This window comes from Neolamprologus brichardi, chromosome 13 (genome assembly GCF_056152115.1).
Source record: "Neolamprologus brichardi isolate AB-2024 chromosome 13, ASM5615211v1, whole genome shotgun sequence".
In the NCBI taxonomy this organism is placed as follows: domain Eukaryota; kingdom Metazoa; phylum Chordata; class Actinopteri; order Cichliformes; family Cichlidae; genus Neolamprologus; species Neolamprologus brichardi.
This window is the reverse complement of record NC_142116.1, coordinates 15,961,780-16,033,112: the sequence shown is the minus strand read 5'-3', so window position 1 is coordinate 16,033,112 and position 71,333 is coordinate 15,961,780. Positions and strand designations below refer to the sequence as shown.

The 71,333-nt window shown below is 39.7% G+C and overlaps 4 protein-coding genes across 6 annotated transcripts; 3 read left to right on the top strand and 1 right to left on the bottom strand.

Annotated features, from left to right (window-relative positions):
- Positions 1–3,326: 3,326 nt before the first annotated feature.
- slc25a28 (solute carrier family 25 member 28) lies at positions 3,327–9,378 on the bottom strand. Its single transcript, XM_006783904.3, has 4 exons — positions 8,852–9,378; positions 6,389–6,617; positions 5,565–5,621; positions 3,327–5,116 (listed from the first exon to the last, which is right to left on the bottom strand). Exons 1-4 carry the CDS (start codon positions 9,194–9,196, stop codon positions 4,566–4,568), a joined length of 1,182 nt encoding a protein of 393 aa, XP_006783967.2. The 5' UTR covers positions 9,197–9,378; the 3' UTR covers positions 3,327–4,565.
- A 4,731-nt stretch (positions 9,379–14,109) lies between these two features.
- On the top strand, positions 14,110–21,294 carry pyroxd2 (pyridine nucleotide-disulphide oxidoreductase domain 2). Its single transcript, XM_006783903.3, has 16 exons — positions 14,110–14,237; positions 14,562–14,581; positions 14,672–14,765; positions 15,188–15,261; positions 15,376–15,531; positions 15,688–15,841; positions 15,961–16,022; positions 16,100–16,197; positions 16,296–16,437; positions 16,528–16,662; positions 16,742–16,814; positions 17,159–17,312; positions 18,061–18,212; positions 19,726–19,832; positions 20,211–20,331; positions 20,532–21,294. The coding sequence occupies exons 1-16, from the start codon at positions 14,114–14,116 to the stop codon at positions 20,600–20,602; spliced, it is 1,737 nt and encodes a 578-aa protein (XP_006783966.1). The 5' UTR covers positions 14,110–14,113; the 3' UTR covers positions 20,603–21,294.
- A 553-nt stretch (positions 21,295–21,847) lies between these two features.
- Positions 21,848–31,498, top strand: zgc:123010 (uncharacterized). Of its 3 annotated transcripts, none has more exons than XM_006783901.2 (16): positions 21,848–22,076; positions 25,440–25,510; positions 25,603–25,683; positions 25,770–25,826; positions 25,918–26,127; positions 26,313–26,426; positions 26,667–26,712; positions 26,850–26,940; positions 27,038–27,179; positions 27,277–27,381; positions 27,926–28,019; positions 28,137–28,173; positions 28,267–28,344; positions 28,465–28,567; positions 28,676–28,797; positions 28,932–31,498. In XM_006783901.2, the coding sequence occupies exons 1-16, from the start codon at positions 22,019–22,021 to the stop codon at positions 29,065–29,067; spliced, it is 1,545 nt and encodes a 514-aa protein (XP_006783964.1). In that variant the 5' UTR covers positions 21,848–22,018; the 3' UTR covers positions 29,068–31,498. The 3 variants fall into 3 exon arrangements, with proteins under 3 accessions (XP_006783964.1, XP_006783963.1, XP_006783965.1); XM_006783900.2 differs by having other exon boundaries at positions 28,134–28,173; XM_006783902.3 differs by having other exon boundaries at positions 22,064–22,182; positions 28,134–28,173.
- Positions 31,499–35,010: 3,512 nt separating this feature from the next.
- loxl4 (lysyl oxidase-like 4) lies at positions 35,011–57,359 on the top strand. Its single transcript, XM_006783899.3, has 15 exons — positions 35,011–35,033; positions 36,092–36,425; positions 38,313–38,629; positions 38,710–38,924; positions 45,416–45,454; positions 45,640–45,853; positions 45,943–46,120; positions 50,576–50,730; positions 50,824–50,991; positions 51,349–51,511; positions 51,590–51,833; positions 52,675–52,790; positions 53,119–53,255; positions 56,648–56,759; positions 56,866–57,359. The coding sequence occupies exons 2-15, from the start codon at positions 36,113–36,115 to the stop codon at positions 56,934–56,936; spliced, it is 2,442 nt and encodes an 813-aa protein (XP_006783962.2). The 5' UTR covers positions 35,011–35,033; positions 36,092–36,112; the 3' UTR covers positions 56,937–57,359.
- Positions 57,360–71,333: the final 13,974 nt, after the last annotated feature.

Below are 71,333 nucleotides of genomic sequence, written 5' to 3'. Positions count from 1 at the left end.
AGCAAAACCCATCTCCCCACCATCCCCTCCTCCTCAATGCTCCATGATGAAAACCACATATGCAGATACCATCAGTTCACCATCCCTTGTGTTTCTTGCTTAAAGAAGTCCTCTTTTTCTTATTGGTCTCTTATTAGACTGCTTGCTTTTTGAACTCTAGGAAGCACTGACAGGGGTTCCAATCTGAGGTGCCAATATAAAACTATAATTAACATCCTTGGTGCCACAGAGGTAACTATTTTTTTAAGTGATTTTGCACTGTTTTGTTTATTTGCTGTTCTTGTCATAACATGGATTAAAACATGTTTGCACTACCTTGCCATAATACAGTTTACGTATTATGTTTATGTTTAGTGCTGAAATGCTATCTCAAATTCTGACTGATTAGAATGAATAAGCTACTTACAAAATACTAACCTGCTTTCATCTAGTTGGACAGAATTTGCAAGTCTCTGCAAAACTCTTAAGTCATACTTCTTCCCTAAAAACAAATTTTTGCACAATGATTCACTTGCAGTGCCGAACGAGGCAGAGGTTAAACTGCGCAGATGTCATTTCTTAAACCCAACAACTCACAATTGTTTACACTTGTTGCTAATGATGTGACGATACAAATATAAGCCAGTTCAGAGAGCTCAGTCTGGAAGGGTGTGTTGAAATTTTAAACCAGCAGTGAATGGAAACAATCCGCGAGGCAGACGAAGAAGACAAGGAAGAGGAAGAAGTTTCAGAATAGTAATATACGATTACATTTGAGCAAGTGCTGTGGGTAATAATTTTTGCTATATGTAACGACAGCCCATATGAAAGCAAACTGAAGAAATGTAGAGAATGAGAAATGTTTTTTTAAATTAAAATGTCCCCTTTCATATATTTCTTCCATAAAATAATGGCTACAAATTATAATATGAGACATATACCCTATATGAGATTCACAGTATAGATAATAGTAAACAATAACTACATGTTACATTCTTGAGTAAAACATGGGCTCATACTGTCAAGAGTGGGAAAACAGTGGTTTCTTCTTAGCTCACTTTTTTGTGCTTTACCTTATTTCACTTACTTGAAGAGAAGAGAAGAGAAGAGAAGAGAAGAGAAGAGAAGAGAAGAGAAGAGAAGACACTGCAGTCTTCCACATATTATTCAGGCATATAATGGATTAATGTCATATAAATAGACATAGTACCATACTCCATTTATCTTCATTGAAGTGCACGTGTGCACACACACAAATATAGTAAGAAGGAGGCAGACAAATGACCAGACTAAATAGTTTACTCCTCTCAGACTGCTGAGATTTGGAGCAGACATGCTTATTCACACAGAGAGAGGGAAGGAGATACAAGTAGACCATTTTAGCAGGATAAGCTATGGCAGACCACACATACTGTGGACTGTACATGCATGCAGACATAGTGGGAGAGCCCAAGCAACAGAAACAGTTCATTAACACTCCCTGTTTGAACAGGTGTCTGCCTGACTAACATGTTTATGTGTGTGTGTGTAGAGACTGAGGTGGGGGAGTTGTCACTCATCACCAAGTGCTAAGCCTCTAAAACGCATGGATCCGAATGCTGTTTCCTAACTAAAGGATTTTGGTGTTTATCTAGCATTTGTTTAATATCGGTACAAAAGAGCAATAATGGGACCAAGTCAAGCAATTTTACATCAAAAGACTGCCGATCATTAAAAGTCTGCAAATGTAAGTAAAACATCCGTTCACAGCTTCTTCCGGGTGCAGACATGCACCCTCGTCACAGATTTGCAGATTTACAGAACACTGGAGTGCAACTTTGTAACCTGATTGATCAACAACAAAGTTGAAGATGTTAGCTGATTTGATATAGTTCTGATTAAATTCAGCTGATTCTATGTTGTGGTGTCAAACTGACACTTTTACAAAAATCTCTTGATAGATATTAAAAGAGCAGTCACAAGTCTGAGTTTCCCATTTGTATTTGTAATGTACATGAATTACCCACAGGAATTATGTACTTATGTAGTATAGAATTTTCATATATGGTTTAATCCAAAGCAAATTAATTAGTGGAACAAATATGAAAAAAAGGTTCATGAAAAAAATAAGAACTGAACTTTATTGTAATTGTTAATATTTTTACTTTCATGACAAAGTTATTAAAACTAGTCCATCAGGATTACAATGCTTGAAAATGACAGAATAAACATTCACTGCTTGAGAATGTTTTTTCTAGCTTGTTGCATGAATTGCAGACTTGACACTGAAGATATGAATGTGAATATGATGAATAACTCATGATGGTACATCATGATGACTGATGTACCTTTGTTGCATTAATACATATACCTGTCTTGAAGCACAGCATGCATGACATACGGTTATTTATTGAGTTTTTTTCCCAACTTTTACGCCGATGACTTCTGTGAACTTGAGGTAATTAAAGTTTACAGTAAAATGTTGCTTTTTGAAAATATCAATCAAAATCTGATGTTTGTGTCTGCATCCATCAGATTTTTAAAAACGGACCATTACTTCGACACAGACTTCCGCATAATCAATATGATCCATCTCCGAAGTCTTCACCACTCACCCTTTTATATTTTTTTCTTCCAAATTCCAAACCTTCACTCTTCCAGCAGTTTGAATTCAGCCAGCGTGTTCACAAGTTCAAGTTGCGCTTTCAGTTTTGAGGGGGTCAAAGTTGAAATGTGCACCTGTGCTCAAGACAAAACAACTGTACCTGCCCTGGATGAAAGGTAAATACCTGCAAACACACACAAACTTACCATGTGTTTCTGACAGCACAGATGTGGCTGCAGGCTTCGCCTCCCTTTTGATCCACCCCGTTCTATGCTTTCTGTTCTAAAGGGAAACAAACGCTTTGGATCTTTTATACAGAGTAAAACGGCAATTGTTACTTTTTTGACTGGTGAATTTGCAAGAGCGTTTTAAGTCTGGGGTGTCAAATATATCGCCCAAAGGCCAGAAATGGCTCCATCAAAGATCTGGCCCAACAGATGGCTCCGCAAAGTATGTAAACTTCAGAGGAGCATGGCACCAAGCATTGTGTTACAAGTTGTTAAGAATACATTTATGAGAGCTTTCCAGTTGGGCTTCCATACCACAATAAAAGAAGGTGAATGGAGCCCTACCACCATGTTCTCTCTCAGTGTTTTTTGTTAATAAATGCCTCATTTATTGGTTTTATGTAAGGACTTCACTGCTCCAACCCACTTAACATAAAAGTGGGCTGTGTGTGGTCCATGCATATGAGCTTCACACCTTTGTATTGAGTTATTCTCTTGTAAAGCATGCACACAGACACGGGAAAAAAAACAAAACATTTAAAGAAAGTTGGGCTCCCCACCTTTTAATAGCAGTGAATAGAGCCCGACTGCTGGGTCTTTATTCCACAAGTGCAATTCAGTGCCAGAAACAATCAGACATCAATCAATAAGAATGACAGCTTGCATTAAAGTGTATTCAGTGTGGGTACAGTTGTATAACTAGCCCCTTGAGACTCTTTTGGATACAGCATAATGTACACAACCTTTTCTGTTGAGCACAAACAATGAAGCTCTGTTGTTTACAAGACTGTTAGTGCCAGCTAATGCACATGAAGGTCTTTTTCTTCTTTTTTTAAAGCTGTCCTCTGCCAAACAGGTAGACCGTGACTAATCACAGAATTGGGGAAAACAATAATATATGTTCTGGAAATAAAATAAGATTTGAGTTATCAAAATGACCAAAAAACTATTTAAATACACAATTCTGACACCTGGGAGCATCTAAACGTTTGTATTTTTTGCCCAATTAAATCATAAGCAACAGTGTTAACACTGATATATGAAAAAACAAAAAAAGTAGATTCACTATTTTTTAATTACTTTGCCTGCAAAAAAAAGGGGGGCTACCTCAATCTGTAGAAACTAAGATGTTCTTTCCTAATCTGTGGAGTCGTCAACATCTCAAGTTAATTTATAGGGGGAAACATACTCTCTCTCAACTTGAGTTGCAGCTTTGGCCAAGTTTGATTTATTGTCTCAAGGTTTCTGGACAGTGACACTTTTCAGGAAATAAATGTAGATGTTCTCGCTTTAAGTTGATTGCTTAAGATGCTGAATTAAGAACTGAACGCTCTGTCTGTTATGAGGGATCTGGATGATGAGTCAGTTATTCGCAAACTCAAACTCTGGATGGGAAAAAGAAAAATCCAGTTCTAGGACAGCAAAGCTACAGAACTACTAGAGGCAACAAAGTAACACTACTGCCCCCTGCTGACTATTCTTCCAGCTTAAAACTCCTTACAGCCTCAGCTTCAAGAATCAGAGGATGCTAGTTTGAAAACTTCTCCAGATCAGCTAGTTCGCTTTTACATCATGGTGTTGTCCTGTGACTTAAACAATATCTATTCTTGAGTGGTAAAGAAATATATCTACTCAAACTGCCTTTGAGGATGTCTTTCTTATCTGCTATGTCTGAATGGGATTGGGACAACTGAAGTGGATTTTAGTGAGATACTATGTGCACATTAATATCTCCTTGTAGAAAGAGCTCAGAGTAGATTACACCACAGAGGCATCTACATCTCAGCTTCCATTTGTTGTGTTCTCCTCTTGTTGTGCTGGTGCTTGGTGAGTCCATACTTGAAGAACTCATAGACTGACCAGCTGATGGCTGTTGAGGGCATCTGGTAGATGACTCTCGCTTGGACTCCCTTGAAGAAGCCCCGCAGGCCGCCCAGCCTGTATACTGTCCGGAAGGCATGGGCCAGGCCTGAGATGTGTCTGTGGGCTCCTTTGCCGGATGACATGGAGCCAAGGGCTAGAGACTCCTGGGTGTTGAGCAGGGTCTTGCAGACATCCAGAGGCGTGGTGGATGCGGCTGCGATCGCTCCGGCCAAAGCCCCGGACAACATGTGCGATGAGGGATTGTACTGTCTGTGAGGGTTTAACAGCTCCTGAAGGTACTCGTAGGTCATGAAGTGGAGCGCCTGGAAGGGCACGTTCATGGTGAGCTGGGTGGTGTAGCTGCGGTAGAATGCAGTAGGGCCCTCTTTCTGCCACACTGCACGTACACAGTCCAACACGCCGTGATAGGGCGAGTTATACATCTGCATTCGCTGCTTCACAACTGAGGGAAACATGGTGTCCAAAGATGGTAGCGCAAAGGTGGAAAGACAAGGAAAAAGAAATGAAAAATTAGGAAACCATCACCTGCAGTAAAGCTATCCTTAAGAGAATAAACATACAACATATACAAAGACATAATATGCAATTCCTCAGACAGCTGCAAGCCATCTAACAGCTGCAAATGAGGGCTCAGACCAGTGTCCTTCTACTGACATGTTTGGGCAGGTGGTCTACAGACAGCTGTGAAAGTGACTATGTAAAGCTACAGGGCTGCGGCCAACATGTGAAGATAGTTGGCCCAGGTGTGGCACCTGTAGGTTTCCTTACTGAAACCCAAAACTGCTGTTTTGAAATAGAATATATATATATATATATATATATATATATATATATATATATATATATATATATATACACACACAGCTTGACTCTCAAAATGCTGCCCTTACCTTCAGCTGGGTTCATGACTGCATCGTGAAGCAGTGTGGCCACACACCCAGCTGTTCCTGAAACAAACACACTTCGGAAGTCACTACACATTCAGATAACTACGGCAAAATAGGAAACTAGAAGAGAATTTTCACTTGCAACAGAACCCATCTGACCTCGGCACAGCTTATGCTTTTTTAAAATTCCAGCTCAAAACAGCAACTCACAGCAGAATTTCTGGAAATTTAATAAACTGCTGGTGTAAAAGAACATTTCTGACCATGGTTTGTAAAGCAAAATGTAAGCAAAGAGAGACACCTAGTGGACAAGCCAGCTTATTTCTCATTTGAGGATTTAAATCAGAAGAATAATCTTAATAAAAGATGACTAACGGGAAAAAAAGAGTAGATGAGATGGGAGAAAGAGGACTTACCCAGCCTCCCATTAAACTGAAACAGAAGAAAGAGAGTGTAGGAAGAACAAGGTAATGGCTGACTTTTTTTTTTTTTTTAGTTGAGATGGCTTAGCTTTACCCTATCCACTATTTAACTTTCCTTGAAGCCACTGAATGGACGACAGCTATCCCTGGCTTTTCTTTACAATGTACAACTGTAGCTATGAAAAGCGTTTATCCAATTTGATGTCCTGCCAGGGGTTTTTTGGACTGGTCAGGCAGCACACAGATTAGGCTGAGTCAGCAGCTTCACAGACGAGTGCATTTGGCAACAATCTTTGAGTCGGGAAAGTCCTAAATATCAACCTGTTACAGTGATCTCATGGCTAAGATTGCTATACACGATCTATTAATTTATAACATAAACTGTGTATGGATGTTTTATGGTACCATTAGCCAAATGACTGTTAGCCCCTGGATGAATCACATCACTTAGAGTCTTTTTGAGTTTTTCATAGCTGGCAAAATACAGGGCATGGGCAGGACCCGCCCCAATAGCTGTTGCATTCAAGCCTCTCAATGGCCGCCAGATTCCCTCTGTGGCTACAATCCGGCGAAGAGCATCCATCACATTCCTGTAGCGGGCCGCAGGGTCGGGCTGAAGACTCTGCATTCGTGTCTGCGAAAGAAATGGCATTCTAATGTCAAATAGAAATGTGAGCAGAGTGTGCCACTATCCTGCCCACTATTAACTTAGAACGAAGCGATACGTTTGCGGTGTTTGACCTGATTCTGATCTAAAAATAGGACAGAATGCATAATTGAACTTGTTCCATATGTCTGCCTAAGAAGACAATGAAGACAGCTCCGAATAGAATGCATTGTGAATGACGGGTTAAATGAGGGAAATGAGGTATTTGACATTGTGTGGGGTGTATCTTGGTGTACATGCATAAATGAATACAAGGAAGTATGCAGTTACAAGCTCCAGGGTCACAAAGGGACATAAGCTGACTTCCTCTAAGCTTCTTTTCCCACTGACCCTGAAACACACCTTTCTCTTTTCCTCCTTGCACATGCTCACACGTACACACACTCACACACAGGTGGATGATCGATTATATAGACACATTAAAAGACAAGAGCACAAAATTAATGTTTAAATCACCTGGTATTTGATATTTATACAAGGCTGCATGAGTGGACTAGATGATTGTGTCTGTCTCCAAGGCACCAACAGCAACATAATCTCCTAAATACCAAACTTCCAGCTGAATGGACAAACTTAAACCCCACTGTGTCCATGCGCAGCTCTGCGGAGCAATGCTATGAGCATACTGCACACAAAGTCAGTGCACACACTTGTAGTATTAGCAGGGTAGTGCAAAGAGGCTGAAATATCCTCAGTCACTCATTGTCGTGACAGATACACGTGTGGAGTCCTCACCAGCTGTAGGTTTGCTTTGTTTACCTATAGCCTGTGGTTATATAACTACAAAGCAATGACCTTTGTAATGCTATGCTGTAACAAGTCCATCCATTCTTTGAGGAAAAAAAACAACAAAGGGTTGTTTTGGGTTTCATTTTTCATTGACTAGAGAGTCAAATACTCTAAAGTGTAGACTCTGACAGACTTGCAAATAAAGCACACTTCTTCAGAGCTGCAGCAAATTACTGGGATTTACGATACAAGAATGACTAAATGCCAGCCTATTCAGAACTTTATTTACAGTACTTAAGAGAAAGGCTTATGTGCGCGAGGGAAAGATTTTTTTGGTATAGCTACTCTGCACAAATATAATTCTAATGCTAACTGCATACTAAACACTACTTTTAAAAAAGTTTGATGTTTTTACGTCTAATATGTAAACAAATTCATGCTGTCCAGGATTTAGTGTGCAGGTACTCCCTGACTGCACTTTGCTGCATTTCAATTAGCCAGATCTCATGTGTGACTTGGTTGAGAAAATGCTGAGCTACACTAGTTCCACAAAAGAAACTATACAAATAAAAAAATTAAAATGGCCTCATCCAGGTTCAGGCCTGTAACTGGCCTAAGTGCGCTACAGGTGAAAGACACGGATGAAGTGAGAGTGGAGATTTTCTGCCTGCCAAACACAGCTCAGTGTCCTGAACCCACTTTGTGGCCGCCCTCCTCTTGGCTGTAACAATGACCTCTTTGGGCCAGTGTGACACAAAATAAAACACTGAAGCTGCATGATTCATGCAGTAAAATATCTTTTTTGGGGGGGGGTGAGTGAGGGAGTTGCTCTGCTGCTCCAGGCAGCTTTTTCACTGGGTTTCTGGGAAAGCAGCTGCTCCACTGTGGGGGGAGAAGGGGCAAATTGTCTTCTATCTTGTAATAGTCAAAGCCGGAAGGGCGTAAGTTGCAAGAGAGAACAACTTGTTTTTGTAAACACCGAGTACACATTTCCTCCATTGTTATTTTTAGAATGGCTGACTCATTCTCTTTAACTTGACACCTCTTTAATTAAGCAAGTGGTTCCCCGTTTGCTCGCACAAACGTGCAGTTACGTAACATTACATCCGCTGAAACTCTTGACAGCAGACTGATTTGATAATTACGTTATTAGTTACACAAAGCTACTCCTTTTTGACTTAAATGGCGGCTAAACAACTTATTACGTTATTTGCACTCAGGTTGACGCTGTAACAGCATGCTAACAAATAAGCTAATACGGCTGTTAAACGCTAACTGAGCCGACTGACCTTGTCCTCATAGCAGCCAGCTCTGCGGCGTGTTTGGGTTAGCGAGCAAGCTAATGGGCTATGCTAATATGCGTGATGGCTACATGAATGGTAACTCCAGACCACACCAGGGACTACGGAGACGAAGCATTCAACAATCACAGAAAGTTGTGGTTTTGCTGGTTAGCCAGTGAGCCGTGCTACCTTAACACAGTCGATGGGGAACATGAGGCAGTGCTCCATTATCCCGGCCACAGCTCCAGCCAACATGTGGGTGCTAGTGGAAGCTCCCTGTGGCAAACCCTCATAGTCCGGTTCAGAGTCCTCTGACTGTGCATCTTGTGCACTGCGGATCAAATCAACAGTCTGTATTTCAGTTTCCCCTCCGATCCGGGGTGTCAGGCTTCCCACGATACTTTCTGAAACTCCCCAGAATCTGCCCCCAAGCCATCGAACTTCTGCCCCGGCAGAGGCTCCTGCAACCCCGGGATCATTCCCTGTGGTCTCCGCTGTCATCCGACGCCTCCTCACAAATCCATCTGTTTCCATGAGAAACGAGGGGATGTGTTAAGTCTTCTGGCTCGCGTGCACGGCTGGTCGTGGACCTTAAACTTTTACATTCCCTTGGGGAGCTTTCACGGTTACTTCCCTGCTACACCATTCCCTCCCCTCCTCTACCCCTGACAGCAGCGGGAGCCAGGAAAGGGAGACCGTGACTGCAAATGCACAGCGAGCCCTACCACAGGCCGCGATGAGGAAACAATCTCTGATTGGTTACGATAGCCAAGTACTCCTCACACCATTGGATGATATCCATGCCCCTCATGATTGGATTTTGGTGAGCGTTTCAAATCCGGTCATGTGGCGTTTGACTTGAGGTGTTGCTACATGGTAGCTCATCTGTGCAAGCCATCAAAAGACCCGAAGATCACTGTAGGTCAGCCTCAAAATGTCTTTTAGTGGCTGTGAGCAAACCGAGACACGCGTGATTACAAGATGAATGGGCCAGGGTCACTATTTCACAGTTTTTGTTGTCACTTTTGTTGCTGTTCTAGTGTGATTTGTGGTGTTGTCTAAAATCCAAACTGCAATCTGTGTTTCTTCTCTTAAAAAAATACTGGAAAACCTTTTGATAGGACACAAGAACATTTAGTACAAGAACATTCGGTATTATTTGCTAAATTGAAGAGACTGTGTATGTAATAACAGTCGACATAAAGAACTAAATAACAAGAATTGTGTTAAAAGTGCTTAAAAAATGTCCATGTGAGGCTCAGCCCACTAACACACACTAATCATTGATAAGGTTCAGAAGTAATTGATCTTCTCATTACAATGCAGTGTTCTGTTGGAAAACTTTGAGTTCTAGTATCAAAGTGACATGTCACTTAGGTCACTTTGACATTTAACCCCTACCCGAATTGGTGGAGACTAGACACATCCCTATGGAAATGATAGTCCTCGGTGGCTGTGGCCATCATGAGAAGCAAGAGCCACAACCCTCCCTGCAAAAACTGCTTGAGGACCACCTCAGAGGGGCTGACCCAGCCTCTAAACACCAGTGTCTGGACTAAATCCTGGACAGCATGAATTTGTTTACATATTAGACGTAAAAACATCAAACTTTTTTAAAAGTAGTGTTTAGTATGCAGTTAGCATTAGAATTATATTTGTGCAGAGTAGCTATACCAAAAAAATCTTTCCCTCGCGCACATAAGCCTTTCTCTTAAGTACTGTAAATAAAGTTCTGAATAGGCTGGCATTTAGTCATTCTTGTATCGTAAATCCCAGTAATTTGCTGCAGCTCTGAAGAAGTGTGCTTTATTTGCAAGTCTGTCAGAGTCTACACTTTAGAGTATTTGACTCTCTAGTCAATGAAAAATGAAACCCAAAACAAACCACATGCTGCAACCTACAGGATCCCATTCAATCCCACAGTTGACCTACACAATAATCACTATAATAATAATAATAATGATAATAATAATAATAATCCCTAATTTTGACAGCACTAATATATATATGCAAATACCCTACAAATTATTCTGTAACACATTTCCATGTGCAAAAAATGATTGTAGTGATATTTATGCTTCTTTTGTAGGCTGGATTATATCAAGCATGGGATGTTTGCCAACTAAGAAACCATTTTTTGCAAATCTATGCTAATTTTGAATCTTTTTTAAGCAATTGTTATAATGTCATATGAAACATAAGGCTGTTAATTATTAAGAACATATTGTTTATTATATGATCATATTATGTAGAGCACATATCACTTGATTATATATTTTTTTGATATCAAAATGTTATGTGTGAAGTTGTCCACCTTGTCTACAGGACTGTATGACTTCAGTGATGCAACAGAAAATAGACACATTACATTACCACAATTAATTATTTAAAATACATATTTATTCCATTCTATAGACATTGCTGCGAGCATAGGGATAAATGATGATACAGATTTGTGGTGTGGAGTTGTGTGCAGCATGTAGGCTGTAGTGTCCATAACAGTAAATGATGTGTAAACATCATAATGGTTTTATGCACATGAATAAGAAGCATTTCAATATGTTTTACTCAATTTTATGTCAGATTTTAAAATAGACAATATTTAAGTACAAATAAATGGATATTCAGTAAACTTTCACTTATATATACTTGCTTTCCATTAAATATTAATGTGGAAATGATCATCTTTTCCATTATTCCAAGATAATATCCAAATTGAGGCTGTGTTACTTAACATTTATTTGTATATCGAAATGAAGACATTTGCCAAAAGTTTACAGTTTACAGGGTTTAACTGCAACATTTAGTAGTTGCAGATTAGTAATCTGTAGTGTCCATAACACTATTGAATGGTTCAAAATTTCTTTATCCCATTTCACAAGATGATAAAGTTGCAAAAACAATTCAAATATTAGCATTTAACAGACTTTTTTTTTTTTTTTTTGATAAATGTCAGCTTTTGAGCGCTTGACTGTGGGCAACCTGAGGGAGAACAGCAATTGTTGCATTTTTGCAAGAAAATTATCAATATTTATTTGATTTCATTCATTTAATGTTGTTTGTTTTGTGTTTTTGACATTGTTTTGTTTCCCTTTAATTCTGGACCATTACGTATGTAATAACAATTGATTGATCGATCGATCAGTTTTTATGTCCAGACTCTAAAATAAGTAAGTTTGATTCTTCTAGCACATTCAAAATTGACTAAAGTGAAAACAGGGCTTTCCTTCTTTGAAAAATTACAAATTGTAAATTATTGACAGGGTAATAAAAAGAATATTTGTTATTGTCATGTGACAAAGTTGATTCTGCTTTTCTTGTTCATTAACACTGAACTTCATCATAAACATTAAAAGCGTCTTTAATTTGATACATCAAGTAAAAGAACGTCATATACTCATTCTCCACCTTCATGGACTGCTTTGAGACAGTAGTTTATGATTAAATTATTGTCAATGCTGAGAGCTCTAACATCTTCACTAGTGAACCACTCTGCCTGGAGGCACATGAATCACTTTTTTTTTTCCATATAATGGGCTAATTGTGTTTTGGTGCGGAGCTGTTATAGCATAATTGAATTTTCTCCTTTATTGCCTGGGAGAGCCTCTAAGGGCATCAGTGTTGAATTTCTGCCGACAAAGGGGAATGAAGTGTTAATTTCTGCTTACAAGAAGAAAATCTCTTGCCATGATCTTCTGATCTAGTTAAGGTTGATTGGATGATTTACCGCAGACGTTCCTTAAAGGAAAACCAAGCAGACAGCATATCTGGATCATTTCTCTTCCATGAAACTAATGCTACTGTAATACACCGGGGAAGAGGCATGTTAGGTCTAGCGGGAAACTCTAGATCACCATAACACATCATTTCATTTCCCCTACCAAGAGAGTGCACAATCTATATAAACCTCAGGAATTATTTTACACTGTCTAAGCAAAACATAGTCAAAAATCAAAATTATATGGACAAGATGAGAAGATAACTTGCTTATATTCTGCTGTGTTTGGTTGTTTTTGTACCATTTAACACCCTCCCTTCCTTAGATCTCCTTCTCCTGCTCCATCTACTCCCTGGATTGTTTCATAGCATGATGCATGGCCTCTTATCCCATTAATGCAAGGTGAATGAACCACTAGGCCAACATGACATCCTCAACAGCAGCACTATGAAACTATTCTGTGTTAAGAGCTCATCTTAAAGCTCTTAATGTGAGCCCGTATAGTGAGATAACTCAAATACAGCCACAAACCAGCCAAGACTGATGACACTTCTGGATTATCATACTTTTCATATTGAATTTTTAAATTTAATTAAATTAATAAATTTAATCCTTTCAGCTTTTTACATGCTAAAAAAAAATCTGATTTTTGCAAATTCCCAAGTTCTGCCTGTCAGTAAGAATAAATCCAAAGACTTTATATTTAATATTTTTTATTAAATTATTTATTTAAACAGGTTGTAGTTGAGATCAAAATCTATTTTTCAAGAGAGACCTGTTTACAAAGAACCATATAGATAATAGATAATACATGATCACAAATTAAGAAAAAAAAATTGCAATAGTAGTTTGAGATAAATGAACATAACCTTTAAAATATCCCAGTGAAATCAGAGAATGTAGCTTCATAGTTTTTGCTTGTTTGTTTGTTTTTAAGCTTATCACATTTATGCCCAGCAAAAACATTCAAAACAAGTGAACCAGTGAATTAGAGGTAATGTTAATGTGTCCTGTGACTTGATATTGAAAGTATGCTACTGTGTTTAAATTGAAGCAGGGAGCAGAGGCAAGATTCTTGTAAAATAAATAAATAAATAAATAAATAAATAAATAAATAAATAAATAAATAAAACAAACATATATACAATGCTGCTCTTTTCAATTCGCTAGTGAGTCTCCCCACTTTTGAACTGTACGTACAGTACATACAGTGCATATTACCGATGTGCTGACGCGAACTGTGAACCTGTTATTAATGGAACAACCCCGCCACCATGTGTTCACTTCCAGAATAACACCAACACGTTTGGTTTTCTTTTTTAAAATTACTTTGGTCATTTTGTGACTTTAAATCGAATAAATATCCACATTAAAATGTATTTTATGTATCCTTGTATTTCTGCTATGGGCGTAGCCAGTATCAGGGCAGAAGAAGGAGGTGTACTAAACTTTAACTGTAACAGCGTAAACTCAAACTACGTGTATAAAAACTGCCTCATGTGACAGAAATACCACATTAGCTATCTGTGCAAAGCTCATGTGTAATTTCACTCCCTCTCTTATCAATACGCCAGAAGTGAACCATTATACATTATATAACTACTACAGTTTACTTCTCTGTATCTATTTCCTTAACTGATGAGGTCCATAAAGGGTCGCCTCCAGTATGAAACCCGGATCTACTTCACTATAAAAGAGGGAGGGATTGAAGTGGAAGAGTCCAAACTCCTGCCATGGCTCCAGCAGCGCTGGCTAACCGAGGGTGGAGGGCTGTGACCCTTGCGGGTACAGTGACGGGCTCCAGGTCAAGTCACACTGCTTTAAAATCAAATTACGACGCATTGGTCATCGGTGGAGGTGAGATTTGTGGACTGTAGGAAAGAAATGCAGAGAGCGACGTATACTGTAATAACGGGCGATAGATTTTGCAAAAACGATAAATCTGAGTTTGCAGGATTGTAGTATAATTTCGTAGTAAAATAAATATTGCATTCCAAGATAACTGAATTTACTCCGTTTACGGCTGTGCATAGTTTAATCTTAATTATTCAACTTTGAACTCATTACTGCAGGGCACACTGTATACACAAAATATTTTAAAAACCTAATTATGGAACAACTTTTTGAAACTTCATGCATCGGAATCGGTTTTTAAATTGCGTATTTTACATCTCTTTGTAGGACACAACGGACTGGTGGCAGTGAGTTTACTTATTTACTTCCTAACACCTGCTTTTGCAGTAGGGTTTCAGTACTGTGGTGAAGGTGATGTGTGCTTTGTATGCCTGTAGGCTGCATATCTTCAGAAGGGAGGTCTGCAGGCAGCAGTGCTGGAACGCAGACATGTGCTGGGAGGTGCAGCTGTTTCAGAGGAAATCTTCCCTGGTAGGAAGCTCAAGGAAGCTTGAAATAGCTTACGTTATTACCAGTGTTGGGCAAGTTACTTTGAAAAAGTAATTAATTATAGTTACTAGTTACTTCTTCAAAAAAAGTAACTGAGTTAGTAACGGAGTTACAATATTGTAAAAGTAATTAATTACTTGAAAAGTAACTATTGCATTACTTTAAAAAAATGTTTAAATAATGACTATCTAATAGCGCAACCTATTTAAAGGTGGGAGGCTATGCCCGACGTGGTCGTTACAATCACCAGCCAATCAGGATTGGTAGAGATACAGAAGATACATGCTTCATGCAGGGAGGTGGATCCCGTAGTGAGATATCGCACTCATGCTACTCTGGGAACCTTAGGTTATGCAAGTAACCTAAAATTTTACTCCTCTAAGAGAAATTACATTGGTTTGCAGGTTTCCGCTTCTCTAGGTGTTCCTACTTGCTCAGTTTGTTAAGACCGCACATATACAGAGACCTGGAGCTCAAGGTACACAAAACCAGAATCACAAAGAAAGATTCTAGATATCATGAGATAATATCAGTCCTCAGCCTTGCTGCAGTTCATCATTTTTTTCCTTTTTTTTTTTTTTTACAAATTCAGAAACATGGGCTGAAGGTGTATATGAGAGACCCCCATGCCTTCACCCCCTTGTTGGAGGAAGGGGTGAGAGGTGCTCCTCCACGTTCTCTCACTCTGGGCTCAGATCTGGCCAGCAACCAGATGGAGATCGGCAAGTTCTCACAGAAAGATGCTAAGGTGATTTAGGTTTGAAAATAAACATAATAAGTAATTGTTCATTTAGGCTGATCCAAAAAACTGTTCTTTGCCTTGTTGGACCTTTATTTCTGTGTGATACAATCCCACACACCTTTGCTTACTTACATCTTCACCTATTCCTCAACATACATACAGGCTTATCCTGAATTTGTTGCACACTTGGAGAGGCTAGCAGATGCTATGAACCCTCTCCTGGATGCTCCACCTGTAGATATTCCAGGTTTCACTTCTGGATCACTGAGACGGAGGGTGGCTGCAGCTAAAACACTGATGCCCATCTTCAGATGTGGTGGGTTGGTTTATTTTTTTAAAACATTTTTTATTCTCCAATACTAGCTTATTTAGCAAGCACTTAATTTGTATACTGCATTAATTTAGTCATGAATATTTCTGGCTCTTAATCTAAAGGTCTAAAACTGGGCAAAAACCTTCCAGACTTCTATGAAATCATAACTGCTCCAATAATGAAGGTTGGTTAGCAATTAAACAAAGTCATTAGTTCCTCTTATTTTTAGATTGCATAGATAACGTGTGTTTTGTGTGAAAGATTCTCACTCAGTGGTTTGATTCTGAGCCACTGAGAGCCACTCTGGCTACTGATGGTGTAATAGGAGCCATGACCAGTCCTAGTAATCCTGGCAGTGGGTGAGACACATTTTACAGCAGCCTATGACAACCAAACTCTCGTAATCTTAGATCTAGCTGGACAGAATTACAAGTGACTTGATGGTTTTGACTTGCAGGTATGTTCTCTTGCACCATGTGATGGGAGAGGTGGAGAAGGAAAAGGGTGCCTGGGGTTATGTAGAAGGAGGCATGGGAGGTGTGTCTCAGGCTATTGCTAGTGCTGCTCGATCTTATGGTGTTGACATCTTTACAGAAAAGGTAATCACATTGATTTGATGTTGTTTATTTCATGGATTTATGGGAAATTATGTTCTAGCTTCCCTAACTTCTTGCATTTATCTTTGGCAGGATGTAAGCCAGATCCTGGTCGGTTCAGATGGTGATGCTAAGGGTGTGGTGCTAAAGGACGGCACAGAAATCCACAGTAAAGTTGTTTTATCAAATGCTACCCCATATATTACCTTCAAAAACCTGACACCACAGGTAACTCAGAAAACTGAACATCATTTCTAAGCAACGCTCTGAACAAAGTCCCTTATTCTGACCTCTTGTATCACTGCAGTCTGCTCTTTCTTCAAAATTTATCAAAGCAGTAGACCAGATCGACTACACTTCACCTGTTACCAAGATCAACGGTGAGTCTTTCATCAATCAGAACTTAAAGTTAAGACTCGCAATATAATATACTGAGGTAAAAACTTACATCTTTTAGTCATGTTTGGAAAAATGGTTTGTTTTGGTGGGTTTTATATCACATGTTTAATCCTATGAAGAAATTGGGTCTCAACAGTTGTTCAGCTTCCAGTGCGATGTCATCAGAAGTCCATGTCTTCTGCACACTCGACCAAAATTTGAAGTTTATTAAGAAAATGAAGCACATACACTAATTCCATGTCATTTTACCTGTTGTGATCTCTTCTTTCTTTCTTTCTTTCTTTCTTTCTTTCTTTCTTTCTTTCTTTCCTTTTCTTTTTAACAGTGGCAGTAGACAAGTTGCCAAATTTCTTAGCATCTCCCACACCAGGTGATAAACCTGGACCACACCATCAGTGCTCAATCCATCTGAACTGCGAAAGTGTGGATGTTTTGGAAACAGCATATAAGGAAGCAAAAAATGAACGACCCTCAGCAAGGTGAACATGTCTTCGCATAAGTGTTCTTTTAAACATGTCAGATTTGTGCATGCCAAATCAAGCTGAAATGTCCCACTGAGGGAAGAATAGAATAGAATAGAATAAGCCTTTAATTGTCCCACAAGGGGAAATTCGGGTGTTACAGCAGCAAGAAAGACACATATACAAACAAACAGTACACAAGACACAGAACAGAAACATACACAATTTTTACATATTTACATCAAGGACAATGGTTACAAAAGATGTTCTGGGGAAGAAAAGAAAATGTTAATGTTCAAGCACAGATTTGTGCAGTGCACATGGACAGTTCTTAGTGTACTGGAAAATACAGGGCAAAGTTTTAGGTGCTTGTTACTGAGATAAGGGATTAACTGTGTAGTTGCAAATGGTAGAATGTATTAAAGTGAGTAGTGTGAATGTTTAGCACTTCTACCTTAAAACCTTTGAGATTGTACAATAAAATATCCTTTCTCATATAGTTTAATACAATTTTTTTAGTTTATGTATTTTCAACATATATTTTTCCAGGTTACTCACATAAATAGTCCACGTGCAGTATCCTTATCTCACAGATAACACTTACTTACCCTTGAACTAGTTAATGTTTACATCCCGCTAAGGATAAAAGAATTCACACTCAGCACTTACTTGAACATTATCACCCAAATATATCTTTAAAAAAATCTTCATCCAACATGTTTGTCAATCCATCATCTCATTGCATCATGTTCCTCTGGTCTTGTAGGCCTATGGTGGAAATGACCATCCCCTCTGTGCTGGATCCTACTCTGGCTCCCCCTGGCTGCCATGTGGTGTCACTTTTTACCCAATTCACCCCCTATTATATAGAAGGCAGGGAGTGGACAGACCAGGACCGGGAGTCATTTGCAGACACTGGTTAGAAACACAAATGCTCCACTCTCTGGACTTCTTAATGTTTTGAGCATGCCAAACATGTTTACTGCTGGTAGATTTAGTTCTAGCTTACTATGGCAGTATGTTTGTTTAGATTCACAGTCATCCAGTTCATAGTAGTCTTAAGATCTTAAAGGTGACTGGACTTCTTGACGTTTTTTGAAGATGTTCCACCTCCCAGCCACTTACAACATTTCCAAGCACCTTTTCACCATCTCAGCTGTGCTTGTGGGTAACATCGCATCATATCAAAAACTCTACTAACTTCAAAACAAAAGCCTTGAACGTACACTAAATCTACATGAAACCATAGTGTCCTTTGATGTGGTCTTGCTTTTTACTTATATACCTGCAACCAAGGCAGTGGCAACTGTGAGAAACTGATTACAGCAAGACAGCTCCTTACACAACAGAACCAGCCTTACCTCGATCAGATTTGTACACTGTTAGACTTCTACCTCAGCAGCATGTATGTTAAATGCAACTATTTTTTGGTGTGGGGGGTTGGGTACTGCCATGGACTTCCCATAGCCAACCTTTCCATGAAGGAAGTGAAAGTAAAGCTCTTTGGCTCTTTCAAATTAATAGCACCTAACCTAGCCACAGTAGATATGTGGATGACACCTGGGTCAAAATCCAAGAAGTAGAAGCCTTCAGTATTCATGTGACCTCAGTGGATAGAAACATAAAGTTTACCAGGGAAGATACAAAGATTAATGGTTTGCTATTTCTGGCTGTGTGCATTGAGGAGGATGGAAGCCTCAAAATCATAGTTTACCGAAAAACACACACACACACACACACCAGTAGCTACTCTTTGACTCCCACCACCTACCGAAATGTGAACTTGGGGTGATCAGGAACCTGCAACACCAGGCAGAAAGTGTTCCCTCTTATCCAGAAAGGGAAACAATGGAACATATAAGTAAAAAAAACTCCCAAAAAATGTGGTTACTCCAACTGGGCCTTCATCAAATCAGCAAAAATGCACAAAAATAAGGTGATAAACCAACAAGGGAGAAACAGAATGACAAATGGAACCACATTGTCATCACTTATGTAGCAGGTTTATCAGAGGAACTATCAAAGCATGATGTTCCAGTTCACCTGAAACCTCTGGTTGTAGTGAGCCACACCTTTTGTCAAACCTTGGCTCATGTATGGGATAAAACCTACTAGCATTTAAATACCTGAAGATACCTGGATGAGACCTTAACCCTCTTTAAAAAACCTAAAGAAGTCCAGTTACCTTCTTTTCAAGCTCTAAAGCCTCACTGTAGCAGGCTTCAATGACACTGAAGGGAACTTTCTTAGACATTTTCTTACTGTTTAAATGGAACAATGAAGTTTACAAAGTTTACAAATTGACTGGTGAATCTTAGGAATATATTTTCTCCAAAATTATTAAAGTATTCAAATGAATTGCACTCTTTAAATGTCATGTATGTTGATTAATGTGTTTGAGTGAAAAGCATGTCTGTTTCTGTCTCCTCAGTGTTTGACTGGGTAGAGCAATACGCCCCTGGGTTTAAAAAGTCCGTGGTGGGCAGGGACATCCTGGCCCCTCCTGACCTGGAGAGGATCTTTGGGCTCACTGGAGGGGTAGATACTATGCACTGTGGATGCTGTAGCACTGAGCAACACTTTGAATGTTGACACGCCACTTATTTGTTTGACACAGTCAGCTGTTCACTGGATGAGGAAGTCATTTGCATTATTTTCAGCGTTCAGTCATTAACTGCCTACTTTGGGACGTGGCTGTTGTATAAGCAGTTAAGGGTGACAGGCAGCTTTACTACAGCACGAGCCAGAATCAAAGTTCACATTAACTGTGTGACACTTAATCGCTTAACTGCATTTGCTTCTGCCTCCTTTGTATGAAGAAAACAGTAATTAACCACAAGGGAGGCTATTTTTCTACTTATAGCCATGGAAGGAAAAACAAAAGGGAAATTTAAACTTTTGGTCTTGTTTTTACAGAATATCTTCCATGGATCAATGTCACTGGACCAGCTCTACTTAACACGACCCTTGCCCTCTCTCACAGACTACCGCTCACCAATTAAAGGGCTCTATCTGTGTGGCAGTGGCTGTCATCCAGGTTTGCTTTTAATGCTCAGCTGAACACAGAATTACAAATAAGGCTGTTTATTATGTTGTACAGTAATAAATACAGTGTTAGCTGGTCTTAGAGAGCGCACTTAATGAACCTTTGATCTTAAGATGTGCCCATGCCTTCACTGCTGATGATAAATGACGGCCAGGATGGCTAATTTTTCCATGTCGATATGTCATTTTCAGGTGGGGGTGTGATGGGTTCCCCTGGCTGGAATGCAGCCCTTACCGTCATCGCTGACTTGAAACGTCGCTGAGGGCATTATTGGATAACATTGTGTGGTCCACTTATCTGTGCACTCCATTTCTTTAGAGTGAATGTGACTAGTTTAAAAAAATCAATGTCATATTACAACAAAAAACAGCCACTTGTTAGATTAACTTATGATTAGATCATTATGATTTAATAGTTAAATGACTGACGTAATAATACAAATGACATGGGATTAAAAACGACAAGTAGAGCGCAATAAAACAGGTCTGGACAGGAAGGCCACGTGAAAGGTTTACCAGTGGAAAAACACTAAATCAACACCAACCTGTGAGCCAGCGGAAAATTACTGATGCCACCAAAGCAAACTGAATGCAAACGTATTATTAGAAAAACTAATTCTTGTTTTAATTAAACTAACAAAAACTGTGAAGTGATGATACTCATGCACAAAGGAACATTTTACTACTCTATTTGAATACTTTTAAATAAACTGAAGCCATGTCTAATTTCCTTTAAACCATGTATGATTGTTTGTTTCTTATGTTGCCTTTATTTCACTTGGGGCTGATTTCACAGCTTAGAGTGTTATGATACTAAAACATAGGTGTTTTCCAAAAGAAATAGCTTGAAGCAATTGTATTTTACCCACATGATAATATACAATTCTGTTTTAATAATTTTCTGTTGTGAGACATGCCCTGTCCTGTCCTGAAATTAATGGTGGATAACTCACAAAATGTGACCTAATCGGTTTTAAATTCAATCTTTTACTATGTATCTTTTGTTGGTTATTAAAATCATTTTAACAGCTTAGAAATATCTTAAAACCTTATTAATGCAAATTAAAGTTGATTTATCTTTTCCACACCCTGAAAGGATATTCTTGGGGGTTTTCTTCTTCTTCTTCTTTTTTAAAAAATACATCCATTTACACTGAGATTATATTACAGCATGAGTGAGCTATTAACTAATACATTTTTAAATAATTAATTTATCACAACTGCCCCAATAAATTAACAATGACATAAAATTAATATTCAACAGGACTGAATTCAACTTATTAGTTTCGCATGTGGCTCTTTGGGAAAGTTGTGTTAGTGGATAGTAAATCAGTGTATCCTATAATATTTGTATCTGTTTATAATCATTATATTAATTAAACATGATATTGCATTAGATATTAAACCTAACGCTGTTAACGTTATTTAAACACGTGGTCCATTGTTAAGCCATTCTCTGATAAGGTCTCAGCCGTTTAGAAATCGATAACCGTGTCCTGTGCCTTTAAGACGCCAGTCAGGGTGGACCCAACGTCGGCGTTAGACGCTCAGGAAGTGGATTAAACCACCAAAGATTCCCGCAGATTCGATACCGATTGTCCCAATGTTAGATACGTGTTCGTGCTAACCTGAACGTTTGGCCGAGCACGTTTATGGGCTATTTAGGACGATAATGCTGGATGGTTGCGCTCATGAAAATCACAAGGGATATATGCAGGCTGTTGGGACTCGGGAGCGGTAAGAATTCTCTCCCACTTTTCGAAACTTTCTAAACTGGTTAGATCGATCACGGACGTAATAACGAAACGCGTGTGACACGGCACATTTGGAGGACAGCTAACTCGTGAGTTACATAAACGACGTGATTGTGATATTGCTTCCCATTTGTGTTATCCTAGTGATCAAACTGAGCTCTTGGTCAAACAATGAAACTTCTCTTGGCAGTTACACCCTCGCCTGTACCACTTCCAAGTTTGGGCAGTAAAAAAAGGAAAAAGTTCTCAGAAAATCCAAAACGCTCTCTTACACTTTCTCGCTCACGAAGCAAATAGTTATAAAGTTTACAAGCTGAAGTACACCATGTATAAAAGACAGAGATAAAGTAATGTGTGCTATAAAAAAGCAAAACAAAGGTAAATGCATTCTTCGGTGCGTGTTAGTATGATAACAATGTCTTAGATAGGGGCACAAGCCCCACAGCACAGAACGAGTTTATACGCAGATTGAAAGTACTGTATGAGCTTAAAACATGTCTTTAAATAACGTGTTATGTTCCCACATGTTGTTGTTCTTCTTCGCTTAACATGTTAACAGGTTTGCTTATGCGTGGCTCCTCTCTACAGCTGATCTACACACCTTCATCGACATTTAAAAACTTTTAGGCATGCCTTGCCAACTTTAGCATTACTTTGGAGTATAGGAGTACACATCTGTGTGAGTAATCCTATTAGCATTTATGGAGAGTGTGGGAATACTAGGTGAGAAATACACACAAACAAAATGGGATGAATAAAGTATGTGTTGTAGCAGGCAGCAGTTACAAATTATGTTTATTTATTAATATATGAATGTGGGAATTCCCCAGTTTATCATCCAAAAGTAGGGGAATATCTATTTGCAAAAGAGACTGGTTTGCATTCCTTCATTCTTAAATCCAGATATTACACCTCTGTGAAGGTGTAATAAAGAGCTTAGATACTACAGAACAGTGAAAGATTTCTAGCATTTTTTTTTAACGGCGTCAGTTAGTAATCTCACTGATGAAGCAGTTCAGTTAAAGTGCTATAGACTTGGTTTCCTGCCACTCCAACCATTACTGGCTTTGCAGTGGTAGTGTGAGAGTCTGTAGGTGGTGCATATGCTTAATTCTCGTAACTGTTCCCAGAGTGAAGGTGTGGATAAAAAGCCATACCTGGAGAGGTGAACAAGGGTCATTGTGGTTATAGACTGCTGCATCAATGTTGCTTTTAGCTGTAATAGTGTTTCTGTATTGTTCAGAGCTCTCTGTTAGCATTTTAGAGGAGGTGGCACTCAGCCGGTCCGCCTTTTACTTTTTATCTTTTTTGCTAACACTTTTTTTGTGTGCTCACATAACTTTTATGCCAGTACACAGTAGGGTTATGTTGAACAAGCTAATGCAAGAAAGCTTTGCTGTGTCAAACTGGCTTCGTAGTGTACCTCCCCTGAGATCTTTAATGATTTTTCTTCTGTTGATTTCTGATGTAATGCAGTTGTTTTCACTCAGTCTCACGCAGAACATTTGTGCCTCGCAGCCATGTACTCTGCAAATAACAAAACAAAACGTGTGATCGTTTCTATTTCCTACATTGTTTACATGTTTCTGTGTTTAACTGGTTTACACAACCACTTAAAACCACTGGCATATGATTAAGCAGTGCCTGTTTGAATAATAAGGTCATGCTTTCGTGAAGAAAAGTGTGGACCTGTGCAGTTTATTTTCTTGTTGGTCCTCCAGCCTGTGATGGTACGTGATTATTTTGCATTCCTGTGGAAAGAGCTCACCTTTCAGCTGTACACTAATTTAGGAAATTTCCTTGAAGTGTAGAAACAGAGCCTCTCTTGTTGCTCGTGTCTACCGATCTTGTATCACTTGTGTTTTTGGAGGACATTCCAGTATGGTAAAATTTTTACCGACGGCCTGGTTCAAATGAGATGGAGTTGTTAACAGTGCTTATTTCTTGACATTTGAGCAGTGAGTCAGGCGCACACAACTGAAATTCCTTGCTGTCACTATGCATCCTTGGAGGCGCATTGTGATGACAGGCTGGCTCTTTAACAAAGCCAGTGAGAGACATTTATATGTGAAGACACATCCCCCCCCGGATGTACTTGAATTCACATGGAATTCCAATTCCATACAATTACAATGACTTTTATTTTCTTATATTTTTTGCATATTGTTTAAAATGTGGACGGCACCACTAAAGGACAGGCATACACAGAATTAAGAAGTTAAGTAGCTACTTGGTGTGTCTAGTTTTGTTGTATGACATTCATAACAGTTGAATGTAAAGTGTAAAACCTGTCAATGCTTCACAAGTCACAACATGAGTAAGAGACCAAGTATGGGATTTGTCACTCTCTGGAAATCTTTGCTGATCAAATAGAAACATGACACCACATGTATTCCGGCGTAGTCCACTACTTTGCTTCCTTTTGTCTTGTCGTGTGTCTGCTGCAGTTTGACCTGAACGACTACAGTTTTGGCTTGATCAAATAAGCTGCCCCCCCTCCCCCAAGCGTATGTACACAAAATCCCACATTTAGAGCAGTGGCTTTGCTTTTCTTTTTCCTCTTCTCAGTACTCCAGCTTCTCAGAAAGCAGTACTCAGGCCAGCTGTATGTGTTGTGTGGTGGGCTTGTGGCAGTGCTAAAGATAATTATTACTAAATGCCTCTCAAAGACCTCAAAGAAACAACCTGATTTGGCGTCTCTGAGCAATTTTCAGTTCTGTTTCCTTTATTTTATTTTACATGCTTTTCCTGGTGGTTCATATAAGAAAGGATTACATAATCCTTCCTGTCTCCACCCAGTGTTGTTTAAAAATTTGGCACATCATCACTGGTCATTGTGGTTAGACCGGAATATAAATGAGACAGGCTAACCTAACACACAGAAAACTCTTTAATATAACACATTAAGGTAACTTGAAAATGTTGGAACAGAGTTTTTGTACCCTCCTTTGCTGCTGGGGATGCCTGCTGCTTGCTTTTAATCTTTTCTTGGTTGATAGAGGCTGAAATGAATAAAGGAAAGAGAAGCGTGCGGTCATATTAAATGATGGTTCTGCCCATCTCGTCTCATATTACACTATGCATTTTCACAGAGAGTTTTTTCCCTTTTCCCCTGACATGGAAGGAAATTTTAAATGGCGTGTCAAGCTATGTTGCTGAGTGGGGTGGGGGGTGGGGGGAAGAAAAGTGTGTCCTTATCTAGCTACATTCTGATGATTAGTATTTTTTTAATACAGTATGGCTCACAGGAACAAGAGTGTAGCTGTTTCTTAAAATTTATTTATTTATTTATTTATTTATTTATTTATTAAAAAGATGATGATTTCAGTTTGTGTATTTCCTGAAGGTCCTGTGGTCCAGGAGGAGCAGATGGACTGTGGTGCTACAAACCCTGACCCAAGTGCCACCATTGCGCAGGTAAACAATTGGTGCCAGGCTGACAGGACCTAGTGAGGACTGTAAGGGTGAGGACATTAATGATCCATTTCTCTGAATATTTGGTTTTCTAGGATGCATTAAATGGAGAGGAGGAGTTGAGTGATGAGGAGAAAGCAAGGCGGAAGGCAGAACGACGCAAAGCCAAGAGGAAGGTGAGAGGAAAAGCCCATCTTGCTGGAAATCTATGTGTCAAAGGATGTCATTCGTTTTCTAAAGTGTACCTGTGCATCCATTTCAGCGCCGTCGAAAACGTAAGAAGCAAGAGCAAAATAAGCAAAATGACAACGCTGAACAGGTAAAGATTTTAATATTCCCCCTTGGAAGTGCACCCTCCTTTAGCGTCTGTGGGGTGGAAATCTAAATATTCAGCTCTTCCTCCACATTAGGATGACGAAGAGGATGGAGGTGCAGAATCTGAACTAGACGAGAGCGATTCCGAAGCAGAAGTTGGGGGTGAAGACGAGAAACAAAGGGCGCAAAAAGGAGTACAGAAAGAAGAGAAGGAGGGAAAATCGGAGGCCTGCTCTAAAGATCTTGCTACTCCTGCTATTGCTCCTTCAGGATATCAGGAGACCCAAGCCAGATCTGCTGAGGAGGTTGGGGCACTACACTAGTTTATTATCCATGTGTGAATAAGCCATTGTTTTTATTTTTAGTCATTAGCTATCATCGCAGGCCTCAAGACAATGAATTAATAGAGGCGTTTCTAGTGAAAGCCTGTGTGCTTGTAGGCCTGGATGGCACATGATTTAACACTAGTGTCTGACTTTGTGTCCCACAGGAGCCAGAGTGGGATGTCAGCAGTGCCTTCTTTGCAAATGCTGCTAGCCATATCAAACCCAAAGGATCAAGTCGAAAGTCCAAAGAAAACAAGGAGAATGAAGCCAGGAGAGAGGTGAATGCTAACAGATGGTCTAAGAGAAGCAGCTATAGCAAAAACGCCCATATATAATAGTTCTTGCTGAGGTGGTGTTCCTGTGTTAGTTCAAAGTCTGATATGTAGGGAAAGTGGACTATGGACCATGAAAGATTTGATGAAAGCTGTGTGTGTGTTTGCAGTGTAAATACACATTTTCATGAATATAATGTGATGAAAATGATATATATACTTTTTTTTCTTCTTTGTTTTGTTCAGACAAATGGAACTGACACCATGACCAAGAAAAGTGCATCACTGACAGGTAAAGAATTGAAACTTTAAAAGTTATATATGGAAATGGAAACAAAGGCTTCGGGGACATTGATTACACATTTATTCTGAAAGCATGCCAGCATACAGCACTGGGAATGTTTAAAAGCAAATCTCTATGTCCTGCAGAAAAAGGGATAAAGCTGGTGCAAGAGGGGCAGTATGCACAAGCAGCCAGTATGTTTACAGAAGCCATCAAATGTGATCCCAAAGATTACAGGTACAGCTTCTGTGGTCACGACTTGGGCATTACAAAAGAAATGCACATTTCACATAATATTAATTCATTTATTTATTTATTTTTTAATGTCGTGTAGATTCTTTGGGAATCGCTCTTATTGCTATTACTGCTTGGAGCAGTATCCTCAGGCCCTGGCAGATGCTGAACGCTCCATTCAGCTGGCCCCTGACTGGCCCAAAGGATACTTCCGCAAGGGCAGTGCCCTCATGGGCATGAAGGTTGGTACAAGCTTGTAATAGCTTGTAGTTGAGTAAATAATCTACCGAAAAAGCGTTAAGCATTAGTGTTAACTCACTCACTCTGTGTGTGTTGTAGCGGTACAGTGAGGCAGAAAAGGCTATGGAGCAGGTGCTGAAGCTGGACAAAGACTGCGAGGAGGCTGTCAATAATCTATTTAACTGCAAAGTGCTGCAGTTAATGGTAACGCCTACACACAAAAGCTCTGTAGATGTGACACGTATTCTTTGTATGCCTTCTCCCAATGACAGCTGTGACCCAAGGCAGTGCTTTTTTTTTTTTTTCTTTTTTCTTTCAAGTTCCTCTTTTCCACTACTAGAGGCATTTCGGCACAAACATTTACTTAATGAGCCGACTGGAATTTTGGTGTCAAGGTCACAGTGAACTAAAATCAGTCTACTTCTTGTTAATCTGTTGTATTAGGATTGCTTTAAAGGGATTTTTTTTTTTTTTGGTAAACATTTGGCACATTTACTCGCACTTGGCAATGAACTGCTTGGATTCTGTACTCAGAGGTTAAGGTCGCTGTGACCACCCCAACACACAATTTATTTTTTTAATTTTTTTTTTAATTTTTGCCATAACTAAGAAATGGATAAGATGCCATAAAGCCATAATGTTCAAGGATCAAGTGTACACAGCCATGGTTGTAAAGTCTCTGTCAAATGGCAGACGGATGGCATACACCCTTGTGGTGGTAATTTGAGTTTCTCTCTTTCTTCCTCAGGAACTGGGCTTTGAAGAAGTGCAGAGTGTCATGCTGTTAGATAGATTTTCAACAGTGCAAGGTGTTCTGGCATATTATTCTGAAGCAGCCAAAGGTAAGGCCAAAAAAGTGACCAACAGTTTTTCTTCTGGATCAAATACGTTTTAAGCAAAAATCATACAACTGATTTCCCGATGTAGTCTCCTGTTGATGCTTTTTCTTTCCTCAGCAGCAGCTGGGAGCACAGATTCATCTGTTGTGCAACCAGGGTAGGTGACTGTGATTGAGCAGTCAAAAATAGAGTTGTTGATGAATTAGATTTATTTTTTAAAGCACTCTTGGTGACATTCTCTCTCTTGCAGAACTCCCTGTCAATCCCTCTGGGTGGGAAATGTGACAACTGAATTAACTGAGAAACACTTAAGGGACCTTTTTAAAATGTAAGATCCTATTCTGGTACAAAATGTTATCATTTAAACACAATATCCCTATACGAAAAATGTTAAGTTAGTTAAAACTGCAGGTGTTGACTGGTCTGCTTGTGTCTCCTTGTATTGAAGGTATGGTGAGATTGAGAGTATCCGTGTGCTGCATGAGAGATTCTGTGCCTTCGTTAACTTCAGGGATGCAAGCATGGCTGCTCGTGCCATGGAGAAACTAAATGTAAGTGTGTTTTTGTTGTTTTGTTGTTTCTCCTTTGTCAGCATTATTATTTTCATAGCACCAGTTATTGCCGTGGGGTTAGATGTGTATATGTGCTTGCTGTCACAGGGTCACTGTATTGAAAACACTCGTTTAGTGGTGCGCTATCCTGACCGCCGCACTCAGAGGTCCCTTCCTATTCCACTCAAGACTTGCCTCCCTGTCACACAGCAGGGAGGCACAGCTGCTGGGTGAGATGCTAACTGGCTGCTCTTTTAAAAACTCTAGTTAAGAAAGATGATGATGATGATGATGATAATAATAATAATCATACAACAGGACTGTAGTTTTATAACTAATGTGCAACCTGTGTGTCTCTACCCAGACCCCGAAGACGCGGCCCGGTTAACGGAGATGAGTGTTACTTCTGGAGAACCACTGGCTGCCATTTTGGGGAGAAATGTCGCTACAAACACATTCCTGATCAGAAGGGCAAGGACAGGAAACCTTGGCAGCCTTGAACACAGTTTACTCTCTGCCTCATTACTGGAAAAAGAAACCGGGATACGCCGACTGTGCCAATGGGACTGGTACTTGCCGCACAAGGTTCTCTGGGCTAAAAATATTTACTGTGGCAAACTGGATAAGAATGGCTAAAGGATCAGAGCCAGCATTCAGGTTCTACTGGAGGGGGGGTAGTCACATGTACCACAAAGGATTTGGACCATGAAGGTTTATATTCTAACGAAAGTCCAGAGTGGATAATTTTTTTTTAGTAATAGAAGATTATCTAGAAGAGGGCAACAAAACCAGCTGGTATAGCTTTTGAATAAAAACCGTCATATTCACAGACTTTTATGGGACATGGGATTTTATTCTTTCTTCTAAGAGGAAGAACCTAACACCTCAAGCAAACAACATAAAGAGGACGTGAAACTGCCTTTGTCTGTCATCCGAAGAAAACTAAAAGCTCTGCCATGTATGGTAGTAATGAAAGGAATACATGTGGATGTATTTGTCTTTGGGACTTTCCTTCTTTGGAAATTTCCGTCGCAAACCAGTGTTCCCCCCCCCCTTTTTTTTTTCTAAGTAAAATTTAATTGACATATTCTAACTATTGAGGCATATCCCATGCCCCAAACAGCTCATAGCTCGCTTAGATCTGCAGTTATTACTGGGCTTCATTCCTACTCGTTCATGTTCCAGTACTGAAACATTGTTCACGATACCAAAGACTTAGAATTAGACATACCTGACATTTAAGTACCTCACCTATGCAGATGAGGATTTTTGTCTTGCCAATAAGCTACAGAAACCCAGAGGCGATGCCCTTTTGCCCTATGTAGCCTTACAAATGATCTTATGTGGGCGAGTGACTATAAATACAATGATTTGACTTGAAGGACTGCAAAGTTCTATGCATCAGTGCATGGATTAGGTTTATATTCAACTTTAGGTTTATTTTCACCAGTTGGCTGTTTTGGCTTTTTTTGTTTTGTTTTGTTTTTTGAAAGATTGAATGGTTTCACTGCAGGAGTTTTCTTGACATGTTAGTTGAGATTCCTTGTCCATAGAAAACGTAAAAGCAACACCTGACGTAATGTAAATGCTGCTTTTATAAAGACTATAGTCTTCAGTTTTATATTTGTTTTTTTTTGTCTGTGTCCAAGATGGATTTTTAACCTCTTGGCAATTTTAAGCCCAAAATGTTTGATGTTCTGAATTGCATGAAGCTTCTGTTGTGAAGTGCTTCCATGCTGCAGACTTGTCTCTGCTTTGTGGACTGCAGGAGATCTGTTTTGTGGACCCAATTCAAATGTCAAACCTTTGGTGTTGTTGTTGTTTTTATTATCATTATTATTATTACTATTATTACTTTTTCTCAGCAGGAGAATGTTCTTCTTGCTTTGTTGGTACATTTGCATCGTAAACATGCAAAGTTCTTTACATCTATGCAAAAAGTCCTGAACTAATTGTCAGTTCTGTGTCAGAAATACACACCACTTCTTGAAAAGAGAAAAAAAATAGTAATGTGTGCACACAGTTTAAACTCATACACTTATTGTTTGAACCTTGAAAACCAGTGTTTTAAAGTTTTGGGCCTCCTATTTCAGTATTTTAGTGAACTGAAGGATCTGATGGGTCAGCATTAACACGGCCTCATTCTTTCAATAGTTTTAACACTAGACCGTGCATTAAAGCCTATTAGCATCTGTTTGTGTCATTTAGTAGAAAACAGATCTTGTTTAAGTCCACACTACGTTCACTTGTAAACTATGCATAGCAGTATTTATTTTTCTATTTATACTTTTTTTCCCCATGTTTCCTGTATTCAACATATCCTGGGAACTGAATTTACCTTTTATTTACTGGCCATATTGTCTTTTCACTTTCTGGCCAGTTAATGAACCTCTTTCAGGTCTCTGCTGCTTAGTTCTGGCTTTAAGAGCAAACTTTAAAAAAAAAAAAAAAAAAAAGGTGCAAATACTGTCACATGCTGCACTTCTGCTTTTCTTGTGTTGCTTTCGGTCTTGTGGCTGGAACTTGTGAAAAAGGAATTGGATGCCAAAAGTTAAGAGTGCATTTGTCTGTTTGGCCCACTTGCTCAGTGCTTTTTGTGATCTCAGCTGTTAACTACGGTTTCATATTCCACTTAATTTTATAGATAAGTTGTGTTTTGTTTTGTTTTTTGTGTTTTTTAAACTAGAATATTTTTAATTGAATAAATATTTCACATGAGAAAGAATTTTATTTTAATGCTTGTTTAGAGTATGCTTAGTCTCTTTACCTTGTTTCAAACTATTTCAGGAAAATGTGTTTCTGATTATACAATACACATTTATAAACAGAGCACTGCAACCTAATCTCTACAATATTTTGTATTATCATTACTGCACAGTTTAAAAAAAGGGGGGGGGGGGGCTTTTATAAAAATTTAATAAAGGATTTTGAACCACCTATCCCACCTTTCTGAGTGTCTACATGAGTAATGAGATCAACTGGTGGGGGTGGAGGGAGGAATACCAGAGGTATGTACTTAGTGCCTTCCACAAGGTGGCAGAGTTGTACTTGTACAATCATCAACATGACCATCCTTTTGCCTCAGTTGGACCTCCAGAAACCAACATGTAAATTTGAGTCATTCCTTTTGCTGGAAACCAAAACCATGACATGGTAAATCTAATCGGGCCAGGCTGGAGTGGGGAAACTATGGTAACCATTTCATCACTAGTAGGAGACATTTACATGGCGAACATTACATTTAGACCAGTGGGAAGCCACAATTGCACTAAGGAATTGTATGTGTTTTGTGGGGGGGACCATTATCATTATGTAACTGATGACATTTTTAATAGAGGAACTGAGCCTGACACCACCGATAACTTAAACTGCAAAATTAAAATGACTCATGTTCAAAGTTTATTAGGATAAGTAGTACTCAGGCTACAGTAACAGTTGTTATAATGCATTTAAGAGTTTTTGAAGCAACTCTGACAAAGTGAGGTTATATCAGCTTTGGCAAAAAGACATTTTCAGGCAAATCTTGTGTCCCAAGCAGAATGGGAATGTATTGTCTACTGTCTTTGGAGCTTTACTCATTTTAGGATCCTAACTGAGTGAGAAGTACTAGCATAGAATCTCTAAATACTTAGAAATGAAGGACTGGTGTTTTCTTTACCACCTCTGCCACAAGACACAATGGATCATAGTGACACACTGTTACAAAAACAAATGATCAACATAACTGAGAAGTGATCATATCGTGTAAACAGCAGCATTTTCCATCTGAAGCCACAATTTGCTAATGCAGAATATGCATTTGATTTCCAATAATTTGTTGAACCCAAAGGTGAACATTACAGTACAGCAATTTATTAAAGTCTGCTTGTTATGAAGTTGTTGGCCCCTGTGAAGGACTTTCTAATGTGGGTTTAAAAAAAAGACCTCATAAGTATTAAACTTGTCAGTGTGTTGTTGTCTTATAACTCTGTTACTCTTTTTGGGCACTGCTGTATTTCCAGTCTTTAGGATTACTAACAATTATTTATTGGGACAGTGTGGTTTCAATGCAATAGACCCATGTCAGCAACATCTGTAATTACATTATTAAGTAGTCTAGAACATGACAAGTTTGACTGGAGTCCTTATGAATTCTCATTTGCATATTTTCTTGACATCATGATTTTCTTTGAGGCCAAGAAAAAGTTGTTAGGAGATGACAAAGAAGTCAATGATATCCTGAAATGTTAAATTGTAGAGTACCCACTTATAACTGTCGTTTTTAGCTGTATGAATGTCTGAAAATGATTTTCTTTCTTACAAGAGAGTTAACCAAAATCTGTCGAGCATCAAATTTTACCTACTTTTAAATCATCGCACTTACCATTTTTCCTTCCACTTTTTCATTCCATGCAAACATGACCTTAGTACTGAAGTCAGCCTATATTTAGCTTTCTGTACTCTCAATCCCACAACCTGTACAGCCCATACTCAGCCCATGTACTACTATACATTATGAGCAGAGGCCTACACGTGCCTGTCGCCAGCTAAAAGTAAAAGCGTTACGAAAGCCTGGAGAGACGGCAATGGGGGTGAGCATGAGGAGGTGCTGTCATTTGAAAAGGCACTTGTTTATTGTTGGAGAGCATGTATTTATTTCATGCCTCCACAGATTGTGGGTAAGGGCAGAGCCGACTCGGTCGCTGTAATTAGAGAGGTGAAGGGAGAGAGAGAGTGCTCTGCCACAGAGACCTGCTTTACTCAAATATTCATAGTCCTATGAGAGCTGTGTAACACTCACTAGCACACACCCCCCAATGAAAGTATTGGCACATAGGGAGGGAAACCTGTCTAGTCTAGTTTAATTAGTCTGATATGCAATCATGCATCATAAATTATAATGAAAGGATGCCGCGCTCAGCAGCGAGTTTTATTTTTTAACCTAAGCAAAACCCCATTTCCTTTTTCCTTTTCTTCTTTTACGTCTCTTTTTCGTCTCTGTCGGCCTTGGAGGTCCCTCTGATTTGGCCCCGCTAATAGGGGGTCTGCTCTTCCTGTTCAGTTTTACCAGTCAGGGAGGGACCTCCATTTCGCCACCCAGTCACACCATCTCTAGCACACACAAACATTTCAATTATAGCGTCAGTGGTTACATTTGAACACATGAATAGGCGCACATTGTAAGGAACGTGTGAATCCTTTTGAGCTTGCTGGAAATCTGCATACGGCGTTTTTTACGGTTGGGCTTGATGTTTTGGTTCCTAACCCTCCTGTTATAACTGAAATTTTTCATGTCTATGAATAAACCTTGCTGCCCTCAAAAAACATGCCCACCAACATTTACTTGAAAACTGAAAAAGGGTTTATCAACAAAACACCTCGAGGCTAAAAATTTCCATACAGCTAAATTTATCCCCAATCTTCCCAAAAATGACTCAAGAAATAAATAAACAGGTTTCAGACCTGCAAACCAATAGTACACATGTGGGAGAAACCTAAACCCAAATCAGGACCGAGCATGAAGTGTTTAAAAGCCATAAACTCAAAATTTTCCCTTTCTTCTGGATCTACACTGATGAGTTAAAGCTTTATGCTTTCTACACCATGATGATAGGTTAGACTATAGTAACATACTCCTGGGCAAGGGTGGTATGGCGCATTCTCATCAGTCACGTTCACCATGGCTATGGTAGGGCTGGGACTATTTTAGACTTGGTGGTTTGTGGCCATCTCAACAAGGAAATATCTACCCTGTGGTATAGGGAGCTTCTTTAAGACACTTGGAACTGGGATGTTTGAAACTATTCTGGATCCAGAGTCCTTCCTGTTGGCTACATTTACATTTCACCCTAAACTTGTGTAACATCGTGAGGGTACAGCTGTGTGAAACACCTTCAGCCTATCAGAGTGTACAAAATATAAAGGGACAAAAAAAAAAGAAAACTAAAATACTAGCTAAAATAATGAAAATAGGATTGTGGATATATACAAAGTCAATTTTGTCTAATGTATTAAACCATGTGTCTTGAAATTGATGACACTGTGGGTGTTGGTGACAAATTTCTGAAATATTTACCCGGAGATTAATTTGTCTATGAAGCACACAATGTTTTATCTCAGAGCTTATTCAGCAGTGCTTCAGAGTATTCATTCACAGTTATACAAAAATGTCAGCCAAGAGAAATCAAGTAGAAAGGGAGCCTAGTTTCACAGGAACAGCTTTATATATATATATATATATATATATATATATATATATATATTGTACAGACACATAGGTCCCATTCAAATGAACCAGCTTTACATTTTGTTAGTTTTGTATCAAAGAATGAAACCCAGACAGAAATGTACAGAGGAGGGAGGCAGGGAGGAATATAGGGAGGAGGGAAGAAAGGAGGATTGAGGAAAGCCTTTAGTAGGCACACTCCTTCACTCAGTCACTCTCCCCTTGTAAGTGACACCCACCACTACATTTGCTGTCTGCAAGGTGAGTGATCCTTCGTCTTACCTTCTCATTATTATTATTATTGTTGTTGTTGTTGTTATTATTTCCATGTTTACAGGCTTCTCACTTGTTAATTTCATTTTAATTCAGGCACATCTGACATCAAGTGTAACAGGTGTTTTAAGAGATAAAACTTTGGCACAGGTTCTTTTACTCTGTTAGAATTTCTTTAACATAAAGTGGATACTTTTTATGTCTTCTAGCTTTGGATTTACAGAAGTTTAAACATTCTTAACTGCATTTTTGTAAGTTTTTAATATCCACTAAACATTTTTTTTTGTCTTTAATGCTTTCCTGTGGCCGTCAGTGATTTAGTGTTTCACTTTTTGCCCCCACTGTGCTCTTGTTTGGCTTTGACACTTGTCAACTTCCAGTTTAAACCTGCCACATGTTTCTGTCTGGTTAGTTAGCCTTGGGGAATGTTTACTTACGTGAACTGTCATACAAAAGTGCATCTCTAATTATACGCCTGTGTCTGACATGAGTGCAAAGTACTCGTTTTATGTACTCTGGCTTCCATTGCACCACTATAAGATTTATGCTACGACTAAAATCAAAATGTGGAACGCCAAAACAAGTCAGGTTCTATCTCTGATTGTCAGCAGATAAGTTACCACTGCAATGTTAACTGTGTCTGAGCCTAATTAATTTCTTGATGTGATATCAGAGAGGAACACACTGATAGCATAAACTACCTGGTAGACACACTGGTAGAGTAAACTACCTGAAAGCTTTTGTCCAGAGGATGTCACCGTTGGTCTGTTTAATATCCAGGCCTCTCGTGCTATCGTCTGCTGTGACTTGTGTTTAAGAAAATTACTCAGTAGCCTAAAGGCAGTAATACCCTAGTATTTTTTGTTGAAGAGGCTTAAATATTGGTATTTTGCTAATTTTAAGATGAACTTCAGACAGTTGATAAGGACTGGCCCTTGACTTTATACTTGCTGGCAAGCCAGTTAAATTGTTTCATGGCATAGTTCGAATGGCAATTTATGAAAAGTTGAACAAATTAAATAACGTTTTTTAATTTTTATCTACAGACCTCATCTTCTGAGTCAGTAATGGCCTGCAGTCTATCGTTCAGCCTCTTCCTCCTTGTGCTCCTGTCCCTTTCCTGTCCCGCTCGCGCCGAACCTCGGAGGACTACAGCGTCTCAGCGCAGAGTGTCTCGCGCACCAGCTCTCAAGGTCCGCTTGGCAGGCACCTTCGCGCGACAAGCGCACGAAGGGCGCGTGGAGGTGTTGCACAACAGCACTTGGGGGACCGTCTGCGACGATGAGGTGGATATCAAGCTCGCCAACGTCGTGTGCCGTGAGCTGGGGTTCGAAGGTAGCTTAACGTGGGCTCACAGCGCACAGTATGGAGAAGGAACGGGTGAGAGCACTGCCTGTATGAAGTTACCGTGGAGTCTTCTTTGGCAGTCAGAATTTTTTTTTTTTACTCTCAGTTTAGTCTTGTCAGGAAAATCCAAATTATATGTTGGGGGGGGGGGCTCTGACTGGGTTTGAAATTTTGACAGTTAGTATTACACAGACAATTTAGCGTCTATGCCAGCAAACTTACTGTCATACTTCATTAATTGTTTCAACAATGTAATATTATTTTCAACTTTTTATTAGGGCAAATACAAAATGAACCAACCACATGGCAAGAACATGGTGCTTTTAGACATGTAGACATAGTCAGGAAGATTGGGGAAGAAATGTGATTTAAGTAGTTTTGAACGTGGCATGATAACTGGTCTGAGTATTTCACTGCTAATCTACTGGAATTTATCCATATTACCATCTTTGGGTTTTACAGATAATGGTCCAAAAATGTAAAATGTTTAATGAACAATAGTTCTCTGGATAAAAATGTCTTGCTGACACCAGAGGTTAGAAGACAATAACCAGATTATTTATAGCTGTACAACTGAGGTATGCAGAAGAGCATCTCTCAATGCTCAACATGCCAAATCATGAAGCAGATGGGCTAATGTAGCAGAAGGCCACACCAGGTGCCTCTCCTGTCAGCTAAGAAAAGGAGACCGAGGCTACATTTTGCACACGCTCACCAAAATTTGAAAACTGAGATTGAAAACGTGTGTACTAGCTTGACAAGTCTCCATTTCTTCTTCAAGTTCACATATTGGTGGTTGTAAAACTGAAATAGAGAACATTAAAGTAAGGCTACGCCCTGTCTTGTATCAACAATTTATGCTGATGGTGGTGCAATGGGCATATTTTCCTGGAGTACTTTGTACCAATTGAATATCACTGAAAAGGCACAGCCTACTTGAATATGGTTGCCAACCAAGTCTATCCCTTTATGACCACAGTGTGTCTATCTCCTGATGCCTCAGCATGATAATCTGCTATATTTCAAAGCTCTTTCTTGAATGGGACAGTGAGTTCAGTGTACTCGAATGCCCTCCACACCTCACCAGATCCCAATCCAACAGAGTACCACTGGTATGTGGTTGAACAAGAGATTCTCACAAAGGATGCACAGCTGACAAATCTGCGGCAGCTGTATGATGCTATCATGTCAATATGGACCAAAATCTTTTGAGAATATTTCCAGCACTTTGTAGAAACTATGCCACTAAGAATTAAGACTGTTTTTAGGGAAAAAGTCAGTCCAACCTGGTGCTAGCAAGGAAGAATAGAATAGAGAGCAAAGGTGTACAAAGTAACTGGTGGGTATAGCTTAACAATTAAGATTTATTGGAGTGGCAGCCAGCCACTAACCTGTCTACTCCAAAACTTCCACAGTACAGTGTGCTTGGCTCACGACTGTATGGCTTCATGAAAAGGCAGCCAATTAAGACATTCAAAATAACTAACATCATAAAGTGACAAAGATAACTCATTGTGGGATTGGAATCTACATCTCGTTAAGGTTGCCTGGCAGGCCGGCAGAGCAAATATATGGGCCGAAAAGGGCATTTGTTTTAGAATAATGACAGCATTTGCTTGCCAGAGTTGTGCAACACTTGCCATGGTTTATGGACATTCTTTACTGCTGCTTTTAAATCCAAATTAAAGAGTTGAGTGGATTCGGGGAGCAGGATCTACAGCAGTCTTCCTTGTAAAATACTATGTATCTACTGCTAAACACGCCACTAAGGTGCAACCCTAAATCAGTGTAGCACTAAAAATCAAGGGTTAGGTATTTAAGAAGTGATTCTGGCTGATGTTTAGATGCATCGGCCAGTCTGTTACTTGATCAATGAAAATCAGAGTGAATCAAGTTTTTCATCGTTTATTCTTTTTCAAGGCCCAATATGGATGGATAATGTACGCTGTGACGGCTCAGAGAAGTCCTTGAAGGACTGCAAACACAACGGTTGGGGAGTGAATGACTGCAAACACTCTGAAGATTTGGGGGTTGTGTGCACCCCTGAACGTAGGGCGGTGAGTCAGCCAGCCAGCAGAGCCCACACCACTGCTCCAAGGCCTAATGGTAATACTGCACCTCAATGGCAGGGGCTTGTGGACACCCGCGGGCAACCAGGGTATGGATATTATGGAAATGGACATCCATATGAGGTTCCCAGGTTCCAAAGACCCCATCATCATCACCACCACTATCAGGTACAACAGTTAATGTTTGGCTAATTACTGCATTATTTGTAGAAAAATATGTGACAGTAGTGACATTTGTATTCCTTAAGAGGCAAAGTAAGGTGCGAATTGAGGAGGTCCGTCTTCGCCCCATCCTCATGTCTACAAAGAAGAAGAGCCTTATGACAGAGGGTGTGGTGGAAGTGAAGCATGCTGGGAGATGGAGACAAGTTTGCGACAAGGGCTGGAGTCTCAATAGCAGCCGGGTTGTGTGTGGGATGCTTGGCTTTCCAGAGGCTACTCAGCACAATGTGAGAACATATAAGTACGTATGAATCTTTCTCACTAGCTGCACTGACAGCAATACAATCCACTTTTATGAGGCCAGGTCATTAGATTGCAAAACACTGGGCTGTTGACTGTAGTTCAGAAGGGCAACATGCTATGCCATTCATCTGACTGTTAAATGACTACAAACACATTGTGAAGAATGGATAAAAAAAACAAAAACAAAGCAGCAGCAGCACTGCAGTTAGAGGTCTTGCTTTGGGCTTATCTTCCTCCCCCAGCCACCGCTTTCCCATGTCCCTCAACCCCCCCCCCCCCCCCCCCCCCCCCCACACACACACACACACACCTCTTCTTTCCTCAGCCTCAGGATGATGATAAAGGGGATCCCTTACTCCTCTCTACTGCCCTTTCTCTACCCCTCTCTCTAGGCAAATCACCTCTGCACACCTCATTGCCTCTCACTCCCTTTCTCCTTCTGATACCATCTTCAGCCTGCAGCTCACAGACAAACAGCTCTACTTTAACTTTTAGATTCCAATGCAGAGGTGCAATATCACTGCTGATTGTGCTCTTAACTGTCCCATCGATACTATGTGTGAGACAGAGGTCGCTTTTGGAGAGCAGGATGATGGTATGTGTAGAGTGACTTGTCTTTCTGGCAGGGGAATCTCTGTGGGCTTAAGTAAGCTATGCTTTTCTTTACTTTTACATGCCACCACAGAAAAAGCATGTGTGACTTGCTGGCAGTGTGCCAATTACTTTTTTTTATGTTTTCCAGCACTGAAAGTTTGGTCCATCTACAAAAAACAATGCCTCTTTTAGTGCATTACTTTAGAAGCATGGAAACCTCTGCATTCATTTGTGTTTAATTTCATTCAAGTAATGGTACAAGAACACTTTATAAATACAGCTCACAGTAAAACTAGGAAACTATCACAGAGCTCTGAAAATAACTTCTAAAGGGATAAGTAAAAAACACACTGCTGTTGTCTCACAGCAACTAGGGATAGAAATGAATCCACTGGCCAGCTGGGCCTCCCTGTCTGGAGTTTGCATGTTGTGCCTGCATAGACTTCGGTTACTCTGGCAGTCCAAAAGCCATAGGTGTGAATGTGAATGGTTGTCTGCCCTGTGTGTTTGTTAGCTCTGCGATACACTGGAAATCTCTCCTGTGTGTACTTCGCTCTATGGCAGCTGGGAAAGGCTCCAGGCCCTCAGCGACCCTTAAATGGAGTTGTTGTTGAGAAAATGGATGATGGGCTGGGGATTGCCTTTCTTTATTACTGAGAAACAGAAAAGAACAACTTCTCAATGTGTTCTTTGCTACTTTTTATGTCATGACAGTGCTTAAGCTTTTCATTTTACTCAGTTTGATTGTTCAGTCAATGAAAGAAAAAAAAACACAGACAAATGAAGATAGTTGTTGCAGTTTTATGTTAGTTTGGCAGACACCGTTTTTAAGCCAGGTAACAAAGTACAAGACGGGTGCACAGGCATGAATAATGAATGGTGTTGACCTCATCTCATTGACTTTTAACATGAAGGAATTTAACTTAAAAACCATCCTTAAAATATGGTTAAGGTTCAGTATAAGCATGTGCTTACTGCAATTGTCCCAGTGAGCATGCATTTTTTTGCCCCTTTGGCCCGCATCCTCTTTGTTGGAAAAAAAACCCAAACCCAAACCCTCAGCAGTGGTTTTTGGGACTCTTTACATTGTAAACCACGGGAGGACCACACATTAGCAGAGGATTATTGTGGAAGATGGATCCAGGCAGATCTTGCTTGTGGAAACCTGCCATCTATAGAGGATTCCCAGTTTAGCTGTTCCGTCCCTCTACTGGCTCAGGTTACTCTGACTCAACTGGTGACAGACCGCAAAATCTGCTGTAGGTACTACAATCCTCATGCTTCTGAAATGCTGTAACTGTTAACGGGAAGTTGATTTGTTTTATAGACTTTTCTGAGTTTTTATTGACTTGACAAACTATTGGAGTGCAGCCACTCTGAAAGTATTTCTGCATTGCCCTTGAATTATGCCATCTCTGTTGAACTTGTGTGTTATTGGGAACACAGTGAAGCTATAACCTGATTCTACTGTTGGAGGAGGTGATCGTATGGCATCATATCTTCAGTAATAAAAGTCCCTCCGAATAAGCTGTTGTTTAACAGCCGAGCCCGACTCTGTACACGGTCTGTACAGGATCATTTATTAGAGCACAGCTTCACCGCATTGCAGGTGTGGTGCTTTTCATGCATCTACTTGATTTTCTTATGCAGTATAGATTCACAGTACAGGTACAAAACACTGTGAAAATGTGTAGTACAGGTTCTTGTTTAGGGGAATTAGATGGATAGATTTGTATGGTTCGAATAGAGGTGATTTGGCTGCTTACCAGGAAGATTGATATGCCAGTGGAGGACAGGGCTGTTATAGCTTGAAGGGCTTTTATTGACATCTTCAGGGGAATATGCTCACTGTCTTTTTTTAATGTTGTTTTTAAATCCTCTAAGGTCAAGTAAAAGGAACTTAAATAACAGGACTTGTCCTGCTCTTTTAGCATCTGACCAAAGCCACAACAAAGTGCACAGTACTGTTTATCTTAATGTTCAGCAAAAAGTACTGTAAGCCAATATCTTGAATTCTTTTATTGCATGTATAAATTATAAGGCTCTGTCATGGAAGTGGCTGTGATACATCTGGGTTTGTCTTTCTTGGGTATGACCAGGGGTTTTGCTAAAGCCTCAGGCACTATATTATTCTCAACCATGATGATGTGTTTGTTTCCAAATCTGTACCTGTTTTCTGTCTCCACAGAAGCATGTTTGTTCCCTCTTTAACATGTGTTTTTGACTTCAGGCTGTTTCAGATACATTTGCTGGAATGCCTTTGTTCCAAGTCACATAAGCAAGTTGTTTAACAGACTTGGTTTCTAAAATCTGAATGTGTTAAATGTGAGGTTACAAAATAACAACCAGTAGAATACAGCAAAAATGTTCATTCTGTTTCAGACTGGGATTAGGGGTAAATGTAAGGTTGCACTTTTGACTTGACTTAAATTGCCACTTTGTACTCTAATTACAATCACGATAGCCAGAAGAGTCATAGAAAAACAATTTGGTAATTTGGTTGTTAAGCGTTCATGTAACATCTTTCACTTTCCAAAAAAAAGCATAGGCTTGTACTGCATGGTTTGAACAAAGCCAAGCTTTCTTGCCAAGTTTTTCTGTCCATTCTTAGAAATTCCAGACCCTGCCATGACTCTTCCTGTGTCACTTGGATGAAATTCTGAAGATGCTATAATTACAAGTTGGTCAGGACCAAAGCTCTCCAGGGATTCTGCTGAGGGTGAAAAACACCCCCAATTATAGCTGTGTGTGAGAGAGAGTTAGACGGAGATGGCGAGGATGGAGGCAGAGAGTAACAAGAGAAGAGCGGATGGAGAGAAAGACAGAGAGCAGCAGTCAGACGAGCCAGATTTTCGCTTGCTCGTGTGAAATATAGCCAATTACAGCTGCAGTTTGCAGCGCTGCCTGCTGTGTCAGCAGCTGTCTGTCTTCCTCTGTCACCGTAGTGATTTGGGGACTTAACTGGGGACTTTATGTTTAATTATGTTTCAGTTAAAATTTTCTTATGACGAACGTATCATTTTCAGGCTTTTGGGTGACATTTTCTTTGACCAAATTTGGTTTTCCTGTCTGATGTATGATCTTCTTCAGTGCTCTTCCCTCTAATTTATTTTCCCATCTTTTTATTTCTGTGTACATGCCAGTGGCTATTTTGTGGCTTGGAACAGACTGTGAAAGGTGGTTTTTAAAAAGGACTTGAATCATAGGCATTTTTATCACTTCACTTGGGCCTAGCAACTGTTTCACAAGCAAGATTTTCTACCATAGCCACTCAAAGTAGGTTAAAAAATGTTCTTTAATTTCTCATATTGGTTTATATAATTCTCTTTATATTATTTATTTTTAATTATAATAATTGCATCCATTTCTATTCTGTATAATTCTACTTGAAATCTTTTTTTCACTTTTCTTTGGTGTCTACTTTAAGGTAGATCTTTGCTGAAAAAATGGATGTAAGCAAGTCTGATTATTATTATTTATTTATTTTTTTGCCAATACTGGTTTTTAAAATTTATCTGAGGTAAAACAAAATGTCGTTTATATATAATTCTGTTGTAACGTAGCATCAGAAGATGTAGAAATGACCTAATATCACTGCTGAGCAGTGTAAAGCTGATAAAACCCAAACAGTGATATAATGCATGTCCTTTTTAACAAGCAGGTGTAGACTCCTTATCATTAGCTTCTGTTCTTTTCCACAACATGTGCTGGACACACTATTTGGCTGATGAATGCTGCTGAGGTGAAAAACAAGTGAATACTGGGGTTGTCTATTCAGATAGCTCAGATATACGTTCATACAGCTCATATCCCCTCATATTTTAGTTACATTGCATTATTTCTTTTTATATATTTAATGTATTTATGGCTTTCATTGTGCTTGATTTTAGCATGGCAAACAGTGCTGTAATTTCGTTAAATAAAATACCCAAAGGTATCATTTATAGTCTAAGTAGTAGTCCTGTTGGCTTCTGAAGAGGGTAAATGGTTAGCTGATTTGTCTGTGGTGAGGTCACAAACAAGTCACAGACATGTTTGCCTCATGTGAAAATGAGTGTGTAGCTGTTCCTCGCTGTCTATCTTATGGTACTATAAAGCCACATGGTAGACACATTTAAAACGTTTTACAAGTGTAATTCAAGAGACTGTAAAGTTTAAGTGTTAAATTTTAATGCAATGAGCCAGTTCCAAGTTACAGTAAGATGCATGACAATATATAGGGCTTTATTTTAAGCTATGCACATTAGTTAAAACAATGCCTTCATGGGGTTTTGTTTGATATATTTTTCATGTAGTTATGTATCAGGGCAGGGCTATTTATGCAACTGATCTTTCACAGATGTTCGTTTTTGCATTTATGCTTCAAATGGGCCATAGGAAAGGACTGGTTTAAGATTTGAGATATATCTGTGAATTTCAAAACGCATGTTGAATGATTCTTGAAATAAAAACATGTTATTAATACTGAAATACTTTTTGAAGGATTGTTTATATTTTTAGGTCTCATTGACTACTTACTACTTATAGCTTTAGGAAACAAGTTATTATGCGATTCTGGAAAGTGTAAAATCAGCAGCCCATGACTTTACTCAACCATCAGCATAACATCATGTCACTGACAACGACTTTCTTCATTCCTCAGTTTGTTTGCTTTTTTAATGGTTTGTCTCTTACAACTTTCCAGGAATGTCCTGAGTTTCATGTCCGAAATAAAAATATTGACCTGCCTTAACTTTCATACAGATATCCCTAGATCTTCGATGTGTTTGTTTCTTTAAATGGGAACACCACTCAAATCAGAACTGGAGTGTTTTTCAGTTTCTTCAGTGTGTGACTATGTATATTCTTGAGTGTTTTGGTGTAATTGATGTGAATGTTGGTAATGGTGGATGCAGTTTGCAGTGGTTGGAGGATGTCCTGGTATGATCTGTTTGGCATGTGTGCACTGTGTGTCTGCCAAGAGAACAGACGGCTTTCCTCTCCACTGCTCTCCCAATTCAGCCAGCCTAGTTGAAACATAAATCTCTGTTTCGATCTTACAGTTCTTGGAAATTCAGCGTCGGGTAGTGCCAGAGGTTTTATTTGTATATTGTGCTTGGTCAAAGCCTGTTTTTTAAGAAATGTTCTTCTTCACAGACGCTGGATGGCATGCTTTCCCTCCCCCTAGTGTGGTTTTTAAGATTAACAGCATAGATCAGAATATCTAATTTTTGTTTTGTTTTTTTGTTATTTCTTTAATCTCTTTATAGCTCACATCTTGGCGTCATTGCGTAAATCTCAGCTAAGCAGCATTGCTTGTTCCAAAAGTCAGAAAGTCTGGGTTAGTTTATTTAATGTAAAAGTGTGTAATTTAGATAAAAATTACCCTGAACATTTTTGTTGAACACATATTTATGTTGGTGGGTACAGAACATACTATTACACAGGCTCTAAACATAAACAGAGTACACTTGGTAAATAGCAAACAGCCCACATTCAGGAAAGAAACACATCATACTGAATATATACAGAGAGATGGAAAGTGAGGTTCCTGAAAAAGGACAAGGATTGTACTAAACTGTACTAGTCATTACTATCAATATATCTAACTTTACACTCACCACAAAGCCACATGCTAAATTTGTTCCTGATTTATGTGCAGAAGTTATATTTGCAGCTGCACGGTTCATTTCAAGTAACCCAGTAAGGCTACTTTTCTAGTAAAAAGGAAGTTGGTGTTTTAAGTGTTTGCTACTGCTCTCTGTGCTGAAAACACTTTTATGTGATTGGATTAGATAGAAACAAAAACCAGCAGATGATATTCAAATTGGTCCAGGTGTGTGTGAGTGTTTGTGTTTGCAACCTCAGAAAACAAACAGTCCTGATCATGTCTGTTTCTGCTCTGTTCTTTTACAGGAAAATATGGGATGCCAAGGTTGAAGATCCTTCAACAAGGTAATAAAAATGACCCTTTTCACCCTTTGTTTCTTATCTACAAATGTGCAATTTTATAACAACATTCCTGTATTAACTATACAGGAATTACTACTACTTAATATCATTAAGAAACGCTAACAAATTAAAACCAAATTGTTAGTATCTTTAAGAATATGTTACCTACAATTTACTGTTCTTTGCAGACTGAGTCTCATGGCAAAAAAGAAAGGATTTTGGGTAGAGAAAGTTCATTGTATAGGCACTGAGAACAGTCTCTCAGAGTGCCATGCTCAGCTGTCAATCCCCCGTAGTCCTACCCCTTGTAAAAATGGGAGACATGCAGTGGTCAAGTGTGTACCAGGACCTCAGTTTGCTCGCATCTCTTCAGGAAGACCTCAAGCGCCCTATCCAGTTGTGGTAAGGTTAAGAATTTGTATCTACATTTGCACAATCATGTAGTTTTCTTAGTAAACTGATTTTTATTCTCCCTTTGTTGCCGTATACAGCCTGTTCGTCTCAAGGTGGGCCCCAGACTGGGAGAGGGGCGTGTGGAGGTGCTCCGTGATGGAAAATGGGGGACTATTGTAGATCACTTGTGGGACAGAACAGCAGCCAGTGTTGTGTGCAGGGAACTGGGCTTTGGTACTGCCAAAGATGCGCTGCATGGAGCCTTTATGGGTCAAGGTAAGACTAGAAATTGCTGTTGCCCAAAGCACAGACTTTCATTAAACATTCTGGAAAACTCCACATTTAATGAAGTCATTCTGCCTGTATAATTTGAATGCTTGAATGTGTTTATCATGCGTCATGGTATTCCAGAGAAGACAGGGAGACTTTTCAGCCTTTTGCTTATCTTTTGTTTACCATAGACGCCGCACCCGTCTGCTCTGACTGATCAGATAATGTGTGGGCATGTGTGTTTGTCTGTCTGTCTGTGTATGTTGCCTTGTGAAGCTGCAAATGTGTTGATTGCAGTATCTCCAGCTGTGATTATGTGAGTCTTGTGCCAGGACTTCCAGCTGCCCAAACAGCATATGCATGTGTGTGTAGACAAACACTCACTCACAAAATGAAATACTATAAGCCATAGTAGTTTATATTGGCATTTGATACTAAAGCCAGAGACATAATCTTGCTAGATTCAAGCAAGCTTTTCATTCACTTACTGAGAGCTGTGGTCTTTTTGCTTTAATTTCAAATGTCCAGCTTTGATGACACACACAGACGCAGTCAGTACCCAGCTGCACCAGTGGTGACCCCACCCTTACGAGATGTGAGAACAGCTTCCCCATGCCACATGGTAGGGAGTAGTCTCTAATCTTGCTGATGGAGATTAAATGTGGGATGATGTTCTACTGGTCTAGCTGTTCAGTTGATCACAAAAAGCATATTTTTATGTGTTTTATGTGTCCCTTTTACCCGATTACCTCTTGAACTGGCATTTGTGTTACCATAAACAACTAAAATCAGCATTTTTTGGCTTTCCTCAGATTCAGTTGCATTAGTTTGCGTACACATTGTTTTCTGGTTTTAATCAGTTATTTGGCCAGGCTCCAAAGTCATATGTCTAGAATACACAGAGGTGTATAATTTGTCAGTTTTCTATCTCGGTGGAGTTTCGTTTATTTAACCACAATCTTACAATGTTTTTTACTAGGATTCACTTCACCTGCTTCTCCTATTGCACGCATACACAAACACACAGGTAGAGAGAAACTATTGCAATCATAACTGACAGAAAAACACAGTAGCTGAAAATCTTTAATTAGGTTTAAAAAAAAAATATGCCTCAGAATTGGTAGATGTATTCTTCTTACATTTGTTATATTTTACTTCTGTGAGTTGGTTTCTATAATTGGTGATTCACTCATACACTTGCAACCCTGTTTTTTTGTGGCTATGCATTGACCAGAGCAGAAAGCTTTACGATGAGATATTATCTTGACCTTCAGATTTGCTCTTCTAGAGACGTAAATAGGTGGAAATTTTATTCTAGAGGCCGCACAATGCATTGCACTGGCATTTCATCAGCAAAGTATTATAACTACTTTGCCTCTAGACTTTTAAAATCTTTTAAAAAATGCAAATACAAAATGTTAGTTAACCATGTCACTTAAGTTAGTTACAATCAAAGAATACTGCTTTATGTGGATAACATTGGAGCACTGATAATATAATGTCACTGATTTCTTGAAACTCTGAAGTCATTTGAAAATAGCAGAAGTGATACTGTCCACTATATTAACCTCAAATAAAGTATATCCAATATGTACCAGGCTGCTACAGACAAACCATACTTCTTTTATATGCATCAGACCAGCTGGCTGCGCCTTGTTTAGCTCACTTGGCGGTTTTAGAACAATAGCAGTGATATGATCTGCTAAGAGTGAATTTGGAAAGCGTCATGCTGCCAGTCCTAAAGTACTCAATATTCAAAGCTCTCTCAGATTCAGCTTGTCATTTTTACTACCTGATTTCCCTGGTGCTCAGAGGACATATGCATACTGGGCTAAATGTCATTTGAAAAGGCCTAATTAGACTCGTAGATGGAATAAACTCTCACAGGAGCGGCACATCAATGTAAATTTGTGTAAAAAGTGTTTACTTTTTCCAACTTGCCTATACCTATACATCTTTAACGCACACACAAAAAAAATTCCTCATCATTTCTGTCGTATCTTTTTGCCAGCAGGACCCCACAAAAGAGCATGACTTTATTTATGATGATCAAATGTGATAATGTGATAAAGGCTGTGGTCGAGTTGACTGGTTGATTACAGAGTGCAGTGCACCAGTCAGATGTTCTGCCTCTGAATGTGGCCTCCCTTATCAGATTTGTTGAAACGCTTGCTTGCACGTATTAAATGGCCTTTATAGTATACAGACATAGAATATCCCAGCTGGATTAGTGAGATGCCATCTTCTAACTAACCTTAAAATCCAGATATCAACATAAATATAAAAAATAATACATGCCGATCTCGGTGCAAGTTTGCTTGTGCCATTTAATTTCAAATAAGCAAGCAAATCTGTGCAGAAATTTAAATGACTGTTGCATTTTACAGGGGAAAAAGTCTTTTGGCAGGGAGAGAGAGACATTCCATGGAAAGAAAAACATTACACACATTTAACTGTTCCTAAAATTGAGCTTAATTTCAGAGAGGACAAGAACAGGGTTTCTCTTGTAACCACTAACCAACTATTTGCGCTATTCTCAACAAGAATGTAACTGATATTATGCTCTTTCCATCTTCAAAAGTCAATTTTCTAATCTCTTCAAATGATCTTTGGCATATCCCAGTCATAATTACATATCAACCTTGCTCTTTCTTGTATAGACTAAATTTAAGATACCACATTTATATTATGTCTCATTATTGCTCTCATAGATGTATCCACTCTACAACCTAGATATTTTATGCTTGTGTTCATGTTTTAATTATTCGGCAGAATATAAGAGAAGAAAGGTTCTCTTCAGACTCCACCCGCAAACTCTTTAACTCCCATCATCATTACATTTATCATCATCATCATCAGTGAGTTAAATTACAGGGACAATGTTTCTATTTCCTTTCTTAACCAACATTGTTATTTTTACTGTGTAATTTTACCCGTGAAGTACGTACATATCCAGCCATTTTGATGCAATAGGGGAGATTAGGACTTGGTCTCATTTAACCTAAGCACTGCTGCTGTAAAAACTGTGACAGCTCAGCTGATTCTGGTGTAGAAAAGCAGTAATTCTGATTTGTTGTTAGAGCTTGATCAGTTATGTGACTGTGTTGTTAATAATTAATACATACAATCAATAACGAATTTACAGTTGTGTGTGTTTAAGTTTGTGTATGTGTGTGTGCTGGCACGCAAATGTGTCTTTTGAGGATGCAGTATTTTTGTTACTTGTTGGCTCTAATGATGATGGTGATGATGGTGCCTGTTGTTGCACAACTTTATCTTAAATTTAGATGATTAGAGCTCTTTAGTCTGATTATAATTGATGATCCTTAACCAGTTTTGTTTCCCCTCTTACACTTGGTGCCGTACACCCAGTGTATAATGTTTGTGTACTATAGTCTACACAGTGGGAACACAAAGAGTTTAGTAACACTCTCAGTGGTTGTGTGTATTTGTGTGGATGCAGAGTGCATGTGGCTTTCCTGGAATTTATTTTAAGCGTTTGTGGATTTCCCAAACTAAGGCTTAAATAGATCTTGTCACTGTTCGTTTTGCTTTAAATTGGCCCCCTGTGTTTGTCTTCATATGTTAAACAGTGGGATTTTGGCTCTAGTTTGTGGCATTTACCATGCAGATAGAGGTAGAAGTGGTTTAGATATGTCCTTTTCATCCATATGAACCCACGCATGGTGACCAGTATGGAAGAAGGCCTACAATCTACCAAAACCAACACAGAGACGTATTTGGTTGGGCTGCAATCTGGTCCCAACTATCTTCTTTTACGCCCTTTTTCTTGGTTTTGTTTTTCCCATAGTTTGTGTGGTTTGGTTGTGTTTATTTCAATGCTACTTCATTTCTCAGTTTACAGTTTGTGCTTTGTGTTTTAGGAAAACACAGAAGCCATAGTTTGTTGATATCCTGTCATCGTTATCACACCAGCTATTTCCCTAAGAACTTTTGTATTTTCCTATGTTGTTTAAAGATTATCTGGGTTTAAATAGAAAACAAATCCTTGTCTGAATCCTTTATAATGCTGACATAGCTTTTGCTTTTTTGCTCACCCAAGGTGGTGGACTATACACAATGTAGTAGTCGTTGTTGTTCCTAAATCAAAAGAATGGTGGTAATGAGGTGTGACAGATGCCCAAAGTAGATCTTGGTTGTGCTGCTGCTTGGCTTGCAGAAGCATTTTGTCATGACTGATAGGAACTTTTCATTGTTGGTTTGATGCTAACATAGAGGAAGGTTTTTCATATGAAAGGAATAGTGAGCCTCGGTTTTATGTGTTTGCGCTCTTTTGCATGACAGAGTCTCGTAATGCCATTGCCTCTGTGGTGGATGGCCTCAGACAGTCACAAGGGATATTGCCCTTCAGTTATGCCCATGCTTTTTGGGTTTTCATTTGTTCCCACTTTTGTGATGCATCATTTTTTTAATCTAATAAATCTCCTCCTTTCTATACAGGTACAGGGCCCATCCATATGAACAATGTTCAGTGTACTGGGCTGGAACACTCTATTCTAGACTGCTACTTCCAGGAAGTCCAACCATGGACATTCAAACACAGCCAGGATGCCTCAGTACGCTGCAACGTTCCTAAAACAGGCACAGAAAAGACGGTATAAAATCTACACCATCACAGTTCATGAGCTTATGAGCTTTCACTTATAACACATCATCCACTTAATTCTTTTAATTCAATGGATTTCAAGGTGCGGCTTGCTGGTGGTAGAGTCCCATCAGAAGGCCGTGTAGAGGTGTTGATGGAGGTTGGGGGTCGTAAACGCTGGGGCTCTGTCTGTAGTGAGAACTGGGGCATAACTGAGGCCATGGTGGTATGCAGACAGCTGGGCCTGGGCTTTGCTGCCAGTGCTCATCAGGTAACTATCCCCTTGACAAACATAACAGGTTATTTTGATCTCTTTTTATAGTGCAACCAACTTTTGCCAAAGTATTGTCATCAGTATCTGAAATGTTCTAAAAGGACAACGAAGCACTCCCACTTCTAACCCAATTAGTTTAATTTTGAAAATGTCAGAGTAAAGTGGTCAGAGCCATCTTTCCTCTAAGATTTATCAAAATCTAATCTGCAGTGTCTTAAGGTATTGATGAGAAATAAATGAACACGTAGAGACCAATCCATAGTCACAGCCCCTTCATTAACTTCAACAATGACTGGGAAATGATGACTATGATACTATTTATTGATAGAAAACTCTACACCCTTCCTTTGACAGGAAACCTGGTACTGGCCTGGCGACCCCAGTGTCAGCGATGTGATTCTCAGTGGAACTCACTGCGTGGGGACAGAGCTTTCAATTCAACAGTGTCGTCGTAACAACCATATCCATTGTCCTCGTGGAGGTGGAGCAAAGGCTGCTGGGGTCAGCTGTTCTGACAGTAAGTTGCAGTTTTTACATGTAGTCTTCCCTTCTCGTTCAGTTTGAATCTTAAGATAATCTGTTACACCTGCTTCAGCGGCACCTGACCTTGTTGTGGATGCCCAGCTGGTCCAGGAGACAGCCTACCTGGAAGACCGTCCTCTCCATCTTCTGACCTGTGCCAATGAAGAGAACTGTCTGTCATCATCTGCTGCCAGGATGAACTGGCCTTATGGCCACCGACGCCTGCTGAGGTTCTCCTCCCGCATCATGAATTTGGGTCGTTCTGATTTCAGACCCAAAGCATCGAAAGAGAGCTGGACATGGCACCAGTGTCACAGGTATATTATCCCTGAAAACAGGTAAAGAGAAGTGTAAAATTGCTTTACTGTTTAGGAGTGTGGGTTGACGGAGTGGAAAAAACCTTTTAAATACTGATGTAGGATGTTGTGGTTGCCCTTATGGTCACTCTGAGTGTTTTTCACGAGCTGTCAGAAATATTCAGGCAAAAGCATGTTCTTTATTCCACATATGGATGTGGAGTAATGCTCCTTACACACTGAGTAATTAAAGGTATATTTATTTTAATTGCATTCAATTGCAACCAGGGAAAAAAAACATACTGATGTGTGATCTCATTCCCGTGGACACGGCAGGAAGCATGCAATATGGCCAATAGACATAAGCGCATTTGTCCATCACTAGGTCTCAGTTTCTTTTCAGTAGGAACAGAGCACTTTCAAACCTGTCAGGATAAGCGAAGAGGGTGGCATACTGTGCTGACTGCGTGAGATGTCCCAAATCACGAACCCTTCTACAGCGCGTGTTTGTGGAAATGATGGTTGCAATCGTTTGGCTACCACAGATTAGGTGTAATACAAAGGACTGTGCAGCCTACGTGCAGTCAAGTCCGCCTCAGTTTATTACAACATATCAGAGCTTTGGATGTGCGTTTCAAAGCCTGCCATTCATTTAGAATGAATAAACATTTCAATCAAGCCAAAACTAAAATAAGCTTCTGTGAGAGGTGTTATGGTGACACCCTCTCTCATGTTCAAGCAGTGAGGTCATAAGGATATAAGCCATAGGGAGCTAGTGTTCAGTAAGTGTAAATGCACACACTCAGACATGCAGACACACACATACACGCTCTCACTTGGACTTTCCCATCTGTCGTCATAGGCACTACCACAGCATTGAGGTGTTCACGCATTACGACCTGCTGACTCTGAATGGCACGAGGGTTGCAGAGGGACACAAGGCCAGTTTCTGTCTGGAGGACACATATTGCCCTGATGGTAATTTTCAGCACAATTCAACCCTCCTTCCAAAAAACCCATAATGTTTCCCATTAGTGACAGAAAATTAATATCAATATTTCAGCTACAGCTATTCAGATTTTTACTTTGTGGTTAATGTATTAGATCGCCGCTGTTGTTGTTTGTTCACTCTCCATTTACTTGTTATATCATGGATGAAATAGCTCATATGAAAAAGCCCATTGTTCATACAGTATGCAGTCCAGCACAATTCAGAAAGCTAAAGGCTCTTAAAAATAACAGGGAGTGCCAAGCATTAAATGAGCTTTGATGTTGTGATTGATAATGTTGCTGATATGTATTTTAGGCCTCCAGAAACGCTTTTCCTGTTATAACATGGGTGATCAAGGTATCTCTGTGGGCTGCTGGGATACATATCGCCATGATATCGACTGTCAGTGGGTTGACGTGACTGATGTACGGCCAGGAGACTACATATTCCAGGTCAGAAGTTTATATTTGTCACATTTTCTTTTTCCAATGTGGGAAATTTTTATTGCCAGAAAAATGAAATATAAGTAACTTTGCTTTTCAGAAAACACTTTAAAGTAAAGGGAAATAGGCTTATTCTGTTAGAAAAGAAGGTCTGTTTGGTTAAAATGCAACTACTGTCAGCACAAACTGCAGCCTTCTAAGTTATCTCAACAACTTTCTTGTGACTGGTGGAGAATTAATCTGCTGAAAGATCTGCATATAACAATGATATTTTTACACATATACTTTTGTTCTGATTAAACAAACATGATACTGCATAATATGCCCTTTAATGAGCTTCTGTTTTCAAAGCTAAGCTAAGTGATTGTTGGCTGCATTATGTATGGCATACATTTAGAGTACTGTGCACAAATCTTAATCAACCTTCATTTCATAAACTTATTTTGCAAAGTGGCCTTGAGCAATAGTTTTCTAGCCTTTCTGAAAGTCTTTTTCTTTGGACTTTGAGTGCTTTTTCCACTCACTTTCAGGTGATTATATCTTTAGGCACTTTGTCTCTAGCAGGCTGTTTCAAAAGCACATATATGTTCCAATGTCATTTGTTGAATCTATGTAAAATGCCAATGATAGCAAAATGTCACAGGCATAAAATAATATTTTTGCGCAAACAAGGTGATTCCTAAAAACATATTAGCTGAAAACTTGATCCACCTTGCAGTACCATCTGGAAAGCATCAGATTGGAAACAGCTTCATTTTTCAGCATGGCAATGATCTCAAACACACTGCCAATGCAGTAAAAGTATACCTGGATAGAAAAACACACGATGGAACAGATCTCAGACCTCAAAATGATCAAAATAGTGTGAGATCATCTGTACAGGCAGCTACCCTGCAAAGATGAGCTTTGAATGCCTTTCAAGAAGCCTGGAGAACAGAGACTACTTAAAGAAATGATAAGAAAGCTTGCCTAAGAGAATTCAGGCTGTGTTGAAGAATAAAGGTGCTCATACCAAACATTGTACAACCTATGCTTTTACTTTGTATGCTTTATTTTGGACACTTTAATACGTTGCTGCACCTATTTCCCATTTTCCTAACAGAATACAAAGAAAATGGTTGGCTTAGGACTTTTGAATAGTATTTTATGAGTGCAGTATTAATGTTCTCCTCTAAGTTCCAGAAAAAAAATCACATTTATTTCTTAAAATGTTCAACTGGTTCGTCAAGATCAGAGATCCTTTTATTAAGAGAGGTTCACAGGTTTTAAAGGTGAATTTCCTCATGGCTGGTTGTGGTTTCTGTCTTTTTCAGTAAAACCTACTGACCATCTTCTAAACAGTCATCACCTTAACCATTCGTGTATCTCTCATTTCTTTGTCGAATGAAGTCATTGTGGCTGCCAGTCTAAAACACATCAAGGACTCCATATCTCATTATCTTCCTTTTTCAGTACAGACCTCTGATCTACCAGTCTTCAGATCTAAGCATGCTCCCAATTACCTTCTTGATGTGGTAGACTGGTTACAGTATAGCTTACTGTTTGATAATTATTGCTGTTACTCAGTTTGTCTGAGAGGTTGCACTAGGTCTTTGTAATTAACACTGTTCTGCTGTCTGTTTAGGAAGAGTTCATTAAATTTCGGCATAATTGATGTGTTATACTCATCTATAAAAGCATTTGTTAACTGTATGTATTTTGAGTAAGATGAGTGGGCGTAATTAAGTGGCACACTGCTGTAGCATAGTATGGAGGCAAATCAAGGCCAATACATGATAGAACAGGCAGAAATTGAGTTATATCAAATGACAGAAAGAGACAGGAACCGATGAAAGTGCAAAGGTCATCATGAAAGGGTATGAACCAATTTTAACTGAGAGAAATGAGAAAGTAAAACCTGTGAAGGAGTTTTTCACTGAGGCTGCAGAATTGGAAAAATACAAACATCTCTTATAGCAGTGCTCCTCTGTGCTGTGTTCTTTCATTTATCTAGTAAAGTGCAGATGATGCCTGACTTTACAGATCGCAGGCTGTACAGGAGGATTTAGCAGGCCTGCCCTTGAACCACCCAGTGCTAATGAAACACACAATTTACCCAAATTAACTAGTGCCTCCCTTTAGTCAAACAGCACCTAGTTCCCTTCTTCCATTAGGAACGGCTAATTTACCACCAAGGAATTTCTCCTGCCCTGTTTTTATTTTTATAGCTACTTTCTCACTGAGCAACGCACTCTGTCACCGAACCAATCTTCTGCAAAAGCCTCATACACTCTGGTCCAACACTGTAATTTACACTGAAAAATTAAGAGAGTTTTTCTGCATTCACTGTGTTTTTAAGATGGTTTCTTCCTTTTTTTAGTATAGTTAGCCTTCTTGCTTGCTTTAAGCAGTTTGTAACCTGTACTTAAAGTGGGTGCAGCAGTTTGCAGAGCAACCATTACTGTAAATGGCGTCTCAGTATTATCACCAGACCAGATTAGGAGAATGCTTGTATCAGCAGTTACAGAGTTGCTCTGCAAATGACAGACTAGGCTGTTAGTAGAGTGTATGGCAACATTCAGAATAAGACTAATTTCAGACACATAAACATTCTTATGCATAACTACTCTTTTGCAAAAGACTTCAATTTCAGGCTAATTTCAGGCCCTTGTTGTGCACTCCAATGTCAGCATGAGGAGCAAAGAAGATTTCCCTTGCAGACACTTTGGGCACCTGTAAATTTCCAGAGCTTCTTACATGGCCAGTTGCCATAATTTGTGTAAACTGTTAAATCTTTTTGTACAAGATGTAAAAGCAAGAAACAGTAGAATTCCTGTGGTCAAATAGTATATTTTAGCCTCTGTCAGTGCGCCCCAGGGCAGCTGTGGCTACAATGTAGCTTGCCATCCCAGTGTGTGAATGCGTGTGTGAATGAGTGAATGACTGAATGTAGTGTAAAGCGCTTTGGGGTCCTTAAGGACTAGAAAAGCGCTATACAAATGCAGGCCATTTACCATTTACCATTTACCATTTCGTACTTTGTATAACACAAGCATTTTACTGCCCCATGTTATTCAGTGTATATATTCAGCTGTAGACTACCAACTTTAGGTCCATGTGAAAGTACCACATAGTGTATTTAACCTTACAATAGTAATACTGTATGGAAAAGTCATCCAACTTTTTATAGATGAGAAACAGACTGACTATAAAAACAATACCAGCTACGAGTGCAGTTTAATAACAGGCCCTCAATTTTAAATCCAACTGCTCTTTATTTAAACTGCTTTCCCATGTGTGGGGAGAAGAGACTTGTTCCTTTCTTAGCCACGAACATGGTCTACTGAGGATACTTTACTAGACCAAAGTGTGCGCCCTGTTTCCTAATAAATAACATCCTATATTATCGTTTTATTTTGCAGGTGGAAGTCAACCCCTCACTGGACATGGCTGAGTCTGACTTTATGAACAATGTTATGAGATGTCGGTGCAAATATGATGGCCACAGAGCTTACATGTATGGATGCCATGCAGGTGAGGTTGTGAGGATACTAAAAATCTTTCTGTTTTTTTCACATTGCCGTAAGTTTCTCAAGTAAGTAAGCTCTCACCTCTTATTAATGATGTTGTTCCTTTACAGGTGATGCATATAGTGCAGAAACTGAAGACCTGTTTGAGCATCAGAGGCAAATCACCAACAACTTTCTGTAGCCTGTTCCAGGAGGAGGCCTTCTCATGTGGCCCAGGGACCACTAAGGTTGGGCTTAAGTTGATGGCATCAGGCTCTTTGGATATTAGGACCCACAATAATATGTAAAACTGTGCCTGCTCATCTCCTTGCAAGATGTGGAAATAATAATACATAACAGCGGCCATTGCAGAGACACTACTCAACTCACCGACTACAAGAGTTGGGAGGTTAAAGATGGTCGACATGTTTTTTACTCTAGTTAAGTAAGATTTTTGTTATTATAACTACACTATTTTTTGTGAATGTGGACTACTAGTAACTTAAATTAGATTTTAAAAACACATACACATGAAAGACCTTCATGTCACTGTAACTAACCTGCCACAAAGACAACAGGGATGCCGATGCTGTAAGGAAATGACAGCCCCAAAGTTGGAGACTAAAAATGGGTGCGTTAGAATTATTTTCCCCAATATCATGATAGAAACTTGGGATTGGAGTGTTATTGGTGCTCTTTAACAATACTGTATGTCATTATATTAACCTCAGTATATTTCAGGTGAACGGTACATTCTGGGTAGTTTTTCTTTCAGATTATTTTTAATGGTTTAAAGAAAAATCAGCATTTTACAGAAGTGTAGCTGTCCCTCTCTAGAGTAGATGTCAGATTATTTTTGTGGAACAAAGCACTTTATCTTTTAAACATCAGTATTCTAGTTTTGTCCCCACTCTTGTTTCATTAACCATTAAGAATTTTATCGTTTCATATTTACATGTCAAAAAGTGAACTACAAAGGGGTTTTTTCATATTCAATGTGTTATTTATGTTATACATTATTACTTTATTTATTCAAGAAATTGACACCTAAACAGCATTCTTAGTCAAGACGTTGTTAGCTAGAATCTATATAAAATGTTTTTGCTGTTTTTCTAGACCAGTGGATAAATCATTTATACAGTTGTTAAAGTATTTGGTATTTGAATGACCCCATAATACAGCTGAATAATTGTAGATATATTTTATTTTACTTAGTAAAACAACTGTAACGGTAAAGTGGTTTTTTTCGTCTTCCACCCTCTCTGATGGGAGAGAAAACTGGTGTGACAAGACCACAGCATTGGGGCAGGCAAGAAGGCAGGCTGGGTTTTGAGAGCATATAAAAAGCCTTTTAATTGCATACGTTTGGTTAAACTTACTGTTAAGGTTAACATTCGGAGTATAGCAAAGACATTACAAAGAAACGCTATGGAGTAGTTACTTAAAAGGGACAAATTTGTGTTTGCGTGTTTACATAGGCTACAAGAAAAAGATTTTCTCAGAGATTTGGCAAGTGGGGGAAAAGAGGATGGAAAAGAAAAGGAGAAAGACAGAAAGGGATCAGGGTTTGGAGAAAGACTCAAGCAGACATACAGTTTTACTACCAAATCTGCGTTTTTTTGTAGGCAGCCATACAGCGACCACAAGCTGGCATTTTCAGCTCTCCTACGAGAACAACATGTTTGTCTGGGAGAAAAAATTGAAATAAAATGTCCTGTTCATGTTTCAACACTGGCCTTGTTTGTGCTTACAGAAGGCCTGGTAAAACGTACTGTATATTGTACACTTTTGCTGAATCTCTTAGCACAGCAAACAATAATACAACATTTTCTTTACAACGTGGAACACGTGTTAATGATGTTATTTTACCCATTAATGTGTTTGATGTGTTTGGCTTACTGGCTTAGTGGTTAAACCCATTAAGATGGTTTTCTAATGGACAGATTCCAGGACATGTTGTGGAAGAGACACGTCACTCATAAAGACAGACAGCTGCAGACTTAATTAATTTCTTCAGCAGATTGGCGTAATCCAGGACTCTTTTTTTTCCTTGACAAAGAAGGCCCTTTACAGCTCTGTAATCATACATGCCCAGCTAAACAAAGAGATTTTTAGGGGGGAAAGTCTAAATTTACTGTTTGCTGATGCTTTTCTGTTGTTTTGTGCTTATGTACAGAGTATTTTGACATATTATGGCCTTTTTCTGTGTTATTTAACATTATATGCCACTCCATAGCTTAAGTGGCTGTATATTCATCATATTACTGTATTGTTTTCTACGGCCAGTTGTGCTTTAATTCTGTCTTTTAAGCTGAGAGTGTGATCTACGTGGTGCTTATCTACAAAGCTGTACTCTCAGGGATTTTGACCTCATCTAAAAACTAAAAAACATGATGTGATTTTAGCTGTGATGCATACATTATACACCAAATAAACTGGATCTGTTTTGTTTTTGTTTTTTCTAATTTTATTTTTGTCAACACTCTTACAAAATGTAATCTGTACCCACATGTTTATCTTGCAGGTAAAATTTAAGGTATGAAGGTGATAAGCTTTGTTACGTCTTTCCTTGAGGAAAGTTAGATAGACACTGTCTGAGTCAGAGCCACATTTCAGTTAAAGAACAAATCGCAATCCATTCATCCATCATTACTGTGAATCAATAAAACTTCATCACATACAAAGTTGTCCTCTGTTTTCTGCCTCCTCCTTGCATGATGTTGCAGAATACTTGTTGACGAGAAAACTAATCAAATGCTGTATTTTCTCAGTAAAAACTGTAGATGTGATATTATGTGTAGCATTACCTTTTACCTGCTCTTGATGTGCAAGTTAATTGGTAGGAAGATATGATGTGTCAGGTATCTTATGTTCTTCAGTTTTAGATTCCCTTTTAAGATCTTAGGTTTTCTCTGACTCAGTCCCCTTGTGAATACTGCCTCTCAGGGGAACTGCGAAATTGACTAACCATTCCAGTAAAAAAACAAGAAAGCATTAATGACTAAATCCAAACATACCAACTTTGGGAGGCGTGGGTAGAGTAATCAACTACGTCTGAACAGAAAGTTTACTTTTAACAAAAGTCTGATTTGATCACAGCTGACAAATCCACCCAGAAAGAAAACAGCAGAGCTGTGAAGTGGTCACTCACTGAGATGAAACAGCTGCTGGGCAAACAAGACAGGAAAACTTGAAAGCAGAGCACCTGGGGTCATGGAGTGAGTTCAGCATCCTTTCATGCACTTTCACCAAAGCGCACACAAACTATGAGGCAAAAATAATTAACTCTTGACTTTATCTTGACTTCTTTAAAGTAAGTTAATTTTATACTACACTTTTTAAGTGAAGCGCATGCAATTTGGAAAATTCCACATGTGTCTTTTACATTTTCACTTGTTCTCTGGAAGACAGTTCCTTACTTCTTTGGAAAGCACGCAATTATCATTTCATGAAGGCAGACACAAGATACTAGTGTCTAGAACGTGCTAGAATATGATTTTGTTAGTCAGAACTTGATTAAATCTCCAGAAGTGCTCATGCTACAGTGTAGACACATGTGGAACTCAAGCAAACGACATCATTGTATTGAGATGAATCAGAAATTGAGGAAGGAAAAACTGCATACCCCATTCATAAGCAGTTCTCATTTTATCCTTACAGGCCCACTTCCTGTTTGCAGCACATGTTTTTATTTGGAGAGCCCCCACTCCGCCCTGACCTGATGGGGTCCACAGACAGCTCCACAATGGAGACTGTGTGTTCTCAGTGAATGACAGACCTGTCCATACAAGCTACAGGGAACCCACCAACCATTCACACTCCAATAGTCTCTCAAATACACACACAAACAACTGAACTACATAACAGGCTTTGCCGTCATCTCTTTTGGTGGCAGTTTTCCATGGTGTAGCAGACAGACACGGGTGGATTTTTTGATAATATCTCAGATTATTGAGCAGGAATGCTGTCCCTGAAAGCCACGTGACAGCTTTTTGCCTTCACGATGACTTGCTTTTTTCTGAATCACTTTCAGGAAGATGAACTTATATAATGTTTGAATTTGAAACTATGCTGAAGGTGATCACTTGGGTTTTCCTCCACTTGGGATTGAGTTTCCTGTTCTCTTTGCTTTGTATGTGTGCAGTATCTGCTCATGAATCATAAGCTGACCACCTGACATACAGCTCATCACCTGGAATTGTTAACGTTTACTGACAATGAGACGCCTTCCTAAATAATGAACATATTTGCATAATTGTAGAGAAAAGCACATCGCAACACACTGCTCATTTTCCACGTAAGGCTCGTTGAGAGAGGAAATGAATAGGCAGCGATACATAATGACTTACAGGGACAGATTAGGTAGAGTGCCTCTGCTTAGCCGCTTTGAGCATTTCATCCAGTTCTGCATTGTCTGAGCATTTTGTTGAACTGAATTTGTCTTCACACATGTGCATGTTATTTAGCACGTTCACTACCTCAACCCCTCCCCTCACCAGCCTGGACCTCCCTTCTCCCCTAAGAGATTTACTGCAAAACAGCCCTGTGAGAGAGTACACATGCTCTGCCCAGTCTCAGTACTGCACCCTGACAATTACTGCTATATATACCACTCCAAATGAGAGCCATGAACCGGCCTGATTACAGGGTGGAGCAGCAGCAAAGAAGGAGAAGGGGGGAAATGAAAAAAGTGAGGCTAGTTGAGATAGAAAGGGAGAAGAGGAGGAGTGGCAGAAAGACAGAGCAGAAAAGGGCAGTGCAATTTGAAGTGACTAAAGTCTGCTTCAAATTGTCTTACGCTTTCTTCATAAATCACAGTGCATGTGACAAGCTGTGTTTTAGTCTGAATCACTTTGAAAATAAGGAAGTAGCAGAGCTTAGATTAAAGGCACGAGAAGCATGCAGTAAATGAGCAGCACCTTCTTCTAGTCTTTTTTTTTTGTGTGTGAAAAGCATCAAGATTATCATCTCTGCTCGCGTGTTTTTCATTCAATTGCGCAGTATAGCTTTAAGTACTAGAATACTATATAAGCAAGAAGTTGCAAGTTTGGTAAAGAAGTGCTGCCCTCTTCTGGGATACCAAATAAATTGAATATGGCAAAAACAGGAGAAAGATTTGAGAGTTAAATCACTGTGCAGATCATTTTCTTGTGCACAGTGTATCGAACAGCAAAGTCCAAACCGAGATAACAGCATATGGAGAGAACTATTTCTGGAATCCTGACAGGAAAATAATAAAAGAAAAGAATAATGTTTGACACCAACAGTTTGTTAGATTAGGCAACTTCAGCCGACTATGTACAGTTACTGCACATATTCCCTATGCATCTCTCACTTTCCCAGTGGCTGTCCAGTATAGATCCTATTACTTCAGCATAGTGACAGCCTCCCGTCAGTGATTGGGCTGCCCTGTGGTCACCTAAGTCAGCCTGTATGGTGACGTTGGGCTGTCTACAGAAGAACTGACAGCCAGGAGGTTATATCACAGCAAAAATCCCCACATATGATTTAAAAAATGACTGCTAAATCTAATCGATAGCTGTAGCAGAGCTCAAACCCCCGTGATAAGCCATTTACTATTTAACTAGATAGATCAGTCTAGCTTATAGGGTCATGAGGTTGTGGGGGGGAAAATGGTGAGAAATGGGAGAAATGGCTGTTCATTTTAATCCCCCCTCCGTGTGCAGAAACCATACCTATGGGGAAGAGCAGCACAATCACATTACCCATGGACTAGTTTTCATCGTACAGAAACCCACGCTCTGCCTCACTCCAGCGGCTCGCATAATTGGAAGCATCTTGGCATGAAGATAGAGTCAAGGTGGCATATCAATAGGCGCATACTCCAAGGGCATGCAGATAAGAAAAGGCTGCTTCTCTTAACAGGTCGCGTCCATGATAGGGTCACTGGCCCTCCCTAATAAAAAGACAGCGGTGTTGTTGATTCACATACAAATAGCTTTAGTTGATCAGTGGTGTGGAGCCTGGCAGTACAATTCACTCCCAGTGGTGCTCATCCCTAACACCAACAAGAAATAGTTTTGTTGCCAAGCCGTGTCTCATTGTGTATGCATGTTTAGCAGCAGAGAAATCCAGGGGCTCCGGATAATGGAAGCAAGTGAGGAGATTTTTACAGTGACTACATGCAACATGGCTGAAAATCCTCTTGTGATCAGCAATTTGCTCTTAAACCTTACTGCCTGTAGCTGCTACATTACCAAGCCATCAACGGTATAACCTCACCATGCAGTTATTAGATGCATCCTGTTAATGTACAGTTGGCTTAATTGTTCTTAGCACAGATTCAATAAGGTGCTGGAAACATTCCTCGGAGAGTTTGGTCCATATTGACATGATAGCATCACACAGTTGCTTACATCCATGATGTGAATCTCCTGTTCCAACACATCCCAGAGGTGTTCTATTAGACTGAAATCTGGTGGCTATGGGGGTTGTTTGAGTACAGCCAACACCAACTTTTTCTAATTTATCTACACGTTGTCCAATTTTGTGTCCGCCTATGCAAACTCTCAGATACCTGTTCTTGGCTGTCAGGAGGGGCATCCAGTGTGATCTTCTGTTGGTGTATCCCATCTGTGCTCCTGCTCTTCTGCATACTTTGGCTGTATCAAGGTAAGAAAAAAAGCATCTCTGAATGCTTTATTTGAGTTACTGTTGTCTTCCTATCAGCTTAAAGCAGTTTAGCCATCTCCTTTAACCTCTGACGTCAACAAGCCATTTTCGCCTACAGAACTGCAGCTCACTGGATATTTTCTCTTTTCCAGATCATCATTTGTACAACCCAGCGATGGTTGTTTGGAAAAATTCCAGTAGCTCATCAGTTTCTGAAATCCTCACACCAACGTGTCTGGCACCAACAACCACGCAATGTTCAAAGTCACTTAAACGGCCTTTCTTCCCCACTCCAATGCTCATTTTAAACTTCAGCCTGTCAGCTATACAAGCATAGCAAAAGCCTTGTATGTGTGAAAAAGACCATGAGAAAACATGGCCATTCACTTGAATTTTCCATTTGAAAAACAAGCACTTAATTTAGTTTTTGGATGGTCCATACTTCAGTAGTAGAGTGTGTGAGAAGTTGCTCTTTCCAAGTGGGAAGGGGAAGGCACTTAGATTAACTTAATCTGTCAATGAACACCTGCTAACTTCAGTTAACTTCAATGGGTTAAGCAAAGTGTTTTTTTTTTCTGTTACAACTGCAAATTACAAGTTCATTATGTTGATGAGGCCTATATGCAAAATCTTCCTGCAATAACATGCAGTGTTGTTTTTTATTATACCAGATGAAACATTACAAAATTAAAATAAAAAAATTCAGTGGACTAGTTGATTAGCTTGTATCTTTTGTAAGAAAGGTGACACTATAGCATTGTCATTTTGATGACTCCTGCAAAGTGTGTCTGATATGGCCACAATAAAAACGGTCAGTTTCTCGTTCTCACGCCTGCTTGCTCTGTTTCGCTGGGCATCCTCCGTCGCCTCACTGCTTCCCGACCTGCAACAGTATCCACTTTGCTGTAAGCCTCTTCGGAGGGGGGAGAAGAGCAGGATTTCTCCTCCTCCGCACAAATAAAACTGTGTGCCAAGCCGCATTAACCCTGCATCCTTATCGCCTTTTTGACTTGAGACATTTTATGAGCTGGTGCTGTCAACCCTCTTCAGAGTCCAATAACCAAAAGAGCCACACTTTATGCACTGCTGCATCACTGGAACCACTGTTTACTAGACACCACTATCATTTAACTACATGTACACTGCTAAAGGTCACAATTCGGACTTCAATTTATCACATCTCATTGTACAATACATAGAATGTGGGGTTAAAGCTGCGTTTGAATTGAGGCAGCCTTGTGGTAAAGTTACAGTATGTTAGTTGAGGTGAAAGACCTGCTTTGGCCTCTGCTGCCAGCTTAAACCAGCTCTCTTGACTCTCTCGAAATTCCTGCCCACTCAAACACCGACCGCACTGGCCCCTGCTGTCTCCGAAATGGCCGTTTATAGTTACTGAGGAGAAAATGATTCAGCAGCTTGACGGGAAAGCGTGCATATTTCCACAAATATCTCATAAAAGGTGCAAAATGGTGTGGAAGCATCTAATTTTAAATCAAATAGCCAGTGGTAGTGTCAATACGCTCCGCCAGAACAAACACAAGTTTACAGTTGAAACGTTTGGCGCGATCATTTCTGCTTTCCGGGGCATTCTGTGGTTACAGTGCATACCAGATAGTTGCACCACCATGCAATGTTTGAATCCAGCTGAGGACCTGTGTTGCGTGATATTTCCATCTATGCTGCCCTGTTTAATGAAGGGAGAAAAAAGCCCACAAAATAATATAAAAAATGTTTTGCTTTTCAGTAAGCATCCACTGTGGGCTCTATCAACGGATATTCATTTCAGCTACATCGCTCCAGCCTGCACTCTGCAGCTTTACTCTATGCAAAACCTCATAATTATTCCATGACTTTAGCCCCTTGTGGTTTCTTTAGCAGTAACTTAATTCTGCTCCACTAATCATAATAATTGTAGATATTACAGTAGCTGTGGTAATTACTGTAGAGCACTGGCTTCTATCCTTTAATGGATGCTTAAACAAACAGATTTCAGATAAGTTTGGGAAGAAAACTAATTTATGGCCTCTGAGAGGAGATCAATCAGGTGACTAGGTTGGGTTTGGGAGGGTGTAATAGGCTGGAGTTTGGTAATTAATACAGAATACAGTAAGAGATGGATCCTGGCTCTCCTCCCTTTTTTTTCAATTCAGCTTCCCTTTCATCCCTCCTGCTCTCTCTGCCTTTGCCACATTATTTATCTGCGCTGTCATACCATTGTTGTGATTATGGATGTCATGCAGTCGTAAAGCGCTCCGCGATCAATAGGCCTGAAATTAAACCAAAAAATGAATTTCCGCAGTGTCGGCCACATGCACTCCTGAGCAGGAATTACCTTGCAGGAGAATGGCTGATTACCCCACTGAGGAGACAGCGACAGAAACACACGAGGAGGGATAGTGTGTTGACTAAGGCTGGCAGCAACGGCAGCAAGGACGCGTTCAGTGCTTTTACACCTTCAGATCACAGAGCACATGGCATGTACAGTACACTCCAATACAAAACATTAAGCCCTCAAATACCAGTTTTTATATTCAGCAAAATATCCGTGAGATGCTAGTTATTGGTGGTTTCTGCTGAGATTACAGTTAAAAGGGATTAAAAAAGATTTTGTGTATTGTATCTATGACTTGGGCTAACTAAGGAGATGATGTAGTCATTTCTCCCAGACTGAAATCAATACACTATTAGGCATAATGAGATGAAAGAGCCCCCATTACCCCTATCATCAGGTCACTGCGGGAAGCTTGTAGACGGGGAGACTTTGGTCACATAGCAATCCATCGGCTGGTAAACAACAAAACAACAAAGTTGACAATCAAGCTCTTCAGCACCAATGAATGAAATCTGCTGCAGCAGAAGAGAGTCCGTTTAACAGAAAGGTGCAGTAATGATGCGCATTTCTGAGTTATGTTCTTCGTAACACAAAAGGGTTAAAAGGTGCAATTGTGTCTTTCTGTCCTTTGGTGTCATCACCACCTACTGCTATTTGTCCTCACCAAGTGATATATAGCTGCAGAGATTAGCAAGGATATCCGAAATGTTTCCAGGCTTTGTTGTAATATTTTCCTATATGCACATCCCTCCACCGGACATGAACGCAACATTTTTTTTCCTTACTTTCTCCCGTCTCTCAACTACAATCGATTTGCTATTAATGCTTGAGCATCTCCAAGGGAGGGTGACAGGGGCTGAGGTGGCTGCAGCTGCATGACAGGCTTCTTCATCTCCAAACAGTAAGTTTGGTTTACATCAGCCATAGGGCGGGAACTGTCACCAAGAGACCTGAGGGCTAATGGGCTTGATTTATGCTCTCATCTCCTCCCTTCAGTTAAGTTGGAAGAAGCCGAAGTCTTTTTTGCTGTTTTTCTTCCATTGTTTATGATTAAATGTCGGAGACGAGGAGCTGATATAAGATCTATATGAAAATTAAAGAATGTAGATAGGAGCATAAACCCGTGCTTATGTGATTATGACTTTAGCGTATTTATGTAACGTGGTCAAGTACTTCTGCCTAAAAGAGTAATTTCCTTCCTTCCTCCTAATGTGACATGTCAAGACAAATTTAATTCATCACTCCTCCAAAGAGCCTGGTGCCGGGCAGTTACCACAGTTTGGTTTTCAAATCAATTTGACAAATCCTCAGAGAATTGTAAAACAGTCTCAGAGCCAATAATGGCCTGACACTTCGCGTTAACAGAAAAGCTATGACTCAAGACTGACATCTAACCATGTGGCTTCTGGGTTTGCAAAGAAAAACATCATGTTCTGTCACTCATGACACTGTGACGAGGTGTCAATAAAAGTTAGCATTTTGACCATGCAAAGGACAGAGATACCTCGAAGCAAACCTTTCCTCTACAGCTGTCCTAACCTCTGGTTCTGACCCAGCCTCGTGGAAAAAGTGACGAAAACATTATGTAATTTTGTGCCCTGATTTCACAGTTAGACTAAAGGACAGAAAAGTTGCAAGTTAAAACTCTTAATGAGTTCTCTCTGTTTAGATGAACAGTTTCACCCCTACCGGTTTAACAATAAGGATATGACTGACATTCCATATTTATCGTTGGTTTATGATTTGACCCATCAGCTGTTTTTTTCATCCTGTTTCCCTGCTGTTTCCTTCTTTCCGTTCCTGTTCCTTCCTCCATACTCCATCTCTCTCACACCCTCGTGAGCATCACAGTGACTGAACTCATTCTCAACTATTTATTTTCTTTATTTCCTGAGATCAGCTATAAAGAACAAACACTATTAAGCCAGCCAATCAATAAGGGAACATCAGCGCTCCTGTCCCCCTCCCCGCCCCACCCCACCCCTTGGAAAACAGATTTATATCCTCTGCCTGGGCAACATAAATCACATATTCATACATTAAATTAGAAATATGATTGATAGCAAAGCAGCGAGTGTGTATAAAACCTCATGATGTTAAAAAAAAATTAGTTGGGGACTGCAGAGGGTGAAGAGAAAACAAACATTGCATTTTGAGTACAATTCTTCACCGCTCTGAAGACATCTATGTGCTGGAGATGAGTTGTTGCTTAAGGGAAAGGAATATTGACAGAGTAGGGCCAGAGCTAAAGGAGCAAAGCCTATGAATAAGTATCAGCATCTAACCGCCATTTTATAGGACAATTAACAATGGCAATACTAGCTATGGTAACAGCGACGTTTGTGATCGGAGACCAGCTCCTCAAAAGTCAGAGCTCTTGACTTTAAAGGCACTGGTCAACTTTCAGCCTCCATCCTGTGCATCTCATTCTGTCAGGTGAACCGAGTGTGAAGAAACAGGTTCATTCACAAAGTGACACTTAATGGGATATATACAGATTGTGTCTTGCATTACAGGGCCCAGTGGTTATGGGAGCATTCCAGAGGAGAGAGGCAGAGAAGTATGGCAGCATCCATCAGAAGCCTGGTCGAAGAGGAAAAGGTGCAGGAACAGAGAGGGAACGAGGGCTGAGGGTTGGGGGGCTGCCAAGGACATTTAAGAGAGCTGTCAGGGGAGGCTGATCTATGAAGGACCCCGGCGAAACCTATATCCCAGCATGTGAGTATGTGTTGGTGTGTGAGAGTGCGAGAGAGGGCTGGGGAGAGACGTAAGTGTAGTTGCACCAATGCATGCTGTAACACATGCACCCTGGAGGCTAACGCACAGTGGAGTCTCTGTGCACACGTTCAAAGATCAGAGCTGAAGCCCATCCACACAGAAAATCAAATGAGTCTAAAAAAGCAGTAGGGACGCAAACAGCAAGGGATAAGCTGCCCAACTGCAAATAACACGTTTTGTTTTTTGTTTTTTGTTTTTTTTTTTTTGGGGGGGGGGGGGGGGGGGGGTATTAACTTTAAAGTTGCAGTTTAGCTTGAAGTCGTGTTTTTCAGTAATATATCACACTCTGTGAGGACAGAAAGGAAGCATACATGATACAAATGACCCAGCTCTTGATTGTGCAAGCATTTTTAAACAATTTCACAAAAAGTCCATCAAACATATACTCTGTGTGTGTGTGTCCATGTGTGTGTGTGTAACTTCCCTGCCCATAAATGTCCTCACACAGTGACATTGTGGGGACTTGCATCCCTTTTGTCCCTATAACATAAACCATTAAATTTTAGTGCAAAGTCTTGGCCAGATAGGGGTTAAGTTCACATTAGAGTAATGGATGTATTTATAGGTGTTTATATTTCAGCATCCATTTTCATATTTTCACATGAGATTTAAACATGGAGGGTTTGAAATGAAATTATCTTCCTAATATAATAAAGACTAAAGACTAAGGCCAGCCAGTATGTAAGAACTCTGTAGCTGTAGCTGGAGCTCTGTTGCGTAAATAGACAAAATTATCTAGTGAAATCACTTTTAAACTGAAAGTTTGCATTTAAGAAGTGAGGATACGGGATTTGGAACCTAAAGACATGAACAGAGTCAAGAGAAATAAAAAGAATATGGTGCAAAGTTTCATTCTGCCTGTTAAGGATTCATTGCTTTGGCGCCAACAGGGGACTAAATGTCATGATATCGCAGCAGCTGTTTATCAATCAATCAAAGTTTCTCTCTTGCAAATCACAAAACTTTATATATAAGTTATCATACATTGTTCATTTAAAAAGATAATTATCATTCAACTACACCCTGCTCACTATGACACAAAAGTTGATAACTAGTGCATTTTGTGTTATGTTTGCACAGTTTGAGGTTACAGAAGCGCATATTGTTAAAGTAACTTTTCTGTGGCAATAATAATGAATTGACATGAACACACAGAGGAGCTTGCAACTCACTAGGAGTTATTTTAGGAAACAAACGCTATCAGACACACCTGAAGGAGCCTAAAGGTTGCAGGAACGCCATGAGAATCTATAGATAGCAAGCGGGCCTGTTAGCCAGAGAGGAGTAAATGCCAGGCAACCCTGCCAGGAGGGGCACAGCACTGGGACCATTACTAAAGCTTAATGATATGAGAAGTGTTCTATCCACCGCAGAGGGGATTCATCATGATGCTGTAGCACTATACATCTTTCAGCAGCCCTTAAAAGGGAAAGGGGACATTTCTCCATGCTGTAGTAAAAAGCCCCGTCCCTTCCCCATTTCTTCCCACGAGCTTTCCACAATCCTCATCGTCGCTTAAAGAAGGTCTATTTAAGGATCATTGTGTCTAAGGAAGAAGGGGGGGGCACGACCTTGACGACAAGTAAGAGTGAGGCAAAGAGGAGCGCTGAATGGGCGTGTGTAGCTGATGGAAACAGGCGGCGACCACAACATTGTTTCTCGTGTTTGTCCCAGCGTACCCCAGGGGTAGGAATACAATTCACTTTCCGCCTCAAAGTCACACTATACACTGTCACTGGCTTCAGCTGAGTGCTGATAGATGTCTCTTCGTCCCTCGTAAATAAGTAAAAAAAAAAGAAAAAAAAAACCCGCCAAAAAACTCTGATCTCCAGTGTAAGAGACTGTAGATCAGGGTGTAAATAGCTGAAGGTATCATGCGCAGTAGTACATCAAGCCCAGAGCATTTTCTCTTTCTCGAACCCCTCACATTTTGTGGCCGTGTCAGAGAACTGTGCAACGTGTAAATCAGCCAGGACAGATCAACTCCAATTAAAAAGCAATGAGACACAGTATGTAAAAGGACTTCTCTTTGGGTCTTTAACTAATTTTATAGCCTGGAGCCAATATGCAGTAATCAGAACATGAAAAAGCTTTCTGTCCTCATGTTTGCATTGTTTGAGTCACAGCCACCTGCCTACAGATTTACACCAGTAGATCACTGACAATAACAGTAAAGACAGAAGTGCACTGGTTTATGACTTCAGCACTTTCAGTTTGAAGTCTTCCAGCACCAGTGAGTTTAAATTATGGTGGGAGACGTCCTTGGGATGTGAACATCTCATTTCACCATGCCGTACGCAACCACACGCACACACACACACACACACACACACACACACACACACACACACACACACACACACAACTCATTTCATTGGGGGGGTCTCTGGGAGGCTGGACTCAGCAGAGCGTGACATAAGAATTATACATCTGGCAGCAGTAAACCTGCAAACTCTCTCTCTCTTTCACGGGTATGAGGCAGAACACTAACTTTTTGATGATCACTCTGAGAGGGAACTATTTGTTATTATTGCTGTTTGATATTGATGTTTCTAACGAGCTCTGTGCGGATATGATGCTGTTGTTCCTCCTCCTAGCAGGATCAGAATCAGAATCAGAAAGGGTTTTATTACCAAATGTTGAGCAGGTTTACAACATTAGGAAATTGCTGCGGTACTTAGTGCAAACATACTGTCATATAACGCTTAAATAGACATGAAAATAAAAATAAGAATAAGAATTAAAAGTGCTAAGTAGATAGATATATACATGAGTGCAGGTGGTAATCAGTGCACCATTTCCCTGTCAATCAGCATGATTGTGCAAAAATTAATGCACCAAATTTCTTGAAACTTC

Coding starts and splice junctions, on each gene's coding strand:
- zgc:123010 (XM_006783900.2), top strand. CDS start 22,019: ATGGTTGCGCTCATGAAAATCACAAGGGATATATGCAGGCTGTTGGGA. Junction 25,511..25,602: donor CAAGTGCCACCATTGCGCAG/GTAAACAATTGG, acceptor TTGGTTTTCTAG/GATGCATTAAATGGAGAGGA. Junction 27,180..27,276: donor GTGCCCTCATGGGCATGAAG/GTTGGTACAAGC, acceptor TGTGTGTTGTAG/CGGTACAGTGAGGCAGAAAA.
- pyroxd2 (XM_006783903.3), top strand. CDS start 14,114: ATGGCTCCAGCAGCGCTGGCTAACCGAGGGTGGAGGGCTGTGACCCTT. Junction 14,238..14,561: donor CGCATTGGTCATCGGTGGAG/GTGAGATTTGTG, acceptor ATCTCTTTGTAG/GACACAACGGACTGGTGGCA. Junction 15,262..15,375: donor ACAGAGACCTGGAGCTCAAG/GTACACAAAACC, acceptor TTACAAATTCAG/AAACATGGGCTGAAGGTGTA.
- slc25a28 (XM_006783904.3), bottom strand. CDS start 9,196: ATGGAAACAGATGGATTTGTGAGGAGGCGTCGGATGACAGCGGAGACC. Junction 6,618..8,851: donor TCCCCATCGACTGTGTTAAG/GTAGCACGGCTC, acceptor TTTCTTTCGCAG/ACACGAATGCAGAGTCTTCA. Junction 5,622..6,388: donor TAACAGTCATTTGGCTAATG/GTACCATAAAAC, acceptor TGTTTGTTTCAG/GAACAGCTGGGTGTGTGGCC.
- loxl4 (XM_006783899.3), top strand. CDS start 36,113: ATGGCCTGCAGTCTATCGTTCAGCCTCTTCCTCCTTGTGCTCCTGTCC. Junction 46,121..50,575: donor TGGAGCCTTTATGGGTCAAG/GTAAGACTAGAA, acceptor CTTTCTATACAG/GTACAGGGCCCATCCATATG. Junction 50,731..50,823: donor AAACAGGCACAGAAAAGACG/GTATAAAATCTA, acceptor ATGGATTTCAAG/GTGCGGCTTGCTGGTGGTAG.